At 45.1% G+C, this 72,089-nt stretch overlaps 2 protein-coding genes across 8 annotated transcripts; both read right to left on the reverse strand.

The window, feature by feature from the left end:
• Window positions 1–847: 847 nt before the first annotated feature.
• dync2i2 (dynein 2 intermediate chain 2) lies at window positions 848–16,870 on the reverse strand. Of its 2 annotated transcripts, XM_079492121.1 has the most exons (12): window positions 16,667–16,870; window positions 15,335–15,448; window positions 14,734–14,886; window positions 13,648–13,729; window positions 13,151–13,178; window positions 12,206–12,363; window positions 11,856–11,965; window positions 7,790–7,960; window positions 6,861–7,114; window positions 5,983–6,143; window positions 3,184–3,410; window positions 848–3,131 (listed from the first exon to the last, which is right to left on the reverse strand). In XM_079492121.1, the coding sequence occupies exons 1-12, from the start codon at window positions 16,742–16,744 to the stop codon at window positions 3,120–3,122; spliced, it is 1,548 nt and encodes a 515-aa protein (XP_079348247.1). In that variant the 5' UTR covers window positions 16,745–16,870; the 3' UTR covers window positions 848–3,119. The 2 variants fall into 2 exon arrangements, with proteins under 2 accessions (XP_079348247.1, XP_079348246.1); XM_079492120.1 differs by having other exon boundaries at window positions 848–3,410.
• A 1,031-nt stretch (window positions 16,871–17,901) lies between these two features.
• On the reverse strand, window positions 17,902–35,947 carry LOC306915693 (uncharacterized protein). Of its 6 annotated transcripts, XM_079493216.1 has the most exons (26): window positions 35,804–35,947; window positions 34,802–34,950; window positions 34,509–34,622; window positions 33,465–33,624; window positions 33,028–33,083; window positions 32,192–32,273; window positions 32,094–32,137; window positions 30,868–31,149; window positions 30,446–30,509; window positions 29,868–30,159; window positions 29,601–29,646; window positions 28,329–28,380; window positions 28,150–28,228; window positions 27,558–27,585; window positions 27,359–27,428; window positions 26,575–26,715; window positions 25,581–25,595; window positions 24,828–24,937; window positions 24,271–24,385; window positions 24,045–24,149; window positions 23,441–23,730; window positions 22,610–22,685; window positions 21,383–21,424; window positions 20,728–20,802; window positions 19,891–20,143; window positions 17,902–18,726 (listed from the first exon to the last, which is right to left on the reverse strand). In XM_079493216.1, exons 2-26 carry the CDS (start codon window positions 34,936–34,938, stop codon window positions 18,554–18,556), a joined length of 2,901 nt encoding a protein of 966 aa, XP_079349342.1. In that variant the 5' UTR covers window positions 34,939–34,950; window positions 35,804–35,947; the 3' UTR covers window positions 17,902–18,553. The 6 variants fall into 6 exon arrangements, with proteins under 6 accessions (XP_079349342.1, XP_079349339.1, XP_079349343.1 ...); XM_079493213.1 differs by having other exon boundaries at window positions 32,094–32,273; XM_079493217.1 differs by having other exon boundaries at window positions 23,441–23,625; window positions 24,033–24,149; window positions 32,094–32,273.
• Between the last annotated feature and the right edge of the window lie 36,142 nt (window positions 35,948–72,089).

The following is a 72,089-nucleotide window of genomic DNA, read 5'->3' on the forward strand; positions in this document are numbered from 1 at the left end:
TGGTTTTGGACTAAACACACACAGTTGATAAATTCTATAGATAGACAAACAACTAAACAATATAGTTATATAACCTAGAAACCCCATTCAAGCCTATTTAGGTTCATCTTACGGTCGACATGTTTGCCTGAAAAATAATCTTTGAAATGTTTCATAGTTTCAGAAATATAGCGCTTTCAAATTTGAGAAATGTATAATGGGGCTCAATGGCAGGTTATGGCACCAAAAAAATCACTTTCACCTAGAAACTCACACTTTTTTATAATTCAGCTTACTGTGGACAACTTTTGACTTTTAAATGTTTTGTAGTTACGGAGTTATTTAACTTAAACGCCCAATGCATTCTCAATGGCAATAGCACAAACTTTGGCATGTTACTAGTCCTACATACTTACACCTAGAAACCTCATTCAAACACACATGTTCATCTTACGGTGGACATTTTTGCCTGAAAATGTATCTTTGAAATGTTTTTAAGATTCTAAAAAATATATATAGGACTCATTGCCTCCATCAGGCACCCACTGTTATTTAATTTACCCATCAATTTCTGGTTTTGTAGAAATTTGTATTAGCTGTAGTAATATTACACTTTAAAAATATAATACAGTATGTATTTGGTCCCTCATTTATAAAATAAATGTAATTTGTAATATAAAATGTAAATTCTAAAATAATATATATAGCCTACTGTGTGATATATATATATATATATACATATATATTTTTTTAAAGGGTTACAAGTCAGGTGCACCATAAGAAATACAATGCACACAAGGGGGACAGTCAAGTTTAATGTTAATGCACTCCATTTAGTCAGGGGATATTAATACAATCTGGGAAAAATGTAAAGAAATACATTTCTTCACCAATGTGTTTGTAAAGGTGTCTAGTAACACTATAACTAAAAATACATCGCATGGATGCACCTGGGACGTATCCTCAGTGATGAATCCTGAGGTCAACAGGGTTTCGGGGTCTACCAACATCCTACCCCTCACTCAGGCGACCCAGCCGGGGTTGATCAAATCCCGATTTACGTCCCAGTAGCTACCCCCGATCAGTCCATCAGGGAATGAGCAAGGCCACACAATCCGTTGCTCCGGAACTACTCTGCCGGGACTGGGAGAACCAGATTCCGGCACGTGGAAGGACTAGGCTCTGTGGGTTGACTCCTGTCCGGGCCCCTCCTACGTCTCACCAGGCCAAGGACCTGTGCGTTGCAACAGACTCCCAGCACCAGGCACTTCATTCAGGAGTGGTGGATTATAATGGGCTGTCCTAAAGGCCTCACTGAGGTTTGTTGGGCTTCCTCCTCACGTAGGACACAGGCTGGGGCGCTAACCCATACTGCTCACCCAGGTGCCGTCTACATTCCGGCTGTCACCCATCTCTCTGGTGGTCACCAGACTATACCCAGTTGTCACATAGTCTATTCCTATGAGTCTATAATAGAATAACTATAACTAAAAATACATTGCATGGATGCACCTGGCACGTATCCTCAGTGATGTATCCTGAGGTCAACGGGGTTTCGGGTCTACCAACATCATACCCCTCACTCAGGTGACCCAGCCGAGGTTGATCAAATCCCGACTTCATGATTCTAAATCCATTCCAAGCATTTGTTTTGCATAGGCGCTTGTCCAAATATGATGACAGAAATAAAACAAATGCTTGGAATGGATTCAGAATCATGAAAAACGTTTTCCTTATAGGCTATAGGTTAATGGTACCGCAACTTTCAGCAGCTGTCCCAGATTCCCCTATAAAAACTGAATTGCATGTATTGGTAAGGGCAAGGAATGTATTCCCAGATTGGAAATTCTTCTGATAATATTCCATGACTAATTGAGGGGCTTTGTGTTTGGTGCCGTCTATGCCCTTCAAACCACATTCATAAACCACTCATGCTTCATTTATACTTGTATACACGCACCCAAAATAAAAGATCTACAAGCTCACGGCGCATCTTACAAAGTATAAATCAAGCTTCAAAACACCCAAACGAGCTAACCAAATCAGGCAAACATAGGTCAGTAAACTTGTACAGTACAGTTCCTTTTGAGTATCTTCGCAGCAATGACAACAAAGAATCTTCAAGATTGAATCAAACTAAAACAATAAATGTGGGAAAAGAGGCAGAATATAAGATGGATGCTTCAACAGATTGAGTTGATGCGTGACTGACACTCAACTGCTCCTCTGAATGGCAATTTCCCCACGCGACCAAATAGGTATGTATAATTATTAGGGTGTGGTAATAATGGTAATATATATATTTTTTACTGCATCGACCCCAGGGCCCAGACAGGTTTTAAGTTGCTTGATTCAGTATTTAGAATTTTAGATATTTAATATTAATCTTATCAGACACTCCCCCTTCCTATTACAAAGCTATTGTAACCTCAAACTCCATTCATTGAAAACACCATGGTTCTAGTGACTGATATTGTCCCAATGTGTTGGGGGCCTGTTTCTTCAATTCCTTTTTTCCCACAAGTATTTTAGTGTGTCGCAATGTTTGTGTAGATTTCATTTAATTTAATTTCATATTTATTTATTTCATTTCAGTTATGGTTTTACATGATTATATTCATTTTTACTTTGTACTTATTTTTTACATAAATCTTACTTACTTACTTAGATCACTTTAGAGCCAGCCAAGCCTATGGAATGTAATGTTTGTTTAGGGCACTAAATGACGAAGTAAGACGGCATGCGGTCAATATAAATAGCGCCACACAAGTGTGATTATTGTTTTACCCATAAAAAAAAACTCTGGTCCGCAACACCATAAAAAAAAAGCAGGTCCGACCCATTGTTTGGGAAACAACTGATGGGGGCTCCCGCATTGGTTAATGCTGGAACCTCGGTGGCTATAGCTGCTCCAATCAAAGCGTCCCATTGGTTAATTTTGCAACCTCGCTGCGCGAGCTCCTCCAATCGAAGTCTCTCATTGGTTCATTCTGCAACTTCGGCGTCGAGCTGCTCCAATCAAAGCATCTCAGCGGTTAGTTCTGCAACCTCGCTGCGCGAGCTGCTCCAATCTAAGTCTCTCATTGGTTCATTCTGCAACCTCGGCGTGCGAGCTGCTCCAATCGAAGTCTCTCATTGGTTCATTCTGCAAACTCGGCGTGCAAGCTGCTCCAATCAAAGCGTCTCATTGGTTCATTCTGCAACCTCGGCGGCGAGCTGCTCCAATCGGAGCATCTCGTTGGGCTGCTGCTCCGTCAGCTCGGCGCTCAGCGTCCAGACATGGAGGTGTCCATGTGTGCTGCCCAGCGCCAGCAGGCCAGGCGCTCTGTGGTTGAAGGCCAGACAGGTGGCCACACCCCCAACACCCCCCACATCCATGGAGGCCACCGGCCGGATGGACCGCCTGCCCAGGTCAAACACCTGCACCGCACCTGGGATCAGGACACAAAGGATTGATTTAATACTTATGAACACCTGGGATCAGGACACAAAGGAGTTCATAAAGGATTGATTTAATACCTATGAACACCTGGGATCAGGACACAAAGGAGTTCATAAAGGATTGATTTAATACCTATGAACACCTGGGATCAGGACACAAAGGATTGATTTAATACCTATGAACACCTGGGATCAGGACACAAAGGATTGATTTAATACTTATGAACACCTGGGATCAGGACACAAAGGAGTTCATAAAGGATTGATTTAATACTTATGAACACCTGGGATCAGGACACAAAGGAGTTCCTAAAGGATTGTTTTAATACTTTATGAACACCTGGGATCAGGACACAAAGGAGTTCCTAAAGGATTGTTTTAATACTTTATGAACACCTGGGATCAGGACACAAAGGAGGTCATAAAGGATTGTTTTAATACTTTATGAACACCTGGGATCAGGACACAAAGGAGTTCCTAAAGGATTGTTTTAATACTTTATGAACACCTGGGATCAGGACACAAAGGAGTTCATAAAGGATTGTTTTAATACTTATGAACACCTGGGATCAGGACACAAAGGAGTTCCTAAAGGATTGTTTTAATACTTTATGAACACCTGGGATCAGGACACAAAGGAGTTCCTAAAGGATTGTTTTAATACTTTATGAACACCTGGGATCAGGACACAAAGGAGGTCATAAAGGATTGATTTAATACTTTATGAACACCTGGGATCAGGACACAAAGGAGTTCATAAAGGATTGATTTAATACTTATGAACACCTGGGATCAGGACACAAAGGAGTTCCTAAAGGATTGTTTTAATACTTTATGAACACCTGGGATCAGGACACAAAGGAGTTCATAAAGGATTGATTTAATACTTTATGAACACCTGGGATCAGGACACAAAGGAGGTCATAAAGGATTGTTTTAATACTTTATGAACACCTGGGATCAGGACACAAAGGAGTTCATAAAGGATTGTTTTAATACTTATGAACACCTGGGATCAGGACACAAAGGAGTTCATAAAGGATTGTTTTAATACTTATGAACACCTGGGATCAGGACACAAAGGAGTTCATAAAGGATTGATTTAATACTTTATGAACACCTGGGATCAGGACACAAAGGAGGTCATAAAGGATTGTTTTAATACTTTATGAACACCTGGGATCAGGACACAAAGGAGTTCATAAAGGATTGTTTTAATACTTATGAACACCTGGGATCAGGACACAAAGGAGTTCATAAAGGATTGATTTAATACTTTATGAACACCTGGGATCAGGACACAAAGGAGGTCATAAAGGATTGTTTTAATACTTTATGAACACCTGGGATCAGGACACAAAGGAGTTCATAAAGGATTGTTTTAATACTTATGAACACCTGGGATCAGGACACAAAGGAGTTCATAAAGGATTGATTTAATACTTATGAACACCTGGGATCAGGACACAAAGGAGTTCCTAAAGGATTGTTTTAATACTTTATGAACACCTGGGATCAGGACACAAAGGAGTTCATAAAGGATTGTTTTAATACTTTATGAACACCTGGGATCAGGACACAAAGGAGGTCATAAAGGATTGTTTTAATACTTTATGAACACCTGGGATCAGGACACAAAGGAGGTCATAAAGGATTGTTTTAATACTTTATGAACACCTGGGATCAGGACACAAAGGATTGATTTAAAGCAGTGGTTTTCAACCCTTTTCATATCAAGGTCCATTATTTATTCAGCATATATTTTGAATATATTTTGTTGTCGTTGGATAAGATTTTGTCCACAATTCCATGCTGTATTGATGATGGTACCATAGGGAGGACAACAGGCAAACAATAACAAAATAACAATTATTCTACCTTCTCTAATTGTGTAGAATTCTTGTACATTAAGTAATGCAGATGTTTAACAATAATTTACCTCGGTTTAAGTCCATTTGGTTACCAACTCCTCAAGGACCACTGCAGTGGTCCCCGGACCACATTGTTTTTTTTTAGTGGTGTAAACCACTCCTACAACTGGCTTTGTTAGTTTGTCTGTCTGTCTGTTCGTACCAAAAAATGAGCATGGTTGCTATGGTCACCCAGTTCACACGGGTGTGATTTCATTACGTCAGACATTACGTCAGACCACAGCTGATCAGTCTATATAAGACCTTACACCACTCAGTTCACACAGGTGTGATTTTTATATTTTAGGATGATATTGAATCTTGCTGTTATTTTTGAGTGGTGCAACCGTGCAAACCACTAACAACCAGCTTTGTTTGTATCTGTGTTTGTGTGTACCTGTACGTGGGGCCCAAAAGAATGAGCATGGTTACTATGGTCACTGACATTACGTCAGACTATATAAGACCTTGCACCACTCAGTTCACACGGGTGTGATTTTTCATTTATGAATTCTAAGGACCCAACAAGAACAAGGACTTTTTGTTGGGTGCTATACTTTTAGTGGTGTTTGACTGTACCCTGTGGTTGCCGTTTGCATTTCTGCCTACTAAAGTATCCAATCAATCAATCAATACAGTATATATACTGTACCTTGTCCGGTCGCCGCAGCAAAGACCAGTGGCCTGGTGGGGGACCAGCGGACCTGGAACACGTAGGAGGAGTCGGACACCCTCACCGACAGCAGAGGGTTGGCCTGGAGCACAGAGTGGAGATGAACCAGGCCGTCTGTCCCAGTGCTTAGAAACAAGTTCCTAGACAACAGAACACAGTAGATGAACCAGGCTGTCTGTCCCAGTGCTTAGAAACAAGTTCCTAGACAACAGAACACATTAGATGAACCAGGCCGTCTGTCCCAGTGCTTAGAAACAAGTTCCTAGACAACAGAACACAGTAGATGAACCAGGCCGTCTGTCCCAGTGCTTAGAAACAAGTTCCTAGACAACGGAACACAGTAGATAAACCAGGCCGTCTGTCCCAGTGCTTAGAAACAAGTTCCTAGACAACAGAACAGAGTGGAGATGAACTCAGGGGAGCACCTGGAGATGTTGCTTGGTACGCACTTATTTTTTACTTTTTTAAAGTATAAAAATAATGAATGTCAGTAATGTCTTTGTACATCAGTTATTTGTCATATCTGCCATGTGCATTTATTCGATTACGATTCGATTCACATGTTCAAATGTTCAATGGCAAAAACACAATAAAACCACAATTATTTGTGACAAGTAGACCATTTAGTTGTATCTGTGGAAAAGAGACCAGTTAGTTGTACCTGTGGAAAGGAGACCAGTTAGTTGTACATGTGGAAAGGAGACCAGTTAGTTGTACCTGTAAAAAGGAGACCAGTTAGTTGTACCTGTGAAAAGGAGACCAGTTAGTTGTACCTGTGAAAAGGAGACCAGTTAGTTGTACCTGTGGAAAGGAGACCATTTAGTTGTACCTGTGGAAAGGAGACCAGTTAGTTGTACCTGTGAAAAGGAGACCAGTGTATGGAGTGGACGGGGCTGTGGTTTGTGGCTCTGAAGCAGAACACCGCGGGGGCTCTGAGTGTCACGGAGCCGGCCACGTCCTCCTGGTGGTCGCAGCGGGGCACTGCGGCGGGCGTCTGAGAGGAGAAGCTGCACTTGAGGAGCAGGCCGCCCTCGGATCCCACCACGAAGGTGTCAGAGTGCCATGGGGACACGGCGAGCGACGTCACCCCCACCATGGCGCTGCCATGGGCCTGCACAGGACAAGGACAGCAGAAACACAGGTGTTTAGGGCACTGGTTCCCAAACCCTGGGTAACACTCGGGACACATTTTGATGGGTCCCTTTAGTTTTTGGTTTCCTACATTTAGTTTTTAGTTATTCTTAATTCAAAACATTAAAAAAAAACGATACCGAAAAAGCAAACATTTTCATGAATAAGAAAACAAAATTCAATGTTGTTGTTTTTTTCGCCCAGTAATTTCATTAAGAAATCAAAGAAAAATCTAAGAAATTCCATAAATTAGAAAACATTAGCCAATCACGACGTGGCGTTGTCCAGGGTGTTTTAGGGAAGGGAGAAGAGTCTCGGACGTGTGGAGCATTGTCCAGGGTGTTTTAGGAAAGGGAGAAGAGTTTGGGACGTGTGGAGCATTGTCCAGGGTGTTTTAGAAAAGGGAGAAGAGTCTGGGACATGCAGAGCGTTGTCCAGGGTGTTTTAGGGAAGGGAGAAGAGTCTGGGACATGCGTAGCGTTGTCCAGGGTGTTTTAGGGAAGGGAGAAGAGTCTGGGACATGCGTAGCGTTGTCCAGGGTGTTTTAGGGAAGGGAGAAGAGTCTGGGACATGCGTAGCGTTGTCCAGGGTGTTTTAGGGAAGGGAGAAGAGTCTGGGACATGCAGAGCGTTGTCCAGGGTGACTAACGACTCACCTTGGTGTGTGCATAGCTGCTGTGAGGAACCTGTTCCCTGACGAATGCGTATCCTTCAGAGAGAAGCAGCCTCCTCTGGTCTGACTCCAGCTTCCACAGCAACACTCGGCCCCCCGAGCTTCCACTGAGCACCCCTAGGTCCCTGCTGCCCCGACATGGCACCCACACAACCTGGACACAAGGTGGCAGCAGACAGTGCTCACTCTATCTAAGCTACCTAAGTCCAGTTCAATGAAGAGGGCTGTATTCCACAGGTCAATAGGCTCTATGCACGAGTATGGGCCTCTTCTGACTTCCTTCACAGGTGTTACCGGTGATAGTAATTTATGGCTCTGTTCCATTCTGGTCAAACAGAGTCAGGGTGCTGCTATTGTGCATGTTGGCTCACTGGAAACACTGTACTACATCAGTGGGTCTCAAAGTGTCCTTGAGTGGGTTCCAAATGGCCCCGTACGGGTATGTAACTCTGAGAGTGTACACAATAGAAATGGAACCAAATGGAAATCCATTTGTACACTCTCAGTTATGGGGGGGTACTTGCAATTAAAACGTTTGAGAACCACTGTACACTAAATGAAAAGAGTCTTAATTAGTATCATCAGTAACACCTATGAAGGAAGCCGGAAGAGTTATGTCCAAAATGCCATATGTGCAGATAGCATTGTCTTCTAGTTATGAAACTATTGTTATATAAGAGAACTTAAACTTTTAAAGAAAACAATAAAGAAGTAAATACCGGATTCACTGTATTCCTGTTGATTTTTCTTATTGAATAGATTTTTTCGTATGTGGTACTTTCAAAAAGAAAATAGCTCTATAATCCGCAATCACAATATAGAGATATTTAACCGTTACTGAACAAACACTCACTATAGCAGGGGTGTCCAAAAGGTAGATCACAAAGGCTGTGCAGGTACATGCACATGACATGCAACTAAATATATATATAGTTTAGATTTGGCATCTCCCACTAGAATTAAGGTGACTTGATTGATCGACATCAAAAGGGGCCTGTCAGCTCAAACCCACAATGCAATAATACCCTACCAATTAGTGTTTGTCTTATATGTAACGCCAGGGCCGCTATTCCAAAGCCCCCTCAGCTATTTTCAGCAATGGGATATTTTTTGGGGGTAGATAGATCTTGCTGAGCTGGTCATTTTGAAAGAAGGAGGTGTGGGCAGCCCTGCTCTATAGTCTATAGCAGCGGTGCCCACACTGTTTTGACTTTGATTACTTTTAAAAATGATCAGCTCAACTAGATCTACCAACCAAAAAAATATATATTATTTTCCCATTGCTGAAAAAAAAAAAAAAATGTACCTAAGGGGCTTTGGAATAGCGGCGCTTGGGTTACATATTTAAAGGAGAATTCCATGCTAGAAGGCTTTTTTACCTTTCTTTGTAGTCGTTACGTCCCCACCAAAGAGGTCCAGGTGTTTTTTTGTGCAAAAACTCCTTAAGCCCTCAATGAATTGCATTGAATGGGAATTGAATGGGGATATGGGGTGTTGTGCTAATTCGCTTATTTCCATTGAAATAAGTAGTAAAGTGGGCCGCTTGGGATATTATTTACATTATGAAGAGAGGATATATACAAAAGAAATGGAGGCGATGGAAATAAGCGAATTAGCACAACACCCCATAGCCCCATTCAATTCCCATTCAATTCAATGCAATTCATTTAGGGCTTATGGTAGGGGAAATAGCCAATAAGGAGCTTTTGCACAAAATAACACCTGGACCTCTTTGGTGGGGACGTAACAACTACAAAGAAAGGTAAGAAAGCCTTTTAGTATGGAATTCTCCTTTAAGGAATGGGAAATAGATTCGCGCCCACTTGCTGTAGTTGGGCACCCCTGGTCTGTAGCAATGATTTCTATCAGAATAGTGAGATATTTAACACAGAAATACCTTTAAATGTAAACACGTTCTATGTACCTGCTGTCACTATAGCAACAGATGATGAACTAGAAAAAGTGCCCCTCGGGGCACAGGTCTCCACCAGGGCAGGTCAGGTTGTGGCCTCCTGGTGGCGCTATAATAGGCCAATGTGAAAAGGGTGCCATTTCTTCATGGCAATTAGCTCTTCGCTAAGTCCCACCCAAGCCCGTTCTTGGCCAATGCCACGTTAGCGACGGTTACTATGTTAGGATCCTGGTCACGCTTTCAATGCTGGTCAAAATGTTTAAGCAGTGTCAATAAATATATTTGCTGTACAGCATGTGTGGACCTCAGAAAGAGGGTTTGTTTTCTTACCTTGTTGTGAGCAAACTAGTCCATTCCATGAATTATTTCGCTCCGTTGTGCAGTTTAATAGTACATATTAGAAATAAAAATAGGCTCTCATTGACTTCCATTGTAACGGGGAAACAGCTCTCAAAGTCACTCTTTTAGAACACTAAGCTGATTCTGACCGTTTATGACATCAGGAAAACTCATGCGGTTATATTTTTAATAAAAAATGTCAAGGTTGTCTTGTTTTTGTTTTGACTTCAGTGTTGCCACATTGTGTGAGAGAAATAAGCCAACCCACCTCCAAAAACAAGCCAACTCTTAAAGCCAAATCAAGAAAAACAAGCCAAAACAAACACAATAATATGACCATATATAATCATAATAAAAAGATTGTATGCATTTATCATTATAAATACTATGTAGGCATATGTCTATGATAATTCATGTTTTGGTAATGTATTACATACACTAATTATTAGCCTTAAGCCAAAAGTAGCGGGAAATAAGCAGACCTGGCAACCCTGACAAGTTTGTGTGGTAAGAAGTTCCGGTTTGCCTACAAAACGATCTGATTGGTCCAAATCTGTACACCCACTTCTGAAGTAGCCTCGGTCTCAGGCCGTTGGATGTAAACATTAAACAAATGTATTTGATCTCGTCCACTTGTCGCAAACACCATACACAATTTTGGACGTGTTTGAGGGAGACACTTTAGGAGAAATGTCTGGGACTGCAGCTGGGTGCATCTCAAACAGCATGGCGACTTGTTTACAAACGAGAGTTGGGAACACACCAGAACCGCTTCACACCAAAATAGTTACTTTATAAATCTATCAAAAGACGAAAATAAAACGAGTTTTCCTGATGTCATAAACTGATTCATGGAATGGACTAGTTTGCTCATAACAAGGTAAGAAAACAAACCATCTTTCTGAGGTCCACACATGCTGTACAGCAAATATATTTATTGACAATGCTGAAACATTTTGACCAGCATTGAAAGCGTGACCAGGATCCTTAACATAGTAACCGTCGCTAACGTGGTATTGGCCAAGAACGGGCTTGGGTGGGACTTAGCGAAGAGTGAATTGGATGATTTGAGGCATTTTGTTCCAAAAATGTGTTTTGCAAAAATCAACCTGTTGGTGGCGCTATAACAGGCCAATGTGAAAAGGGTGGGATATATTCCTCAGCCTAGTAAGAAAATGTGTGAAAGATTTCACGTAAATTGCATGCTGCGTTCATGATTTGAGGCTTTTGTTCAAAACGGGGCAATCTTGCAAACTGTGAAAGCCAATTATAGCCAATTAGGATGGAATATGAAATATCGGACAGATCCGACTTGAGCACATGACCATAGACATACTGTGTAACGATTTGTGAGATTTTTGGACAGAATCTGGAGGAGTAATATCAAAAAATGTGTTTTACAAAAGTCGGCCTCCTGGTGGCGCTATAAAAGGCAGATGCGGAAAATGCAGGTCAAAGGTTTGTCCTTGGCCTCTAGGGAGTGTGCATGCCACGTTTCACGCAGATCGGTGCAGTTTTAGGTAAAAGATGTGAAAAGCTGCCTCATGGTGGCGCTATAACAGGCCGTTCTGGGAAATGTGGGGCAGAGGTTCATCGTTGGCATCCAGGGAGTGTGTGTGCAAAGTTTGGCATCGACCGGGTCAACGGTGCCGGAGATTAGCTGGTAACAGACGGACGGAAGGACACACACACGGACACACACACACACACACACACACACACACACACACACACACGGACGGAGTGCAAAACATACTCTCTCCCCATGCCTTCGGCCTGGTGGAGACAACAAACTGACCTGATAGACGGGTTCCCGGTGGCTTTGTGCTGACATTCCAGTTTGGGCCACCAGGGGGTCCTGTGTCCTACTAGTGTCCCAGACCACCACCTCGCCACTATACAGACCACCTACAGGGCAAGGCGAGACAAACACATACAATCAAAGGGCAGCAGTCCCCCCCCCAGGGGGTCCTCAGAGTAACTACAAGGGGGTCCGCCAAATCTTTGTGTGATGCTGAACATTAGTAGAATAATGTTACTGTCAACATCAAGTGTTTTCGGGAGAGTTGGTGGGGGAAAGAGCAGGCCATGTACAGAGCCAACAGTCAAGTTCATATTAATAATAATAATAATAATAATAATAAAAACCTGTGATAACGTTGGGTAATGTAGGGTGGAAGCACAGAGCAGTCACTGCAGAGTGAACGTCTATCACCAGGTCTGCTCGCTCCGCGTTCACGCCTCCACGGTCCAGATTCCACGTGCACACGTACGACTTTTCACTGGTCCAGTCACCATCATCCATACTGCAGGACAGGACAGGATGCGCGCGCGCGCGCGCGCGCGCGCGCACGCACGCACGCACGCACGCGCACACACACACACACACACACACACACACACACACACACACACACACACACACACACACACACACACACACACACACACACACACACACACACACACACACACACACACACACACACACACACACACACACACACACACACACACACACACACACACACACACACACACACACACAGCAATGACTATGAGCATAATATTTTATACAAGACAAGTAAGAACAATAATGTAATGTGCTCCGAGCCAGCCTAAGGTACAGTAAGACATCTATGATGTATGACAAAATGGGCATGATTACGGCCTGATACAAATACTTGTATTTCAAACATTATCATATATAAACTAGAGTTAATATTATAAAATATACACATACATACACTGTCTACTGTCAGTGCACCGATGTGGTCTACAGTGGTTTGTGAGATTAGCTCTGGACACAGACATACAGTCTGACATAGAGGGCAGTATTGTGCGTGTCTTAAGTACCAGGTCTTATGACTTAATTTAAGACCTGGAGGCGTGGTCAATGCTGTTTGGCCACTCAGAATAGCCAAATGGCATTGATCACGCCTCCAGGTCTTAAGTTAAGTAATAAGACCTGGTACTTAAGACACGCATAATACTGCCCACAGACTCTTATAGACGGCTAGCCTACTACAGAGCCATGCAGCAAAACAAATAAATTAAAACATTTAAAGTGTTGAAAGTACAAGTCAAACATACCGTCCGTAAGCACAAGCAATAACAGAACCTGAAGAGAAAGAACAAAACAAATGGATTAGAACCTCATTTGGCGCTCGCATGTACATAACACTACAGGGATCTCTACAAATCACGTTCAGCCCAGATTTGGCTCAAACAAGGGTGTAAATTTGTTCTCCTGCTATGCCACCAAAATGTGGAATGCCGTACCAACAGTCATACAAAAAAGTGCTTCGAAACCGCTCTAAAGGGGTGGTTTTGAAGCAAGCACGCACGCACGCAACTGTACGTAACAAGCACGCACGCACCCTGTACGTGCCAACTCTCCCGAAAACACCTGATGTTGACAGTAACATTATTCCACACACACACACACACACACACACACACACACACACACACACACACACACACACACACACACACACACACACACACACACACACACACACACACACACACACACACACACACACACACACACACACACACACACACACACACACACACACACACACCTGTGCTGTTCCAGGATACACAGGTTACGTGGAGAGCTTTCTCCTGAGCGCTGGGATGATGCATGCGATGGACACATGACACCTGCACACATCACATTCAGAGAAGATTCATAAATACGATCAGACCAGATCAGAGCTTGATTGATTCCGCAGTTCCTTTTTTCCATTATTTTTTTAAACATTTTGAAATAGTGAAAATAGCCTATCTACAAGCTCACAACATGTCGCATCGCAGCACATTGTGAGCTTGTAGATCTGATTCTGCTCGTTTCACTACTTTTGTGCAACACTCTCGTATGATGAACTACTATGGCATTAATTTATATTTAAACGTAAAAAGTACAAATATGGAGATGCAGGGTTTCTGCCCGACTACAACACTTGGAAGTGAAAGAGTTGCTATTACTGCCTTCTGAGCAGTTCCATTTTAAACTGCGGACGTAACATTTCATGTTGCTTAGATATTGAAAAAAAGGCTGGCAGGTGAACTGCCACAAACAACAGAAAGGAGTTACAGTAGTTCACCCAAGAAACAACTTATTTTCTATCAATTACACACCCCATGAACTTTGAATTCATGGAGATTTCTTTGTTTTGATTGATTAACAGTTTGCAACAAAAAAAGATTGTAAATGAGCGTAAAAATGTTGTATTTGGCCCTGCGTAGGATCTCCTTCTGATCAGCCACCCGGTCATCGAATTACTGGCTCAGGAATGCGACTAGTACAAAAAAATAATATTAATAATAATAATAATTAATAATCCCCATGGGTTGGACACTTTCCAGCCGGGCTCATTCATTCCAATGTAAATATCATGGATTTTACACATTAAATACTGGTTCATATTTGGAAACAGACCTTCAAAATCTCTTCCAAATCAAACAAGACCTGCCATATATGCACTGGCAAAATATGTGCGTGACATTTATTTTTTAAACCAATGTTTTATCATATAGGAAAACTATTGGTGGAGAGGTTTGTCTAACGTAACCCATGTTATGCTTGGCTGTGATTGGACCATAGCAGTTTGGGGAGGGGCTTAGCTAAAGGTCTATTGGACCGGTTGATTGGTCGGCCCTCTCACCATGTGACTGTGCTCCTCCCAGTTGACGTGGAAGCCGTCGAAGGCGTGGCTCTTGGCGTTGGCGGCCAGCGCTCTGAGGACCATGTCCTCCACGCCATGCAGGAAGTCCTTCAGCCCCTGCAGCGCCTCCTGGTGGCCGCCTAGGAAATCCACCTGATGCACAGCAGGGACGTGCAGAGAGAGTGTTAGAGAGGCAGGGGCTGAAATTCCCTAAAAAGCGCACTTTTGGACAAAAATAAGCGAAAGTAGCGGATCTACAAGCTCACAACGTGCCGCACTGCGATGCGTTGAGAGCTTGTAGATCCGCTATTTTCGGGGAGCGATCCCACACTCTTTATCTACCGGAAATGCGGCGTACAACATGGATTTCGAAACAAATTATTTCAGCACAAAATGCTACCTTCAAGTTCAGGAGAGTTCAGAAAAAAAGCAATTCTCCTGAATGCTGCCTTCGGGTATGGCATGGAAAGGAGGCATTTGCTTTTTTTTCCTTCCACCATAGCAGTAAATGCTACATGCATGGCCTGGAGAGGGCAGTTATTTTACAGACGGGTAAAGGGCAGGGGCACAGGTCTACTTTGACGTCTATGTGTGCACGTGCCTGCTGATGCGGATGGTGTGCTGCTTCTTCTGTCTGGCTGGACTGTGCTGTGGTGGAGCCTCTGGTCTGAACCCCCGACTCCTCATAATGTACCGCTCTGGTCTGGCTGTCTCTCTGGAACATAGAGGAGTAGTTTAACTGTACAATGTACCACTCTGGAACAGAGTAGTTTAACTGTACAATGTACCACTCTGGAACATAGGATTAGTTTAACTGTATAATGTACCACTCTGGAACATAGAGTAGTTTAACTGTACAATGTACCACTCTGGAACATAGAGTAGTTTAACTGTACAATGTACCACTCTGGAACATACTGTAGAGTAGTTTAACTGTACAATGTACCACTCTGGAACATAGGAGTAGTTTAACTGTATAATGTACCACTCTGGAACATAGAGTAGTTTAACTGTACAATGTACCACTCTGGAACATAGAGTAGTTTAACTGTACAATGTACCACTCTGGAACATAGAGTAGTTTAACTGTACAATGTACCACTCTGGAACATAGAGTAGTTTAACTGTACAATGTACCACTCCGGAAGTTTAACTGTATCTCTTTTACCACTTGAACCCCAGCGGGGCCACACATTCAGCTAAAATAACTGATCGACTACAACTTAAGCTCGCTCACAGATCTACAAGCTCAGTTACAACGCGTCACATTGGCATGTTGTGAGCTTGTAGATATGTTATTTCCACAAAATTTTTAAAAATGTTATGAAACCATTATTATGATTTTGGACAATAATTGTGATTATCTCAAATAATCAGTCAATGATGTAACAATTGTGACAGGCCTATCAATAATAATTCAATCTAATGCAGTTCATAATAACATGAATTACATTAATTAAATATCACCTGCACGGAATTTCTTTCTATCTGCAAAGTGTTTCATGAAAAGATCTTTGTATGAAACACTCAGATAGAAAGAAGATAATTCAAGCTTTCCGTACAGCTGCAAGCTTCTTGAGTTTAATGTCGTACAATCAGATAGGAGTAGGACTTTTCTGTTTGGATGTATATGGGCTCTGGGATGTCAATGCGGTGTTGTAACTCTAGAATCTAGATTCAACATATTAAAAAGAAAATCTAGTAAATAAATGCAAATTGCATGGTCCATAGTTACTCGATCCACCTGCTGTTATGGCGCCTATAATAAAACATGTTCTGATTAATTCAATATGAAGGATCCCAATGGAAACAAGCCCTTAGAATACTTTAAGAACAAGCCACCGGCTCTTGGGAAATTACTTTTTGAACTGTACTTGCCTGTGCTTTTTTCTGCAAGGCTGTATGAAATGTAAATAAATGTTAGTAGACGCACCGTTTCCGTGGCTAGTTGATTACGTTTCCTCCACACTGATTGGATCTCCACGCCGTCCAGGACTTCATCAGTAAACATTATTAATTATTTATGTATTTATTTGAATGATCATACATTCATCTACTGGCTCTGTGGAGTTGCTAGCGGTCTGCTAGTGCTAGGCTAGGGATCCTAGCATGACGTCACTTCCCTTTGTCTTGTTGTTGTTGCCATGACAACGACGCCCCTAGTACACTAGACGAGGCGCGTTCGGAAATAGCGCACTGTGCAATGCAAACTTATAGGCGCTCCGGTGCGGTATTTCCAAACGCGCCATTAAGCGCAATTATATTTGAATAAATTGCTGCTACTTTTCGCTAATGTTTTTATACTAAGTGAATCCAAAAACATTTAAATACAACCATCTGACAGAAAATTAAGGCACAATGTTTCAAAAGATAGGTCAGATTTTAGCCCAAATGTTACTCTCGTAGATGCATCTGTCAGAATCGATAAATACATAGTCTAAAATTTGGACTAGGTGATGTTTATTCATATTCAATATCAATGTTTATTTGTACATGTTTTATCTTGATTGTTTTTTGCTTTTGGCAATGTAAAATTATGTTTCCTCGTGCCAATAACTAACCCCTGGATATACCATTGACGACTGGGACATGGCACTTGCGTTACAGTGACATAACAGATAAATCCTGGATATTAGGTTTGTTCTAGAGCTGTCTGTTTGTACATAAATAACACCATGTGTCCACATTTAAATAATGCTGCTTGATTAAAATAGGACCATTAAAAGCAATCAGAGTAACATGTATTAAACTTTAGAGACGGTACGGTAGTTATAATACTTTATATATCATTAGAACCTACTGTCACATATCACAAAGCTGACAATGCCACCTAGTGGCGCTTCTTTGAACTACTGAAGAATAAATGCTTTGATAATTGATTTGTATTTCACAGTATGTAGAATCATGGGTACATTTCAAATAATGCAGTAGAAATACTAAAATATATCTATATTACATACACTCGTGGCATTTAATTGTGGTAAACATAATCATTATTAAAATGGTGCTGTATTGTAGAGCGGTGGTTCCCAAACTTCTACATGTCAGTATTAAACAGCTTGTGATTTAAAATCATTAATGTTGCTCCATCAGTCCTAAAATAAATACTATACATAATGTTACACTTTTTATGTATTCACTGAACACTTTACACCACAAAGACAAATGTTATTTGAAGAAATCTTTATTAAAGTAAAAGTTTAAGATGAAGTAAAATATTAAAAGGATAACAGGATAAAAGTATATGAGAAATACCCATGGAGAAGAACAGGGAAGAGCGTACGATACAGTAACAAATAAAGATCTTATCTCTATCTCAGGAGAAGAACAGGGAAGAGAGTACGATACAGTAACAAATAAAGATCTTATCTCCATCTCAGGAGAAGAACAGGGAAGAGAGTACGATACAGTAACAAATAAAGATCTTATCTCCATCTCAGGAGAAGAACAGGGAAGAGTACGATACAGTAACAAATAAAGATCTTATCTCCATCTCAGGAGAAGAACAAGGAAGAGAGTACGATACAGTAACAAATAAAGATCTTATCTCTATCTCAGGGAAACATGGTGACCCTTTTACGTGTTGGGGTTGAGAGCGGTCACTTCCGCATTCCAGGAGTGCTTGCATAAGCAGAAGTGACCGTCTAGGACGGAGTTAAATGACGTGAAAGGGACACCCCCACCCCCACCACACCAAACCTTTGGTCACATTTTGTCCCAAGAAACTAAACTAAAGTCTGTTACAACACCACACTTTCACTCCCAAACCAAAGATCCAACTGTAAAATGAGGAGGAGTGCAACTGTTTAAAGGGTCTTGCTTATTTTCGCTTTGGCGGAGAGTGCCAGACCGCAGAGCTGGTCCTCTTGAAGAAGCGAGGCTTTTTGGTGCGAAATATCTCTTCTAGGTTGGGAGGCTCTATGGGTCCAAACAGTGCATGCAGGTCAGGTGGGTTCAAGTATTCTTTGTAGAGTTGTTTCTGGAGCTCTGGACCTGGGAGGGAAAAACATTTTGCATTCAGTGACTGAACAAAAACAAACACGTAATAGTCATCCTTGGCAATCAATGAATTAAGAAGTCTACAAGGCGTTGGCCTCACAGCAGCCAAAGTAATTTTTGGTCAAATTGACATTTCTGCATTACTTTACTCTCCTAACACTGCCGCTTCATTGCACCTTACTGGTAACTGCCCATGTCCTCAACCTATCAGAATGCTTATTACATTCCATAATGCAGAAAGTGCTTTTAAGTCAACTTTTATCTGTCAAGCATTCTGATAAGCTGAGAATATAGGCAACTAGAAAAAGTGCCTCAGGGCACAGGTCTCCACCAGGATAGGAGAGTTTTTTGAAAAATGTCAAGTGGCATTTCTTCCTCAGCCTAGTGGGAATATGCATGCAGTTTCAATCGGACATGGCGTTCATGATTTGCGGCATTTTGTACCAAACGGGCCACTCCTGAAAACTGGAAGTCGATTTTAGTCAGAGTGGAATACGAGAACAGACCCGTCTTGATCACATCACTATAGAGATCATGTGTACCGATTAGTGTGGAATGTGAATAAAATCTGAAGGGGTGAAAATTTGTTTTACATAAGTTCCCCAGACCAGGCAATCGTATTCGGGAACAGTTTGAATTAAACTTCATTCGTACATTCCAGTGTTGTTTGTCGACTAAAACGAAAAATGTTCGTCGACTACCTTTTTCCACTGATGAAAACTAAGCTATGATGACTAAAATGTTCGGCAGGGACTAGTGGACAAGATATCCTGTACAAGTCATTTTACACTTTGTTGCATGCTGAAAATAGCAGATCTACAAGCTCACAACGCGTCGAGCTGCGACACGTTGTGAGCTTGTAGATCGGCTATTTTCAGCAAGTGTAAAATCAGTCATTACGACGGCATTAAGGACCGCCAAAATACATTTTAGTAGACTAAATCAACTGTAGATTTAGTGGACTAAAATCTTACGACATTTAGTCGACTAAAACTAGACCAACACTAAAATTAGTGACTAAAACTAAATGAAAACTATTCAAGAGACTGACTAAACTTGCTGCCAAAAACAACACTGGTGCAGAAGAATGTGAATCATGGCCAGCGGGGGACCAGGCAATCCTATTCGGGAACAGTTTGAGTCAAACTTCATTCGTACCTTCGGCCCAGGACGGGATGGGTTTCCGTGGTGCCGACTCATCGTCGGTGGAGTCGCTGCTGTTCTGGTCCATACCATAGTCGTCCTGGTTTGAGCTCAACTTCACCAGCTTGTTTCCACCCTTAGGAGTGATGGAGTAGGACTGTGGAGAGGCGGACTGCTGCAGAAAGGGGTGTACCTCAACATCCACAGTCACATTGAGACCAGCAGCAGCCATCATCCCCTTCCCTGCTGGAGTAGTCATCACAGAACTCTACAAGAAGTAGACGGCGGGGATTAACGTTAGCTCTTACAGATCAGCATAGTTAATGTGAGTCTTAACAGGAAGACAACAACGATCATGATCACAAAGAATATCGACATGTATTTAACCCATTTTGACCTGGGAAGGATTCTACAAATGTCTTCTAAATTCTGACAGTTTTCCGAAAAACCCCATGTTTCTATGTCAGTCGTTCTCAAACATTTTCATGTCAAGGACCCCTTGACGTGAAGATTATATGTAATTGGCCGCCGACCCCCATCTGAAAATATGTAGTTCCAGGGACCCCCCCCCCCCCCAGAAGCAAAGATTTGAGTTAAAAACGTTCACTCTGAAAGAATATATATATATATTCAAAGATTTGCACTACATTTTCCTGATTTTTCAAAAATAGCAGACCGACAAGCTCGTAGCACGGCACTCGGTGCTACGCTATGAGCTTGTAGATCTGCCATTTTTCAATAGCTAAAGTATAACAATGCTCAACACCAAAAGGGGTTCCCGCCCTAAAATGGGTTAAACTAAGTGTGTGGCTCTATAGCATTTATTGATGCATTCATCATGCAGGGGTTTACCTCAACATCCACAGTCACATTGAGACCAGCAGCAGCCATCATCCCCTTCCCTGCTGGAGTCTTCATCACAGAACTCTACAAGAGACCACAGGGACTAACGTTAGCTCTTACAGATCAGCAGTTACTGTGAGGTCAGGGTCTTACAGATCAGTTCATGAGGTCGGAATTTGGACTCGGGACTCGACTTTGACTTGAGTGCAGCCGTGGCGCGCTCGGGAATTTGATTAGACTTGTTGAGTTTACTTGATTTGGACTAGACTTGTACTTGAATGCCAAATACTTGTGACTTGACTTAAATTTCAAGTCTTTAAGTCACTTAACACATTGTGTGCCCAGGACGTCTCCTAACGTCTTTTTATAATCACCCCCAAGATGTCTGGGGACGTCTTTGGGAATTGTTCATTGAGGAGAGAAATGATATCTGCTGGGCACTATAGCGTCTTTATTCTGAATAACCTGTTGTGTTAACACTGAGTGTTACTGAACACTATAGCAATGATAATCTGATGGCTCGCTGTAGCACTTATGTGACACTTTTTAAATATTTGGTCTTGCTGTAAGGGATTAAATGGCTCTACATGGTGATGGTAGTCATTGCTATAGTGCTCAGTAACGGTGTTAAAACTCTATATACTGTGCACATATTATTACCAACCTCTATCTTAGACGCTGCTTCAGCCAGTCTCTGCTGCTCTTCCTACAGAGGTAGAGAACCATCAATGACATTCACATCTGTCTAACCTATCAATCATCGTCACCCGTCTGTCTGTAACATTATAATAATAACACATGTCCGTCTATACATCTGTAACCTTATAATCATTATCACCTTCTTGTAGAAAACGTTTTATTAGTTACAGAATAACCTGTTCGATACGATAACACTTTCATATAAACAACAGTTACAGATGTGATCGATATATTGTACCCATGTGATCGATATATTGTACCCATGTGATCGATATATTGTACCTATGTGATCGATATATTGTACCGATATATTGTACCGATGTGATCGATATATTGTACCCATGTGATCGATATATTGTACCGATGTGATCGATATATTGTACCGATGTGATCGATATATTGTACCGATGTGATCGATATATTGTGCCCATGTGATCGATATATTGTACCGATGTGATCGATATATTGTGCCCATGTGATCGATATATGGTACCCATGTGATCGATATATTGTACCGATGTGATCGATATATTGTACCGATGTGATCGATATATTGTGCCCATGTGATCGATATATTGTACCCATGTGATCGATATATTGTACCGATGTGATCGATATATGGTGCCCATGTGATCGATATATTGTACCTATGTGATCGATATATTGTACCGATGTGATCGATATATGGTGCCCATGTGATCGATATATTGTACCTATGTGATCGATATATTGTACCTATGTGATCGATATATTGTACCGATGTGATCGATATATTGTACCGATGTGATCGATATATTGTACCGATGTGATCGATATATTGTGCCGATGTGATCGATATATTGTACCGATGTGATCGATATATTGTACCTATGTGATCGATATATTGTACCCATGTGATCGATATATTGTACCCATGTGATCGATATATTGTGCATCCCCAAAAGCCAGTGCCTCTTTAATGTGTTTTGAGTCAAATGCAAATCACAATATACTTTGCTGAGAATCAACCTCATGACAAGACGTTTCTCGTCAGTGGTGTGTTCTACCGTGAACTCATCATACGGCGTATGACGTTAAACAATGAGAATTAGCGTATGCCGTCGAGAAACCTTCAAAGGGGCGTATTCGATGCGCAGGAACAGGGGCTAACAGCAAGAAAGTGGACTTTGTGGTAATGTTGCTGATTGTTTACCTTCCTTCTCTGCTCCTCAAGCTCCTTTCTCTTCTCTTCCTCCCGTTGAAGAGCCTTTTCTGCCTCCACTTCCTCCCTGAGAACAAAACATTCATTACTAAACTCAAGAAGAGTAAAGAAAAATAGATACTTGGTTGGGCACTGAACCACAGTGTCATCCACAAAAAGCAGCACATCTACCAGCTGGCAATGTGTTGCATTGTGAGCTCCTTGCATGTACATTCCTGCTGCTTTTTTATGCCACAATAATAATTGTACATATCTTAAGATTACTGCTACATACGAACCAAGTCGCTATACCCACTATTTGGGGCCAAGTTGTTACACCAGCCTTATCCCCAAAACACCTTCGCTACCCATTACGTTCTGTGCAATAGATTAATACAGATAGATTAAAACAGAACTGTGCATTTTGAAGCGAATGGCTTTGCACAGCACAGATCATTGTCTTTGAATAGACTATCTTAAAACACAATTTACACAAGGATTTGACTCTCACTTCCGCCTATTAAAGGACAATTAGAATCACAGAGATTCGTTGAGAATTAGGAGACCTCTGAATGTTGTGCGCCCGGCCCGACTCATGACATTCCCATTGCAGGCACACTCTACCAAACTGATTTTGCCACAGCAGGTGGTTTTAGAATCCGCTATATGCTTTCCCGTACACGTGTGGGCAAGATGGCAATTTTAGGGATAGTGCCACCCATGGCCACACCTCCAGACGCAAATAACGGAGGTGGCTAGACTTGGCATAACATATAGCCCGCCCGTAAGATACCGTTGGGGTAGTGAGGAAGATAGGGCCCTTTCTGTGCAGTCAGTGTGTACCGTAGCTGCAGCTCCATGGCTCTAAGCATCTCCTCCCGCTTGCGAGCCCTCTCCTCAGCCCTCCTCTCGGCCTCCAGCTGACGTCTCTCCTCCTCCTCAGCCCTCCTCTCGGCCTCCAGCTGGCGAGCTCTCTCCTGCTCCTCCTCAGCTCTCCTCTTGGCCTCCAGCACCTGCTGACGTCTCTCCTCCTCCTCAGCCCACCTCTTGGCCTCCAGCACCTGCTGACGTCTCTCCTCCTCCTCAGCCCACCTCTTGGCCTCCAGCACCTGCTGACGTCTCTCCTCTTCCTCCTGTGCAGCAGGAGCACCAGGAGAACATTCAAAACCACTTAAACCCTGTACGTAGTCCACTGTATTCCTCATGGGCCCCATCTATAGTTAAGAGTGTATTCCATGAGCTGCACTAACTCTTTGGTAAACATTAGCAGATCTAGAACCATGGTGTGAGCCTTTAGATATTTAGAAGATCCAACTTTAGATGTAGCAGTTCTAAACGCCTACAACGCAGTGTGAGCCTTTACATCCAATGAGCAGATCTAAAAGCTCACAACGCAGTTAACTCTAAATAAGAGGTGGCACTTTGTAACGTTAACAGTCCAACTTACATCCTGTTGAATCCTCTTCAGTCTCATCTCCTCCTCCCGTTTCAGATTCTCCTCTGCCAGGCGCACGCGTTTCAGATTCTCCTCTGCCAGGTGCTGCGCACGCAGCTACAAACACACACGAAAGTTGCCAAGTTTATTAATTAAATGCAGAACAATGTTTAGGTCCGAGTGACATCGCCCTCTTTTTTACGATAGCAAAGGAGATCAGCAGGTTGAGGTTTCTCACCTTCTCGTCAATCTGAGCCTTTTTCTGCTCAATCTTTGTCTTTCTCTCTTCTTCCTTCTGTTCCTCTTTCTCTGCCCTCACTTCAGCCGCTCTCCTCTGCCTCTCCTGCAGCTTCCTGAATACACAAAGAATCAAGTTGACAGATTAAAACTCTTCCTAAAAACACATCAAGCTAAACAGATTATCTCATGACTTAAAGGCTGATCCAATGAATGGAACAGTGAAAGGAGTCATCCACATTAATACTGTGTTTCCTAAATAATTAGCAAAATAAGGGGATGTGACAAAGTACAGTTGATCATGACAAATGTGTCGACTAAGTCAGTCACTAGAAGCAGGGACGTGAGTTTTCACTGTGGAGTTTGAAGCTGAATTAATGTTAAATAGGAGAGGGCAAGTCTGATCAAATGAATACCAAACAAAGTTTAAATGAAGCAATTTAAACTGTCTGGGGATCACACCAAAGCAGACACAACAATAAAATGCCCCCAGAAGTGTTTAAGAAAGTGAAACAGACCTTTAAACCAACCATATGAAACCACTTGAAGACTCTCTACCTTTTACGTTCCTCCTGCTTCTGCTTCTTCTCTTCTTCCAGTTTCTTCGCTCGTTCCTCCTCTTGCTGTTGTTTCCTCTGCAGTGCATCGTGTTTCTGGAGTTCTTTGGCCTGAAAGAATGTTGAATACATCAGTAGATCAGTAGACCCCCACATCAATATGCATTTGGCATGTTGAATACATCAGTAGACCCCCACATCAATATGCATTTGGCATGTTGAATACATCAGTAGATCAGTAGACCCCCACATTAATATGCATTTGGCTGGGGACACAACTTTTGCCAGGGATGTCTCCTCTGTGGGGGTCCCTGCACCCCACGTTGAGAACCACCAGTGCATCGAGATCACACTCTTCAGTAAGTCCCAGCTACTCCAGGTGGAAAAGAACCATGACTTTCACCCCAACGTGACTGAAGACACAGTGTGAGTGATGGGTGTGTAACTCCGAGTGTACAAAGGGAACCAAATGGACCCGTAATGGTAGTCTTGCAGTGGCCAGACGCGAATCTGCCGGTGGCAAAAACAAAATCTGGCCAAAAAGCCAGGCTACCGTAATGGTCCATTTGGTTGTGTTATGAGTGTCCTTGAAATTAACAAATGGAAGAGAGACACCTGTGCAGGAAGTATAGGGAAGGGGCCCGGAAGTAGGAGTTATTCCGTGTGCAGAGAGCCCATTGTCAAACATATTGTGACGTTTGATCACCCAGACCCAACTTCAAGGTCATAGGAATGATATCGACCTCACACTTACCACAACACCCTCAGTCTGTTGGACACACACACACACACACACACACACACAGTTAGCTTGTAGATGAGACATTTTTGGTGAACAATCCCCCCCAGAAAATCCATCCGACGCATTTGTGCCGTTTCCTGATCTATGAACAAACTCCTCTCCATCAGACGAAAAATCGGTGACCGATGCCTTGCAGTCTGTGGTGATTGCATAATCATTCTATTCAAAGGGTCACCACTTTGTGTGACACACTGCTGACGGCATTACTGGTCTTGCTTTTATTAATTTGTCACACATGCAGAGAAGACAGAGATGTTGCACTTTAGTACGATCGTGGAAGTGTTTGGATTTAATGGTGACACACACACACACACACACACACACACACACACACACACACACGTAGAGGCTGCACTCTTACAAACAAGTTAATTTTCAAAGGTTATCAGTGGAATATTTCTTATTGGCAGTAATCCTGTAACGTTAATTATACAACAGGTCGTTTCGAGGAAGCAATCAGATTGGTTGAAACAGCTTCTAGCCGTTCCTTAAACCAGCGCAAAGGAACACCTAATCAAAACAAAGATTTCAGCTGTTTTTCTCCCAGAGTGCAGCAAACTCTGTGGCTAGGCTAGCTAGTTTCAGGGGACATTTGTGGTCGTAGTGGCTACATCCATCATTAAAGTATATATATCATTTTTTGCGATTATCTTAGTTTTAAGGGTAACTGTCGGAACCACAGGCGTGCATTAGTGACGATAGAGAACACCCTCTCGTGTTCTCTATCTGGTAAACCACTGTTGTAAGGAGATGCTTAAAGCAGCTGTTGGAGTATACAGCAGCTGTATGTCTCTCAGTGCAGTGACATTCTGCGAAATATACAAATATAATTTTCGGCCAAATACAACGACACCAAGTGTTGGGGAGTGCGTCAACTAGATCAGGAGGTAACAGGGGGTGCACAGCCAAAAAGGTTTGGGGACCGCTGGCTTAAACCAACACTGACCATGAAGTCGATCTTCAGTGGAGTGCTGGGCTTATTAATGAAGCCCTTCATCACAGCTGTGCGACCCACAGAGACCGGCGTGCGACCCAGTGGTGTCATCAACGTCCGGTTCTTCTTGGCAGCCTTCACACTTGGCTTCATCTAGGAAACAAAGGTTACCATTTGTATACACTTACAGTAGTGGAAAGAAACTACTTAAGTACTGTACTTAAATACAATTGAGGTATTTCTTTACTTTACTGGAGTAGTTCCAATTTTTTGCATTTACTTCTAGTCCTCTACATCACTACAATTAGGTGAAAACTTTAGTTACTACTACAAAACATACATTATCAGCCCTATATACATTTCGGCCATTTGAAAATAGCCGATCTACAAGCTCACAATGCGTCGTGAGCTTGTAGATTTTGCTATTTTCAAGAGATTTTTATACATTTGAAAACTTGTGAAACGGGACACGAGTACGTTCTACTTTTGGTACATTTTGATACAATAGAGCAGGGGTTGGATGGGGACCCCGGGAAATGCTTTGGCCATGTTCCGCAGATTTGCACGAAGTGACGAGAGCTCACGCATCTGCTATTTTGGAACATTTTCGAAAGATCTTGTAAGTTTGAGAACTACTGATTTCGTTTATTTGTAGAATCGGCCTCAGGTCTTATTGGTTAAAAAAAAAAGAAGAAAAAACGCATTGCATCTGCAGCACCATCCATCCATGTCCTGTAATATGATACAAAAGCCCTCAGATCAACACGTTTAGATTCAATATTTCAGTTCATCTCACCACAGACTTCTTTTTGGGGACTGTGTTCTCTGCTGGTTCCTCCGCCTTGCGTTTTGAACTCCTGGATCTCCTAGAGTAAATGAGCAGATGAATGGTGGGTTGTATATTTATCCTTTAGGTCTCTCTTCTCTAGAAGGCCTAGAGTAGAACCATTATACGGACAACAACAACATCCAAAGACGAAGTAAGCAGTCCTTACCTCACAGGAGACAGAGCAGCGGTCAGATCTACAAACAGAAATGTAAATGAATCGTGGTGAACGTCACACCTGGTTTATCACACCACATTTTCTATATCAAAAGCGGAGGCACCTGGTTACCTCCTTCTGGTCATGAACACTTACTAACTGCTGTGCTGCCTCTGGGCAACTGAAGTTCCCCCGGCATGCAGAATCAATAATAGGTTATCTATATAATCTAAATTCAGTGTTTCTCAAACAGTGGCTTGTGAGTCGGGACCTATTTTTATTTATACATTTTAAAATAAATGTATGAAATGTAAGAAATTCCATAAATACATTTAAAAAAAAGTGAAAATAGTAAATCTACAAGCTCGCAATGCAAAGAGACACGTTGGCATTTTCACTAGTTTGGGTCCAAGGCAAACATCTAATCTCTTTTGGGTCTTGACCGGCACAGTTTGGGAACCACTGATCTAAATGCAGTTCTTTGCGGAAATGTAGCCTAACATAAGTACAATACACAGCGCAACGACTTCTGATAGTGTAGATCGACCATTTTCCCCTTTTGCCGTTCGACAAAGAATTTAAGTAGTACTACATTTAAACGTACCGGTTTTCTGTGGTGTAGAGGTGGCAGCAGCAGAGCGTGTACTGGCTCTAGTAACCAGGTTCCTGCCCTCTACTGCCTCCTGGTTAAAAAGGAAAGAAAACAAGCTAGTAAACCATTCGTTCTATAAAAATCACGACCGTCTCTTCCAGTCAAATCAAATGTAATGTCGAAAGACAGACCTGTGGCTCTTCCGTCGGCCCGGTCGCCTCTGCAGAGGGCTCCGATTCCATCCTGGAAAGACAACTAGCTTTAGGAATAGAGCTCCACTGATTTACACGGTCAATATGAGATCTTAGGACTACGGCTGCAACCATCTTCTTAGGAGCCTTTGTTTTTTTTTTATTAGTCGACTTGATTCAGACCGGGAAAACATCTGTGCTTGTAGATCTGACATTTTAGAAAGATCTTGAAAACTTGTGCAAATCTTTGAATATATACATTTTAAAGCGAATATGTTTTACTCAAATCTTTGCTTCTGGAGGTCCCTGTAACAAATTTGTTTTAGGTGGGGGTCTGAGGCCAAATGCATATAATTGTTGGGGGGGGGGGGGGGGGGGGGTGATAGCAACATAAGTTTATCAGAAAACTGACATACATCAGATGATTAGCAACATGCGATATAATTTGAGACTGACAAGACTACTGCATAGAGCTGTACAATACTTTAATAAATAATAACATATATAGGGTGTATGCCATTATGGCACTCTGGTGTAAACGGGGTGGAAGCATGCATACAATTTAAAATTAGTGCTTGAAACGCTCTCCATGCATTCAAAATAACGTTTTTAATTATTAGCATTACGCTTTAAATAACAGGATTAGTTACACTACTGGACATCATTTATGATTAACACGAGGCCGGCCAGGAACATAGGAATATAGACACGTAGAATCTTGTAGCCTGCCACAAACGGAAAAGCCGTTTTAACAGCGATGTATTCATTAATGCATGTTTTAATACGATCGTATCGAAATCTACCGTTCGTTAGCTTGTTATGCTTCTGAGCCAATGGCCGCGGCCATTTTGAAGATCGCGCGCATCCACTTACATTGCCTGCTCTGTTTTCAGACGGCTTTATCTCACAGAAGCGACATTGCAGAGGTCGCTTTGTCCCAGACAAGCGTTTAACGGCCTGTAGCAGGCGCTGTGATACTCGCGGTCCACTTTTTCCACCACCGACCGAGAGAACAAGCACCAGCTTCGTCAACACACGGAATGGTTTCATAGTAAAATGCGATTACGGATATTTGGCTCTTCAAAGTAAGTGTCACGTGCGATAAAACCCTGGCAGGACGCGACGGAGGGATTAAATAATGGTAGCGGTAAATGGGTTAAGACTGGTTCTGGATGAAAATCTAACTGAATCAAAACGAGTGACCCCCACAGCACTGACGGCAGTAGAGTTAGACCATGTACCCAACATTACATCTTTGTGTTAAAGACTCACTCTTGATTGTCCTCTTCTTCATCGTCTGTCTCTGGACAGATGTCCTCTACAATAGAAAGACAACATTAACCATGATGGACAGATGTCCTCTACAATAGAAAGACAACATTAACCATGATGGACAGATGTCCTCTACATTAGAAAGACAACATTAACCTGCCTTACTCCTTCAGGGGGTACCAGACTACCAGGTGGTCCCCAGCTAAATGATGGGGAAGTTGAAGTTAGAATCTTCTACCAAACATCATATACCATCTGAACACTTACCACTGCAGCTGGAGATGGACCTTTGGAGAGTCGCACGAGTGACGCTCTTCTTGTTGTTCTGCTTCAGCAGGGTTAGCCTGGAGGCTCTGGAGCCCTTCAGGCCAGTCAGCGAGTCACGGAGCTTCAGGAAGACGCCACGCCTCGTTGGCGTTTCAGCAGTGGCCTCAGTCTCCGTGGTCGCGTGGCCATGGGACGGCGCTCGCCTGGCCATCTCAGCCGAGCGGCGGTCTGTAGCGGAGATTTCCACCGCCGCTTTGAGCAATCTGACAGCCGCAGGCTCTGGTGTGCAGGGCTGTCACGATTACACATTTTAAATTGACGGATTAATTGCGATTAATGAATTCATTGCGTTTTTGGATTGAATATTGGAACTTTGATACGAATCTATTTCAGATTGCGCACCGCGGTTTTGTAACAATTGCACAGCGCAGATATGACAAATAGCTTGTAGATCTGTCATTTCAGCTTTTTTTTTATGCATGACATTTAATTGTTAATTAGTGATCATCAATTGTTAATTAGTGATCATCTCAAATAATTGCAATTAGACGAGTATGTAATAATTGTGACGGGCTTACTGGAGTGACGGCTGCAGGCTCTGGTGGTGCGACGGCAGCAGGCTCTGGAACTGTGGTCAGCAACCTTTGACATGAAGTGCCACATTTTTATTTTCTTTATAGTCAGTGTCACACAAGCAAGAATTGAGCAAGAATCATGCAGCACTAGTTGGCTGTCCAATTAATTTTAGTCCATATAATTTGCTACAAGAGGTTTAAGTCAAGCACATTGATGTTTGTTTAAAGCCACAGTACTGTAGTTGGCTCCAGGTGCCACATTTTGAATGTAATGTTCAGCAACTACAGTACAGACTAAAAACAAATATTCATGGAAAAAAAATGAGAATTGTGAACAAAATTCATATTTGAGCAATAGCTGTGCAGCACTACAGAACAGCATTTCATGTCATGAAAGGTGCTATACAAATAAATATTATTATTACCTGTGCTCTGGCGTGACGGCCCTGGGCTCTGGTAGAAGAGGGGACCTCATCATGGCGGCCATGGGCTCTGGTAGAAGAGGGGACCGCATCATAGCGGCCCTGGGCTCTGGTAGAAGAGGGGACCTCATCATGGCGGCCCTGGGCTCTGGTAGAAGAGGGGACCTCATCATGGCGGCCCTGGGCTCTGGTAGAAGAGGGGACCTCATCATAGCGACCTCTGCAGAGCGGCGGTCCCTGGCAGAGAGTCTCACGTAGACTTCAGGAGGCCTCCTACTGGTGGGGCTGTGTCACCATTACATTTAAGTGGACTATTAATTGTCGTTCGATTAATGATTGGATTGTGTTTTTGGCTTTGAACAGGGTTCCCACACATTTAATTTCCAAAACATTCCCAGAATATTTAACACAATTTCCAGGCCTGTACAACGATCATTCTGCACAATAATGAGTCTCTTACTCCTATGTGCAAATGCCAAAAGACAAACAAGGCATAGAATGGTATAATTCCATTCCAAAGTTCGTGCCAAATGTATATAGTATACAGCGTTGCCCGCCAGTCTGCAGAGCTGGAGACCAGGGTTCCAGTCCAGCTCGGTGTGCGAAACGTTACAAAATGTATAAACGGCATACATTAGGCTGTAATCATGCAGTCCGTTCGGCGAAAAACAACAACTAGTAATTACATATTTTGTGTAATGTTATACACGTTTTTTGTTAAAAATCAATAGCCAAAAATAATTCATAGACAAAAATAATTTCCAGGACCCTTGATGAATTCCAAAACCTTTCCATGACCGTGGAGACCCCGCTTGGAACGTAAAATTACATTTCCGTTTGCCTTCGGGGCAGATATGACAAATAACTTCAATATACAAACAAATTACTGACACACAAGCAAGAATGGAGCAAGAATCATGCAGCACTAGTTGGCTGTCCAATTCATTTTAGTCCATATCATTTGCTACAAGAGAGAGAGGTTTAAGTCAAGCACATTGATGATGTTTGTTTAAAGCCACAATACTGTAGTTGGCTCCAGGTGCCACATTTTGAATGTAATGTTCAGCAACTACAGTACAGACTAAAAACAAATATTTATGGGAAAAAAAGAGAATTGTGATCTCAATTATTGAGGAAAACTAAATTCATATTTGAGCAATAGCTGTGCAGCACTACAGAACAGCATTTCATGTCATGAAAGGTGCTATACAAATAAATATTATTATTACCTGTGCTCTGGCGTGACGGCCCTGGGCTCTGGTAGAAGAGGGGACCTCATCATGGCGGCCATGGGCTCTGGTAGAAGAGGGGACCGCATCATGGCGGCCCTCATCATAGCGACCTCTGCAGAGCGGCGGTCCCTGGCAGAGAGTCTCACGTAGACTTCAGGAGGCCTCCTACTGGTGAGGCTGTGTCACCATTACAAACATTTAAGTGGACTATTAATTGTCGTTCGATTAATGATTTGATTGTGTTTTTGGCTTTGAACAGGGTTCCCACACATTAAAATTTCCAAAACTTTCCCAGAATATTTAACACAATTTCCAGGCCTGTACAACGATCATTCTGCGCAATAATGAGTCTCTTACTCCTATGTGCAAATGCCAAACAAGGCATAGAAGGTATAATTCCATTCCAAAGTTCGTGCCAAATGTATACAGTATAAATAAATATTGTAGCGACTGGGCAAAAGACCCAGCCGTAACTTGCTCCACCAAGTGAGCTAGCTCTCTTGGCGTTGCCCGCCAGTCTGCAGAGCCTGAGACCAGGGTTCCAGTCCAGCTCGGTGTGCGAAACGTTACAACATGTATAAACGGCATACATTAGGCTGTAATCATGCAGTCCGTTCGGTGAAAAAAACAACTAGTCGTTACATATTTTGTGTAATGTTATACACGTTTTCTTTGTTAACCAAATCAATAGCCAAAAACAATTCATAGACAAATATCTTTTCCAGTACTTGATGAATTCCAAAACTTTTCCATGACCGTGGAGACCCCGCTTGGAACGTAAAATTACATTTCAGTTTGCCTTCGGGGCAGATATGACAAATAACTTCAATATACAAACAAATTACTGACATGTTTCTCACACACACGATTGTAGATCTGCCATTTCTAATTGCGATTAGGCGATCATGTGATAATTGTGCCAGCAGCCTACCTGGTGGTGGTGATGAAGGGCTCAGGCTGGGTCTGGTTGGGCTGCTCCGTCGCCATCTACAAATATTGTACTTTTACTCTACTACATTTATCTGAAAACTTAGTTATAGATTTTGATCATAATTACAAAACTTACATTAACCGCTTAATTTCAGGCCATTTGAAAATTAGACGATCTACAAGCTCACAATGCACCCCGACATTGCGAGCTTGGCGATCTGCCATTTTCAAAATATTAATTATATAAAAAAATTATACATATGAAAACTTTAAATGGGGCATTATGCATAATGAGTACTTTACTCTTGGACTTGGAACATTAAGTACATTTTGACACAAATACTGTTGCACTTTATCAAGTACATTTTGAATTCCAGACTTTTACTAGTAACAGTATTTCTATATTATTGCAGTATAATTGTACTCAAGTGAGAGTACTTTTTCCACCACTGTCGTCTCCGTCCCAGGCTGGCTCTGGTTGGCTGCGTTGTCGTCGAGTAGAGCGGTCTGTAGAGCGGCGTCCGAAGAAGAGGTCGACGCCTGAGGCTGGCCTTCCTCCTCGAAGACGAGCTCTAGTTTCGCACTGCTTCGTTTCCCTCTAGGAAGAAGACACGCCATTTACAGGTTCAACACAACAGTACATTTTTCTTTTTGCGGTAGTTCAAGCATTTCTGGATCGTTGCGTGTGATGCGCTGTGAGCTTGTATATCTGCCATTTTTGATAACCAAAAAAGATCTGTTGCTATATAGATCTAAAATGACACGGATGTTTTCCCGGATTTTAAATTGTGGGCGTTTTGCCAATATATTAAAGAAATGTAAGGCAGAAAAACCTCCTTCTGCGGCCCAGTGGATTCTGGAAGTCCTGTCCATGTTAAAGTTGGAGAGAATTAGATGTTAAAAAAAACAATTGCAAAAATTGTTCACCGTTTGGACTGAACTGCTTGTCCGATTACTCTGCAAAATTGAATAAAACAAACCGAATACCGTACATATAATAGAAAAAACAAGTGTTGCCGTGTCGAACGTTGCAAAGTTTGCTTGAGCTGACTCAGCCCTGTTCGAGTTACGTTCGTAAATCATGTTTTGGGTGGAGCATTTGCCCGAACTGTCACATCTTGTCCTTGCACAAGTGGCATATAGCAGTGGTTCCCAAACTTTTTCATGTCAAGGACCCCCAAATTGACACCAATTGCCCTGCGGACCCACATTTAAAGAGATGCCAGGGACCCCATAAGAGAATATTTTTAAAGCTATGGCAGTGATTCTCAACCCATTTCATTTCAAGGACCCCCCCCAGTTTGACATGCATGTAACGGGTCCATTTGTACACTCAGAGTTACAGACAAATAAGGGTCCATTTGGTTCCAAACGATCATTTAGCTGGGGACCCCCTGGAACTCCCTCAAGGACCCTGGACCCCACTTTGGGAACCAATGGTATATAGGCTTTGGGTTGACCCGTCTGACATAAGCAACTCACCGACGAGTCCTCCTGGGTTGCTCCTCCTGCTTCGCCATGGAAACCCTCTTCCGGCGAGTGCGCCTCTTTTGTGACGGCGTCTTGGGCATGAGGTCCGGCTCTGTGCTGACCTCCCTGCATTAAAACACATGTGTATGTGAAGGACAATATCAGACAGAAAGAACCAAGGACATCATGTGTTTTCAATCAGTCCAACATGGTAAAAATAGAGTTTGAAGTCACAATGGGATTCATTGAATAGGAAGGGGGAGCGCGAGAACACTGGGAAGACAGACAGTTGGGTTGTGACCTACCCGGAAAACATGCGCGATGCCTCCTGTTCGATTTCATCGAGCCACCTCATGTGCATGTTCTCCACCTCAGAGGTAAACTCTTGTAGCTCCCTGCCCACCATGGATGAGATGGACCTCATGTCATTCAGGAAGGTCATGGTGGCTGCAGTCTGAAACATTACAATTAGGGACATTACAGAGATCAGTTATTTTCTTCCCGATGAGAACAACAACTTGAGTATCGGTCGATACAGAGTACCGATCCAATACCAGTGGAATAAAAAATAAATAAAAATAGAATCACACCCGTGTGAAGTGAGGGGCGCTCTTATGATCGTACACGTACATCATCATACCTCATCTCATTCCGGCCAATCAGAATTTGCATCCTCACCTTCGTCTTCAATGTTTGCGTTTACACAAAACCTCAAAGCTGGACAGCCCCTCAAAAATAAAAATACAAAATTCTCAACCCTCAGGGTTCCTTTGGGAAAGGGGCGAGGGGGACTTGGTTCAAATGGACCCTAAACTCTTGAGTGTATACTGTAAATGGAACCCAATTGAATGGACCCTTGGGGTCGATTCAAGATCAATGTGTGGGCATTGAAGCCCATAGGTATGAAACTGTTGAAGCCAAGGAATCTTGCTGCAGTGTCAGACCTGCTGCTCAGTGCTCGCCTCCTCTCCAACTCATTCAACAATACAAATAAATATATATATATATTAAAATAATTACAATTCCCTCATAGGCTAGGGTACTTTTGGCTAGAGTATATTTCTACATTGCAGTATTGATACTTTTACTTAAGTAAAATAAAAATGGTGTGCGGACAGTGCGGTACATACACGTTTTCCAGTTTTACACAAGAAAGACTATCACAGGTGCATTTTTTTGAGTGATTCATTTTGACATTTGCATGATACGAAAGTTAGACTCTAATAATTAAGTGCATGATCATAGTCTTGCGTGACACAGGAGTTAGCCACGCTGTGTTAAGTGTGAAGTGAATTAAAACATGTTACCTTGTTGGGTAGAACCTGTATTCCGATGAAAACTTAATTAAAGATGTTCAGGCCAGGGTTCAATGTCTGTTTCGTTCGTTTGTAGTTTCAAACAAACAACAGCTCGAGAGGCTCCAGCTGGAACTGCCGAGTGCACTGCCGAAAACAATAATACAGGATTTAACCCACCGACCAATCACAGGGTGTTTTATTGAGCTTGCAGATAATTGATTGATTGAAGTCAGTCTTGTCTTCACATTCTGACATGGCGGGGTGGGTGAGTTGTCTGTACTTTCTGCTGGGGCAAGTTGGGCGAGTTGGTAAAGGGAAAGGACGGACAGCTCACCCCGAAAGTCCGGACAACTCTGTCTTCACTTTCTGACATTGCAGGGTGAGTTGTCTGTACTTTCCGTGGCACCCATTACAGTAATTCAATTTCGGATCTAACTATCGGTTCCTACAGACGTGCGCAGTCACGCGCTAATTATTTATTTATTTAACAGTAAAATCCAGTGAAACACTGTTGTAAGTAGAGTGTCTCTCTAGATCTCACTCTCTCTATGCAGCATTGAGGGGGACGTTTGGGGATAATGTTTGTGCTTCAAAGGCAGAGTCTCACAGCTGTACAAAGTACAGTACAACTACACTCCCAACGAACACACTAACACAGTTCTAATAGGCCTACTTACTGACTGAATACATCTGATATATTGACCCCCCCCCCCCCCCCAACAACAACGACGATGATGATGATGATGGCTACTGCTAGTTATATATTAGTGAGAAATTGCAAGTGACCATTCAGCCATCTTGAGTAAACAAATTAGGAGGGGTCCAGGTAAAATTAACATATCTATGGCCAAGTTGCCAACACAGTTTTACACACACACACACACACACACACACACACACACACACACACACACACACACACGCACACACAGAATACGAGACTGCTCGCCCCTTTACCAACTCCGTACAGCCGGCGGAACAGAGCGGCCTGGTATTCCTAAAGTAATCTAAGTAAATTATGCTTAAACGGTTAAACCTAACCTTATTCCTAACCTCAACCTCAGTAAAACGATGCCTAAACCTAACCCTATTCCTAAACTTAACCCCAGTAAAACTATGCCTAACCCTAAACTTATTTCTAACCTTATTCTCAGTAAAACAAAATAAAGAATACAAGAACCGCCGCACCGAGCTGTCGGTGAGGTCGCTGGAAAAAATCTGGGGCGACCTGACCTGGTACCCACACACACACACACACACACACACACACTGTGAGAGAGAGAAATCAAGAACAGTGGATCTATGCCGTAATAGGCCTATCTCACAGCCCGCTTTCCACGCCCACTTCCGGTAAATAGTGGTGTCTTTAACATTAGCATTTACACGTTTTTTTCTCTGGAGAATCTAAGTACATTTTCTAATGTAAAAATGTGACAGACCAATATTATTATGAAGCAAACAAGATGGTAAATCAGCTCGAACAGATAGAACAAACCTTACCTTGAGAAAACAAAAGTTGTAGACTTCTTAAATTACCTCTGTTAACATGTAGCGTCTATGGAGTGATGTCACGCTATCACCACTAACCCCGAAAGGGGGCGTATTAAGGGGGGCGGGGAAATTCTGTGAGATAGGCTTATTCAGGAAGATAAGGTTGAATCAATCTAGATTATATTAAGGATAAATGGGAAATATTCAGTAATAGCCCTTGTGCCGTGACATTGTATTCGCAATGCCGTGACCCAGATTCGAACCGGGGTTGCTGCGGCCACAACGCAGAGTACTAACCACTATACGATCACGGCGAGCTACCAGGGCCTGTCCTGAACACCTGACCTCTCCAGAATATGTGCTTTTGTTTTTAACTTTTTTCATTGTTTAAATATACTTTGCTGAGTTGTCACCATGCAGCTATGGCCTCCCCACAAAGCCAAAACACAGCCCTTGTGCCGTGACATTGTATTCGCAATGCCGTGACCCGGATTCGAACCGGGGTTGCTGCGGCCACAACGCAGAGTACTAACCACTATACGATCACTGCGAGCTACCAGGGCCTGTTCCTGAACACCTGACCTCTCCAGAATATGTGCTTTTGTTTTTAACTTTTTTCATTGTTTAAATATACTTTGCTGAGTTGTCACCATGCAGCTATGGCCTCCCCACAAAGCCAAAACACAGCCCTTGTGCCGTGACATTGTATTCGCAATGCCGTGACCCGGATTCGAACCGGGGTTGCTGCGGCCACAACGCAGAGTACTAACCACTATACGATCACGGCGAGCTACCAGGGCCTGTTCCTGAACACCTGACCTCTCCAGAATATGTGCTTTTGTTTTTAACTTTTTTCATTGTTTAAATATACTTTGCTGAGTTGTCACCATGCAGCTATGGCCTCCCCACAAAGCCAAAACACAGCCCTTGTGCCGTGACATTGTATTCGCAATGCCGTGACCCGGATTCGAACCGGGGTTGCTGCGGCCACAACGCAGAGTACTAACCACTATACGATCACGGCGAGCTACCAGGGCCTGTTCCTGAACACCTGACCTCTCCAGAATATGTGCTTTTGTTTTTAACTTTTTTCATTGTTTAAATATACTTTGCTGAGTTGTCACCATGCAGCTATGGCCTCCCCACAAAGCCAAAACACAGCCCTTGTGCCGTGACATTGTATTCGCAATGCCGTGACCCGGATTCGAACCGGGGTTGCTGCGGCCACAACGCAGAGTACTAACCACTATACGATCACGGCGAGCTACCAGGGCCTGTTCCTGAACACCTGACCTCTCCAGAATATGTGCTTTTGTTTTTAACTTTTTTCATTGTTTAAATATACTTTGCTGAGTTGTCACCATGCAGCTATGGCCTCCCCACAAAGCCAAAACACAGCCCTTGTGCCGTGACATTGTATTCGCCATGCCTTGACCCGGATTCGAACCGGGGTTGCTGCGGCCACAACGCAGAGTACTAACCACTATACGATCACGGCGAGCTACCAGGGCCTGTTCCTGAACACCTGACCTCTCCAGAATATGTGCTTTTGTTTTTAACTTTTTTCATTGTTTAAATATACTTTGCTGAGTTGTCACCATGCAGCTATGGCCTCCCCACAAAGCCAAAACACAGCCCTTGTGCCGTGACATTGTATTCGCAATGCCGTGACCCGGATTCGAACCGGGGTTGCTGCGGCCACAACGCAGAGTACTAACCACTATACGATCACGGCGAGCTACCAGGGCCTGTTCCTGAACACCTGACCTCTCCAGAATATGTGCTTTTGTTTTTAACTTTTTTCATTGTTTAAATATACTTTGCTGAGTTGTCACCATGCAGCTATGGCCTCCCCACAAAGCCAAAACACAGCCCTTGTGCCGTGACATTGTATTCGCAATGCCGTGACCCGGATTCGAACCGGGGTTGCTGCGGCCACAACGCAGAGTACTAACCACTATACGATCACGGCGAGCTACCAGGGCCTGTTCCTGAACACCTGACCTCTCCAGAATATGTGCTTTTGTTTTTAACTTTTTTCATTGTTTAAATATACTTTGCTGAGTTGTCACCATGCAGCTATGGCCTCCCCACAAAGCCAAAACACAGCCCTTGTGCCGTGACATTGTATTCGCAATGCCGTGACCCGGATTCGAACCGGGGTTGCTGCGGCCACAACGCAGAGTACTAACCACTATACGATCACGGCGAGCTACGAGGGCCTGTTCCTGAACACCTGACCTCTCCAGAATATGTGCTTTTGTTTTTAACTTTTTTCATTGTTTAAATATACTTTGCTGAGTTGTCACCATGCAGCTATGGCCTCCCCACAAAGCCAAAACACAGCCCTTGTGCCGTGACATTGTATTCGCAATGCCGTAACCCGGATTCGAACCGGGGTTGCTGCGGCCACAACGCAGAGTACTAACCACTATACGATCACGGCGAGCTACCAGGGCCTGTTCCTGAACACCTGACCTCTCCAGAATATGTGCTTTTGTTTTTAACTTTTTTCATTGTTTAAATATACTTTGCTGAGTTGTCACCATGCAGCTATGGCCTCCCCACAAAGCCAAAACACAGCCCTTGTGCCGTGACATTGTATTCGCAATGCCGTGACCCGGATTCGAACCGGGGTTGCTGCGGCCACAACGCAGAGTACTAACCACTATACGATCACGGCGAGCTACCAGGGCCTGTTCCTGAACACCTGACCTCTCCAGAATATGTGCTTTTGTTTTTAACTTTTTTCATTGTTTAAATATACTTTGCTGAGTTGTCACCATGCAGCTATGGCCTCCCCACAAAGCCAAAACACAGCCCTTGTGCCGTGACATTGTATTCGCAATGCCGTGACCCGGATTCGAACCGGGGTTGCTGTGGCCACAACGCAGAGTACTAACCACTATACGATCACGGCGAGCTACGAGGGCCTGTTCCTGAACACCTGACCTCTCCAGAATATGTGCTTTTGTTTTTAACTTTTTTCATTGTTTAAATATACTTTGCTGAGTTGTCACCATGCAGCTATGGCCTCCCCACAAAGCCAAAACACAGCCCTTGTGCCGTGACATTGTATTCGCAATGCCGTGACCCGGATTCGAACCGGGGTTGCTGCGGCCACAACGCAGAGTACTAACCACTATACGATCACGGCGAGCTACCAGGGCCTGTTCCTGAACACCTGACCTCTCCAGAATATGTGCTTTGGTTTTTAACTTTTTTCATTGTTTAAATATACTTTGCTGAGTTGTCACCATGCAGCTATGGCCTCCCCACAAAGCCAAAACACAGCCCTTGTGCCGTGACATTGTATTCGCAATGCCGTGACCCGGATTCGAACCGGGGTTGCTGCGGCCACAACGCAGAGTACTAACCACTATACGATCACGGCGAGCTACCAGGGCCTGTTCCTGAACACCTGACCTCTCCAGAATATGTGCTTTGGTTTTTAACTTTTTTCATTGTTTAAATATACTTTGCTGAGTTGTCACCATGCAGCTATGGCCTCCCCACAAAGCCAAAACACAGCCCTTGTGCCGTGACATTGTATTCGCAATGCCGTGACCCGGATTCGAACCGGGGTTGCTGCGGCCACAACGCAGAGTACCAACCACTATACGATCACGGCGAGCTACCAGGGCCTGTTCCTGAACACCTGACCTCTCCAGAATATGTGCTTTTGTTTTTAACTTTTTTCATTGTTTAAATATACTTTGCTGAGTTGTCACCATGCAGCTATGGCCTCCCCACAAAGCCAAAACACAGCCCTTGTGCCGTGACATTGTATTCGCAATGCCGTGACCCGGATTCGAACCGGGGTTGCTGCGGCCACAACGCAGAGTACTAACCACTATACGATCACGGCGAGCTACCAGGGCCTGTTCCTGAACACCTGACCTCTCCAGAATATGTGCTTTTGTTTTTAACTTTTTTCATTGTTTAAATATACTTTGCTGAGTTGTCACCATGCAGCTATGGCCTCCCCACAAAGCCAAAACACAGCCCTTGTGCCGTGACATTGTATTCGCAATGCCGTGACCCGGATTCGAACCGGGGTTGCTGCGGCCACAACGCAGAGTACTAACCACTATACGATCACGGCGAGCTACCAGGGCCTGTTCCTGAACACCTGACCTCTCCAGAATATGTGCTTTTGTTTTTAACTTTTTTCATTGTTTAAATATACTTTGCTGAGTTGTCACCATGCAGCTATGGCCTCCCCACAAAGCCAAAACACAGCCCTTGTGCCGTGACATTGTATTCGCAATGCCGTGACCCGGATTCGAACCGGGGTTGCTGCGGCCACAACGCAGAGTACTAACCACTATACGATCACGGCGAGCTACCAGGGCCTGTTCCTGAACACCTGACCTCTCCAGAATATGTGCTTTTGTTTTTAACTTTTTTCATTGTTTAAATATACTTTGCTGAGTTGTCACCATGCAGCTATGGCCTCCCCACAAAGCCAAAACACAGCCCTTGTGCCGTGACATTGTATTCGCAATGCCGTGACCCGGATTCGAACCGGGGTTGCTGCGGCCACAACGCAGAGTACTAACCACTATACGATCACGGCGAGCTACCAGGGCCTGTTCCTGAACACCTGACCTCTCCAGAATATGTGCTTTTGTTTTTAACTTTTTTCATTGTTTAAATATACTTTGCTGAGTTGTCACCATGCAGCTATGGCCTCCCCACAAAGCCAAAACACAGCCCTTGTGCCGTGACATTGTATTCGCAATGCCGTGACCCGGATTCGAACCGGGGTTGCTGCGGCCACAACGCAGGGTACTAACCACTATACGATCACGGCGAGCTACCAGGGCCTGTTCCTGAACACCTGACCTCTCCAGAATATGTGCTTTTGTTTTTAACTTTTTTCATTGTTTAAATATACTTTGCTGAGTTGTCACCATGCAGCTATGGCCTCCCCACAAAGCCAAAACACAGCCCTTGTGCAGTGACATTGTATTCGCAATGCCATGACCCGGATTCGAACCGGGGTTGCTGCGGCCACAACGCAGAGTACTAACCACTATACGATCACGGCGAGCTACCAGGGCCTGTTCCTGAACACCTGACCTCTCCAGAATATGTGCTTTTGTTTTTAACTTTTTTCATTGTTTAAATATACTTTGCTGAGTTGTCACCATGCAGCTATGGCCTCCCCACAAAGCCAAAACAGAGCCCTTGTGCCGTGACATTGTATTCGCAATGCCGTGACCCGGATTCGAACCAGGGTTGCTGCGGCCACAACGCAGAGTACTAACCACTATACGATCACGGCGAGCTACCAGGGCCTGTTCCTGAACACCTGACCTCTCCAGAATATGTGCTTTTGTTTTTAACTTTTTTCATTGTTTAAATATACTTTGCTGAGTTGTCACCATGCAGCTATGGCCTCCCCACAAAGCCAAAACACAGCCCTTGTGCCGTGACATTGTATTCGCAATGCCGTGACCCGGATTCGAACCAGGGTTGCTGCGGTCACAACGCAGAGTACTAACCACTATACGATCACGGCGAGCTACCAGGGCCTGTTCCTGAACACCTGACCTCTCCAGAATATGTGCTTTTGTTTTTAACTTTTTTCATTGTTTAAATATACTTTGCTGAGTTGTCACCATGCAGCTATGGCCTCCCCACAAAGCCAAAACACAGCCCTTGTGCCGTGACATTGTATTCGCAATGCCGTGACCCGGATTCGAACCGGGGTTGCTGCGGCCACAACGCAGAGTACTAACCACTATACGATCACGGCGAGCTACCAGGGCCTGTTCCTGAACACCTGACCTCTCCAGAATATGTGCTTTTGTTTTTAACTTTTTTCATTGTTTAAATATACTTTGCTGAGTTGTCACCATGCAGCTATGGCCTCCCCACAAAGCCAAAACACAGCCCTTGTGCCGTGACATTGTATTCGCAATGCCGTGACCCGGATTCGAACCAGGGTTGCTGCGGCCACAACGCAGAGTACTAACCACTATACGATCACGGCGAGCTACCAGGGCCTGTTCCTGAACACCTGACCTCTCCAGAATATGTGCTTTTGTTTTTAACTTTTTTCATTGTTTAAATATACTTTGCTGAGTTATCACCATGCAGCTATGGCCTCCCCACAAAGCCAAAACACAGCCCTTGTGCCGTGACATTGTATTCGCAATGCCGTGACCCGGATTCGAACCGGGGTTGCTGCGGCCACAACGCAGAGTACTAACCACTATACGATCACGGCGAGCTACCAGGGCCTGTTCCTGAACACCTGACCTCTCCAGAATATGTGCTTTTGTTTTTAACTTTTTTCATTGTTTAAATATACTTTGCTGAGTTGTCCCCATGCAGCTATGGCCTCCCCACAAAGCCAAAACACAGCCCTTGTGCCGTGACATTGTATTCGCAATGCCGTGACCCGGATTCGAACCGGGGTTGCTGCTGCCACAACGCAGAGTACTAACCACTATACGATCACGGCGAGCTACCAGGGCCTGTTCCTGAACACCTGACCTCTCCAGAATATGTGCTTTTGTTTTTAACTTTTTTCATTGTTTAAATATACTTTGCTGAGTTGTCACCATGCAGCTATGGCCTCCCCACAAAGCCAAAACACAGCCCTTGTGCCGTGACATTGTATTCGCAATGCCGTGACCCGGATTCGAACCGGGGTTGCTGCGGCCACAACGCAGAGTACTAACCACTATACGATCACGGCGAGCTACCAGGGCCTGTTCCTGAACACCTGACCTCTCCAGAATATGTGCTTTTGTTTTTAACTTTTTTCATTGTTTAAATATACTTTGCTGAGTTGTCACCATGCAGCTATGGCCTCCCCACAAAGCCAAAACACAGCCCTTGTGCCGTGACATTGTATTCGCAATGCCGTGACCCGGATTCGAACCGGGGTTGCTGCGGCCACAACGCAGAGTACTAACCACTATACGATCACGGCGAGCTACCAGGGCCTGTTCCTGAACACCTGACCTCTCCAGAATATGTGCTTTTGTTTTTAACTTTTTTCATTGTTTAAATATACTTTGCTGAGTTGTCACCATGCAGCTATGGCCTCCCCACAAAGCCAAAACACAGCCCTTGTGCCGTGACATTGTATTCGCAATGCCGTGACCCGGATTCGAACCGGGGTTGCTGCGGCCACAACGCAGAGTACTAACCACTATACGATCACGGCGAGCTACCAGGGCCTGTTCCTGAACACCTGACCTCTCCAGAATATGTGCTTTTGTTTTTAACTTTTTTCATTGTTTAAATATACTTTGCTGAGTTGTCACCATGCAGCTATGGCCTCCCCACAAAGCCAAAACACAGCCCTTGTGCCGTGACATTGTATTCGCAATGCCGTGACCCGGATTCGAACCGGGGTTGCTGCGGCCACAACGCAGAGTACTAACCACTATACGATCACGGCGAGCTACGAGGGCCTGTTCCTGAACACCTGACCTCTCCAGAATATGTGCTTTTGTTTTTAACTTTTTTCATTGTTTAAATATACTTTGCTGAGTTGTCACCATGCAGCTATGGCCTCCCCACAAAGCCAAAACACAGCCCTTGTGCCGTGACATTGTATTCGCAATGCCGTGACCCGGATTCGAACCGGGGTTGCTGCTGCCACAACGCAGAGTACTAACCACTATACGATCACGGCGAGCTACCAGGGCCTGTTCCTGAACACCTGACCTCTCCAGAATATGTGCTTTTGTTTTTAACTTTTTTCATTGTTTAAATATACTTTGCTGAGTTGTCACCATGCAGCTATGGCCTCCCCACAAAGCCAAAACACAGCCCTTGTGCCGTGACATTGTATTCGCAATGCCGTGACCCGGATTCGAACCGGGGTTGCTGCGGCCACAACGCAGAGTACTAACCACTATACGATCACGGCGAGCTACGAGGGCCTGTTCCTGAACACCTGACCTCTCCAGAATATGTGCTTTTGTTTTTAACTTTTTTCATTGTTTAAATATACTTTGCTGAGTTGTCACCATGCAGCTATGGCCTCCCCACAAAGCCAAAACACAGCCCTTGTGCCGTGACATTGTATTCGCAATGCCGTGACCCGGATTCGAACCGGGGTTGCTGCGGCCACAACGCAGAGTACTAACCACTATACGATCACGGCGAGCTACCAGGGCCTGTTCCTGAACACCTGACCTCTCCAGAATATGTGCTTTTGTTTTTAACTTTTTTCATTGTTTAAATATACTTTGCTGAGTTGTCACCATGCAGCTATGGCCTCCCCACAAAGCCAAAACACAGCCCTTGTGCCGTGACATTGTATTCGCAATGCCGTGACCCGGATTCGAACCGGGGTTGCTGCGGCCACAACGCAGAGTACTAACCACTATACGATCACGGCGAGCTACCAGGGCCTGTTCCTGAACACCTGACCTCTCCAGAATATGTGCTTTTGTTTTTAACTTTTTTCATTGTTTAAATATACTTTGCTGAGTTGTCACCATGCAGCTATGGCCTCCCCACAAAGCCAAAACACAGTCCTTGTGCCGTGATATTGTATTCGCAATGCCTTGACCCGGATTCGAACCGGGGTTGCTGCGGCCACAACGCAGAGTACTAACCACTATACGATCACGGCGAGCTACCAGGGCCTGTTCCTGAACACCTGACCTCTCCAGAATATGTGCTTTTGTTTTTAACTTTTTTCATTGTTTAAATATACTTTGCTGAGTTGTCACCATGCAGCTATGGCCTCCCCACAAAGCCAAAACACAGCCCTTGTGCCGTGACATTGTATTCGCAATGCCGTGACCCGGATTCGAACCGGGGTTGCTGCGGCCACAACGCAGAGTACTAACCACTATACGATCACGGCGAGCTACCAGGGCCTGTTCCTGAACACCTGACCTCTCCAGAATATGTGCTTTTGTTTTTAACTTTTTTCATTGTTTAAATATACTTTGCTGAGTTGTCACCATGCAGCTATGGCCTCCCCACAAAGCCAAAACACAGCCCTTGTGCCGTGACATTGTATTCGCAATGCCGTGACCCGGATTCGAACCGGGGTTGCTGCGGCCACAACGCAGAGTACTAACCACTATACGATCACGGCGAGCTACGAGGGCCTGTTCCTGAACACCTGACCTCTCCAGAATATGTGCTTTTGTTTTTAACTTTTTTCATTGTTTAAATATACTTTGCTGAGTTGTCACCATGCAGCTATGGCCTCCCCACAAAGCCAAAACACAGTCCTTGTGCCGTGATATTGTATTCGCAATGCCTTGACCCGGATTCGAACCGGGGTTGCTGCGGCCACAACGCAGAGTACTAACCACTATACGATCACGGCGAGCTACCAGGGCCTGTTCCTGAACACCTGACCTCTCCAGAATATGTGCTTTTGTTTTTAACTTTTTTCATTGTTTAAATATACTTTGCTGAGTTGTCACCATGCAGCTATGGCCTCCCCACAAAGCCAAAACACAGCCCTTGTGCCGTGACATTGTATTCGCAATGCCGTGACCCGGATTCGAACCGGGGTTGCTGCGGCCACAACGCAGAGTACTAACCACTATACGATCACGGCGAGCTACCAGGGCCTGTTCCTGAACACCTGACCTCTCCAGAATATGTGCTTTTGTTTTTAACTTTTTTCATTGTTTAAATATACTTTGCTGAGTTGTCACCATGCAGCTATGGCCTCCCCACAAAGCCAAAACACAGCCCTTGTGCCGTGACATTGTATTCGCAATGCCGTGACCCGGATTCGAACCGGGGTTGCTGCGGCCACAACGCAGAGTACTAACCACTATACGATCACGGCGAGCTACGAGGGCCTGTTCCTGAACACCTGACCTCTCCAGAATATGTGCTTTTGTTTTTAACTTTTTTCATTGTTTAAATATACTTTGCTGAGTTGTCACCATGCAGCTATGGCCTCCCCACAAAGCCAAAACACAGTCCTTGTGCCGTGATATTGTATTCGCAATGCCTTGACCCGGATTCGAACCGGGGTTGCTGCGGCCACAACGCAGAGTACTAACCACTATACGATCACGGCGAGCTACCAGGGCCTGTTCCTGAACACCTGACCTCTCCAGAATATGTGCTTTTGTTTTTAACTTTTTTCATTGTTTAAATATACTTTGCTGAGTTGTCACCATGCAGCTATGGCCTCCCCACAAAGCCAAAACACAGCCCTTGTGCCGTGACATTGTATTCGCAATGCCGTGACCCGGATTCGAACCGGGGTTGCTGCGGCCACAACGCAGAGTACTAACCACTATACGATCACGGCGAGCTACCAGGGCCTGTTCCTGAACACCTGACCTCTCCAGAATATGTGCTTTTGTTTTTAACTTTTTTCATTGTTTAAATATACTTTGCTGAGTTGTCACCATGCAGCTATGGCCTCCCCACAAAGCCAAAACACAGCCCTTGTGCCGTGACATTGTATTCGCAATGCCGTGACCCGGATTCGAACCGGGGTTGCTGCGGCCACAACGCAGAGTACTAACCACTATACGATCACGGCGAGCTACGAGGGCCTGTTCCTGAACACCTGACCTCTCCAGAATATGTGCTTTTGTTTTTAACTTTTTTCATTGTTTAAATATACTTTGCTGAGTTGTCACCATGCAGCTATGGCCTCCCCACAAAGCCAAAACACAGTCCTTGTGCCGTGATATTGTATTCGCAATGCCTTGACCCGGATTCGAACCGGGGTTGCTGCGGCCACAACGCAGAGTACTAACCACTATACGATCACGGCGAGCTACCAGGGCCTGTTCCTGAACACCTGACCTCTCCAGAATATGTGCTTTTGTTTTTAACTTTTTTCATTGTTTAAATATACTTTGCTGAGTTGTCACCATGCAGCTATGGCCTCCCCACAAAGCCAAAACACAGCCCTTGTGCCGTGACATTGTATTCGCAATGCCGTGACCCGGATTCGAACCGGGGTTGCTGCGGCCACAACGCAGAGTACTAACCACTATACGATCACGGCGAGCTACCAGGGCCTGTTCCTGAACACCTGACCTCTCCAGAATATGTGCTTTTGTTTTTAACTTTTTTCATTGTTTAAATATACTTTGCTGAGTTGTCACCATGCAGCTATGGCCTCCCCACAAAGCCAAAACACAGCCCTTGTGCCGTGACATTGTATTCGCAATGCCGTGACCCGGATTCGAACCGGGGTTGCTGCGGCCACAACGCAGAGTACTAACCACTATACGATCACGGCGAGCTACGAGGGCCTGTTCCTGAACACCTGACCTCTCCAGAATATGTGCTTTTGTTTTTAACTTTTTTCATTGTTTAAATATACTTTGCTGAGTTGTCACCATGCAGCTATGGCCTCCCCACAAAGCCAAAACACAGCCCTTGTGCCGTGACATTGTATTCGCAATGCCGTGACCCGGATTCGAACCGGGGTTGCTGCTGCCACAACGCAGAGTACTAACCACTATACGATCACGGCGAGCTACCAGGGCCTGTTCCTGAACACCTGACCTCTCCAGAATATGTGCTTTTGTTTTTAACTTTTTTCATTGTTTAAATATACTTTGCTGAGTTGTCACCATGCAGCTATGGCCTCCCCACAAAGCCAAAACACAGCCCTTGTGCCGTGACATTGTATTCGCAATGCCGTGACCCTGATTCGAACCGGGGTTGCTGCGGCCACAACGCAGAGTACTAACCACTATACGATCACGGCGAGCTACGAGGCCCTGTTCCTGAACACCTGACCTCTCCAGAATATGTGCTTTTGTTTTTAACTTTTTTCATTGTTTAAATATACTTTGCTGAGTTGTCACCATGCAGCTATGGCCTCCCCACAAAGCCAAAACACAGCCCTTGTGCCGTGACATTGTATTCGCAATGCCGTGACCCGGATTCGAACCGGGGTTGCTGCGGCCACAACGCAGAGTACTAACCACTATACGATCACGGCGAGCTACCAGGGCCTGTTCCTGAACACCTGACCTCTCCAGAATATGTGCTTTTGTTTTTAACTTTTTTCATTGTTTAAATATACTTTGCTGAGTTGTCACCATGCAGCTATGGCCTCCCCACAAAGCCAAAACACAGCCCTTGTGCCGTGACATTGTATTCACAATGCCGTGACCCGGATTCGAACCGGGGTTGCTGCGGCCACAACGCAGAGTACTAACCACTATACGATCACGGCGAGCTACCAGGGCCTGTTCCTGAACACCTGACCTCTCCAGAATATGTGCTTTTGTTTTTAACTTTTTTCATTGTTTAAATATACTTTGCTGAGTTGTCACCATGCAGCTATGGCCTCCCCACAAAGCCAAAACACAGTCCTTGTGCCGTGACATTGTATTCGCAATGCCGTGACCCGGATTCGAACCGGGGTTGCTGCGGCCACAACGCAGAGTACTAACCACTATACGATCACGGCGAGCTACCAGGGCCTGTTCCTGAACACCTGACCACTCCAGAATATGTGCTTTTGTTTTTAACTTTTTTCATTGTTTAAATATACTTTGCTGAGTTGTCACCATGCAGCTATGGCCTCCCCACAAAGCCAAAACACAGCCCTTGTGCCGTGACATTGTATTCGCAATGCCGTGACCCGGATTCGAACCGGGGTTGCTGCGGCCACAACGCAGAGTACTAACCACTATACGATCACGGCGAGCTACCAGGGCCTGTTCCTGAACACCTGACCTCTCCAGAATATGTGCTTTTGTTTTTAACTTTTTTCATTGTTTAAATATACTTTGCTGAGTTGTCACCATGCAGCTATGGCCTCCCCACAAAGCCAAAACACAGCCCTTGTGCCGTGACATTGTATTCGAAATGCCGTGACCCGGATTCGAACCGGGGTTGCTGCGGCCACAACGCAGAGTACTAACCACTATACGATCACGGCGAGCTACCAGGGCCTGTTCCTGAACACCTGACCTCTCCAGAATATGTGCTTTTGTTTTTAACTTTTTTCATTGTTTAAATATACTTTGCTGAGTTGTCACCATGCAGCTATGGCCTCCCCACAAAGCCAAAACACAGCCCTTGTGCCGTGACATTGTATTCGCAATGCCGTGACCCAGATTCGAACCGGGGTTGCTGCGGCCACAACGCAGAGTACTAACCACTATACGATCACGGCGAGCTACCAGGGCCTGTTCCTGAACACCTGACCTCTCCAGAATATGTGCTTTTGTTTTTAACTTTTTTCATTGTTTAAATATACTTTGCTGAGTTGTCACCATGCAGCTATGGCCTCCCCACAAAGCCAAAACACAGCCCTTGTGCCGTGACATTGTATTCGCAATGCCATGACCCGGATTCGAACCGGGGTTGCTGCGGCCACAACGCAGAGTACTAACCACTATACGATCACGGCGAGCTACCAGGGCCTGTTCCTGAACACCTGACCTCTCCAGAATATGTGCTTTTGTTTTTAACTTTTTTCATTGTTTAAATATACTTTGCTGAGTTGTCACCATGCAGCTATGGCCTCCCCACAAAGCCAAAACACAGCCCTTGTGCCGTGACATTGTATTCGCAATGCCGTGACCCGGATTCGAACCGGGGTTGCTGCGGCCACAACGCAGAGTACTAACCACTATACGATCACGGCGAGCTACCAGGGCCTGTTCCTAAACACCTGACCTCTCCAGAATATGTGCTTTTGTTTTTAACTTTTTTCATTGTTTAAATATACTTTGCTGAGTTGTCACCATGCAGCTATGGCCTCCCCACAAAGCCAAAACACAGCCCTTGTGCCGTGACATTGTATTCGCAATGCCGTGACCCGGATTCGAACCGGGGTTGCTGCGGCCACAACGCAGAGTACTAACCACTATACGATCACGGCGAGCTACCAGGGCCTGTTCCTGAACACCTGACCTCTCCAGAATATGTGCTTTTGTTTTTAACTTTTTTCATTGTTTAAATATACTTTGCTGAGTTGTCACCATGCAGCTATGGCCTCCCCACAAAGCCAAAACACAGCCCTTGTGCCGTGACATTGTATTCGCAATGCCGTGACCCGGATTCGAACCGGGGTTGCTGCGGCCACAACGCAGAGTACTAAGCACTATACGATCACGGCGAGCTACCAGGGCCTTTTCCTGAACACCTGACCTCTCCAGAATATGTGCTTTTGTTTTTAACTTTTTTCATTGTTTAAATATACTTTGCTGAGTTGTCACCATGCAGCTATGGCCTCCCCACAAAGCCAAAACACAGCCCTTGTGCCGTGACATTGTATTCGCAATGCCGTGACCCGGATTCGAACCGGGGTTGCTGCAGCCACAACGCAGAGTACTAACCACTATACGATCACGGCGAGCTACCAGGGCCTGTTCCTGAACACCTGACCTCTCCAGAATATGTGCTTTTGTTTTTAACTTTTTTAGTTTAAATATACTTTGCTGAGTTGTCACCATGCAGCTATGGTTTCCCCACAAAGCCAAAACACAGCCCTTGTGCCGTGACATTGTATTCGCAATGCCGTGACCCGGATTCGAACCGGGGTTGCTGCGGCCACAACGCAGAGTACTAACCACTATACGATCACGGCGAGCTACCAGGGCCTGTTCCTGAACACCTGACCTCTCCAGAATATGTGCTTTTGTTTTTAACTTTTTTCATTGTTTAAATATACTTTGCTGAGTTGTCACCATGCAGCTATGGCCTCCCCACAAAGCCAAAACACAGCCCTTGTGCCGTGACATTGTATTCGCAATGCCGTGACCCAGATTCAAACCGGGGTTGCTGCGGCCACAACGCAGAGTACTAACCACTATACGATCACGGCGAGCTACCAGGGCCTGTTCCTGAACACCTGACCTCTCCAGAATATGTGCTTTTGTTTTTAACTTTTTTCATTGTTTAAATATACTTTGCTGAGTTGTCACCATGCAGCTATGGCCTCCCCACAAAGCCAAAACACAGCCCTTGTGCCGTGACATTGTATTCGCAATGCCGTGACCCGGATTCAAACCGGGGTTGCTGCAGCCACAACGCAGAGTACTAACCACTATACGATCACGGCGAGCTACCAGGGCCTTTTCCTGAACACCTGACCTCTCCAGAATATGTGCTTTTGTTTTTAACTTTTTTCATTGTTTAAATATACTTTGCTGAGTTGTCACCATGCAGCTATGGCCTCCCCACAAAGCCAAAACACAGCCCTTGTGCCGTGACATTGTATTCGCAATGCCGTGACCCGGATTCGAACCGGGGTTGCTGCGGCCACAACGCAGAGTACTAACCACTATACGATCACGGCGAGCTACCAGGGCCTGTTCCTGCACACCTGACCTCTCCAGAATATGTGCTTTTGTTTTTAACTTTTTTCATTGTTTAAATATACTTTGCTGAGTTGTCACCATGCAGCTATGGCCTCCCCACAAAGCCAAAACACAGCCCTTGTGCCGTGACATTGTATTCGCAATGCCGTGACCCGGATTCGAACCGGGGTTGCTGCTGCCACAACGCTGAGTACTAACCACTATACGATCACGGCGAGCTACCAGGGCCTGTTCCTGAACACCTGACCTCTCCAGAATATGTGCTTTTGTTTTTAACTTTTTTCATTGTTTAAATATACTTTGCTGAGTTGTCACCATGCAGCTATGGCCTCCCCACAAAGCCAAAACACAGCCCTTGTGCCGTGACATTGTATTCGCAATGCCGTGACCCTGATTCGAACCGGGGTTGCTGCGGCCACAACGCAGAGTACTAACCACTATACGATCACGGCGAGCTAACAGGGCCTGTTCCTGAACACCTGACCTCTCCAGAATATGTGCTTTTGTTTTTAACTTTTTTCATTGTTTAAATATACTTTGCTGAGTTGTCACCATGCAGCTATGGCCTCCCCACAAAGCCAAAACACAGCCCTTGTGCCGTGACATTGTATTCGCAATGCCGTGACCCGGATTCGAACCGGGGTTGCTGCGGCCACAACGCAGAGTACTAACCACTCTACGATCACGGCGAGCTACCAGGGCCTGTTCCTGAACACCTGACCTCTCCAGAATATGTGCTTTTGTTTTTAACTTTTTTCATTGTTTAAATATACTTTGCTGAGTTGTCACCATGCAGCTATGGCCTCCCCACAAAGCCAAAACACAGCCCTTGTGCCGTGACATTGTATTCGCAATGCCGTGACCCGGATTCGAACCGGGGTTGCTGCGGCCACAACGCAGAGTACTAACCACTATACGATCACGGCGAGCTACCAGGGCCTGTTCCTGAACACCTGACCTCTCCAGAATATGTGCTTTTGTTTTTAACTTTTTTCATTGTTTAAATATACTTTGCTGAGTTGTCACCATGCAGCTATGGCCTCCCCACAAAGCCAAAACACAGCCCTTGTGCCGTGACATTGTATTCGCAATGCCGTGAGCCGGATTTGAACCGGGGTTGCTGCGGCCACAACGCAGAGTACTAACCACTATACGATCACGGCGAGCTACCAGGGCCTGTTCCTGAACACCTGACCTCTCCAGAATATGTGCTTTTGTTTTTAACTTTTTTCATTGTTTAAATATACTTTGCTGAGTTGTCACCATGCAGCTATGGCCTCCCCACAAAGCCAAAACACAGCCCTTGTGCCGTGACATTGTATTCGCAATGCCGTGACCCGGATTCGAACCGGGGTTGCTGCGGCCACAACGCAGAGTACTAACCACTATACGATCACGGCGAGCTACCAGGGCCTGTTCCTGAACACCTGACCTCTCCAGAATATGTGCTTTTGTTTTTAACTTTTTTCATTGTTTAAATATACTTTGCTGAGTTGTCACCATGCAGCTATGGCCTCCCCACAAAGCCAAAACACAGCCCTTGTGCCGTGACATTGTATTCGCAATGCCGTGACCCGGATTCGAACCGGGGTTGCTGCGGCCACAACGCAGAGTACTAACCACTATACGATCACGGCGAGCTACCAGGGCCTGTTCCTGAACACCTGACCTCTCCAGAATATGTGCTTTTGTTTTTAACTTTTTTCATTGTTTAAATATACTTTGCTGAGTTGTCACCATGCAGCTATGGCCTCCCCACAAAGCCAAAACACAGCCCTTGTGCCGTGACATTGTATTCGCAATGCCGTGACCCGGATTCGAACCGGGGTTGCTGCGGCCACAACGCAGAGTACTAACCACTATACGATCACGGCGAGCTACCAGGGCCTGTTCCTGAACACCTGACCTCTCCAGAATATGTGCTTTTGTTTTTAACTTTTTTCATTGTTTAAATATACTTTGCTGAGTTGTCACCATGCAGCTATGGCCTCCCCACAAAGCCAAAACACAGCCCTTGTGCCGTGACATTGTATTCGCAATGCCGTGACCCGGATTCGAACCGGGGTTGCTGCGGCCACAACGCAGAGTACTAACCACTATACGATCACGGCGAGCTACCAGGGCCTGTTCCTGAACACCTGACCTCTCCAGAATATGTGCTTTTGTTTTTAACTTTTTTCATTGTTTAAATATACTTTGCTGAGTTGTCACCATGCAGCTATGGCCTCCCCACAAAGCCAAAACACAGCCCTTGTGCCGTGACATTGTATTCGCAATGCCGTGACCCGGATTCGAACCGGGGTTGCTGCGGCCACAACGCAGAGTACTAACCACTATACGATCACGGCGAGCTACCAGGGCCTGTTCCTGAACACCTGACCTCTCCAGAATATGTGCTTTTGTTTTTAACTTTTTTCATTGTTTAAATATACTTTGCTGAGTTGTCACCATGCAGCTATGGCCTCCCCACAAAGCCAAAACACAGCCCTTGTGCCGTGACATTGTATTCGCAATGCCGTGACCCGGATTCGAATCGGGGTTGCTGCGGCCACAACGCAGAGTACTAACCACTATACGATCACGGCGAGCTACCAGGGCCTGTTCCTGAACACCTGACCTCTCCAGAATATGTGCTTTTGTTTTTAACTTTTTTCATTGTTTAAATATACTTTGCTGAGTTGTCACCATGCAGCTATGGCCTCCCCACAAAGCCAAAACACAGCCCTTGTGCCGTGACATTGTATTCGCAATGCCGTGACCCGGATTCGAACCGGGGTTGCTGCGGCCACAACGCAGAGTACTAACCACTATACGATCACGGCGAGCTACCAGGGCCTGTTCCTGAACACCTGACCTCTCCAGAATATGTGCTTTTGTTTTTAACTTTTTTCATTGTTTAAATATACTTTGCTGAGTTGTCACCATGCAGCTATGGCCTCCCCACAAAGCCAAAACACAGCCCTTGTGCCGTGACATTGTATTCGCAATGCCGTGACCCGGATTCGAACCGGGGTTGCTGCGGCCACAACGCAGAGTACTAACCACTATACGATCACGGCGAGCTACCAGGGCCTGTTCCTGAACACCTGACCTCTCCAGAATATGTGCTTTTGTTTTTAACTTTTTTCATTGTTTAAATATACTTTGCTGAGTTGTCACCATGCAGCTATGGCCTCCCCACAAAGCCAAAACACAGCCCTTGTGTCGTGACATTGTATTCGCAATGCCGTGAGCCGGATTCGAACCGGGGTTGCTGCGGCCACAACGCAGAGTACTAACCACTGACTATACGATCACGGCGAGCTACCAGGGCCTGTTCCTGCACACCTGACCTCTCCAGAATATGTGCTTTTGTTTTTAACTTTTTTCATTGTTTAAATATACTTTGCTGAGTTGTCACCATGCAGCTATGGCCTCCCCACAAAGCCAAAACACAGCCCTTGTGCCGTGACATTGTATTCGCAATGCCGTGACCCGGATTCGAACCGGGGTTGCTGCGGCCACAACGCAGAGTACTAACCACTATACGATCACGGCGAGCTACCAGGGCCTGTTCCTGAACACCTGACCTCTCCAGAATATGTGCTTTTGTTTTTAACTTTTTTCATTGTTTAAATATACTTTGCTGAGTTGTCACCATGCAGCTATGGCCTCCCCACAAAGCCAAAACACAGCCCTTGTGCCGTGACATTGTATTCGCAATGCCGTGACCCGGATTCGAACCGGGGTTGCTGCGGCCACAACGCAGAGTACTAACCACTATACGATCACGGCGAGCTACCAGGGCCTGTTCCTGAACACCTGACCTCTCCAGAATATGTGATTTTGTTTTTAACTTTTTTCATTGTTTAAATATACTTTGCTGAGTTGTCACCATGCAGCTATGGCCTCCCCACAAAGCCAAAACACAGCCCTTGTGCCGTGACATTGTATTCGCAATGCCGTGACCCGGATTCGAACCGGGGTTGCTGCGGCCACAACGCAGAGTACTAACCACTATACGATCACGGCGAGCTACCAGGGCCTGTTCCTGAACACCTGACCTCTCCAGAATATGTGCTTTTGTTTTTAACTTTTTTCATTGTTTAAATATACTTTGCTGAGTTGTCACCATGCAGCTATGGCCTCCCCACAAAGCCAAAACACAGCCCTTGTGCCGTGACATTGTATTCGCAATGCCGTGACCCGGATTCGAACCGGGGTTGCTGCGGCCACAACGCAGAGTACTAACCACTATACGATCACGGCGAGCTACCAGGGCCTGTTCCTGAACACCTGACCTCTCCAGAATATGTGCTTTTGTTTTTAACTTTTTTCATTGTTTAAATATACTTTGCTGAGTTGTCACCATGCAGCTATGGCCTCCCCACAAAGCCAAAACACAGCCCTTGTGCTGTGACATTGTATTCGCAATGCCGTGACCCGGAGTTGCTGCGGCCACAACGCAGAGTACTAACCACTATACGATCACGGCGAGCTACCAGGGCCTGTTCCTGAACACCTGACCTCTCCAGAATATGTGCTTTTGTTTTTAACTTTTTTCATTGTTTAAATATACTTTGCTGAGTTGTCACCATGCAGCTATGGCCTCCCCACAAAGCCAAAACACAGCCCTTGTGCCGTGACATTGTATTCGCAATGCCGTGACCCGGATTCGAACCGGGGTTGCTGCGGCCACAACGCAGAGTACTAACCACTATACGATCACGGCGAGCTACCAGGGCCTGTTCCTGCACACCTGACCTCTCCAGAATATGTGCTTTTGTTTTTAACTTTTTTCATTGTTTAAATATACTTTGCTGAGTTGTCACCATGCAGCTATGGCCTCCCCACAAAGCCAAAACACAGCCCTTGTGCCGTGACATTGTATTCGCAATGCCGTGACCCGGATTCGAACCGGGGTTGCTGCGGCCACAACGCAGAGTACTAACCACTATACGATCACGGCGAGCTACCAGGGCCTGTTCCTGAACACCTGACCTCTCCAGAATATGTGCTTTTGTTTTTAACTTTTTTCATTGTTTAAATATACTTTGCTGAGTTGTCACCATGCAGCTATGGCCTCCCCACAAAGCCAAAACACAGCCCTTGTGCCGTGACATTGTATTCGCAATGCCGTGACCCGGATTCGAACCGGGGTTGCTGCGGCCACAACGCAGAGTACTAACCACTATACGATCACGGCGAGCTACCAGGGCCTGTTCCTGAACACCTGACCTCTCCAGAATATGTGATTTTGTTTTTAACTTTTTTCATTGTTTAAATATACTTTGCTGAGTTGTCACCATGCAGCTATGGCCTCCCCACAAAGCCAAAACACAGCCCTTGTGCCGTGACATTGTATTCGCAATGCCGTGACCCGGATTCGAACCGGGGTTGCTGCGGCCACAACGCAGAGTACTAACCACTATACGATCACGGCGAGCTACCAGGGCCTGTTCCTGAACACCTGACCTCTCCAGAATATGTGCTTTTGTTTTTAACTTTTTTCATTGTTTAAATATACTTTGCTGAGTTGTCACCATGCAGCTATGGCCTCCCCACAAAGCCAAAACACAGCCCTTGTGCTGTGACATTGTATTCGCAATGCCGTGACCCGGAGTTGCTGCGGCCACAACGCAGAGTACTAACCACTATACGATCACGGCGAGCTACCAGGGCCTGTTCCTGAACACCTGACCTCTCCAGAATATGTGCTTTTGTTTTTAACTTTTTTCATTGTTTAAATATACTTTGCTGAGTTGTCACCATGCAGCTATGGCCTCCCCACAAAGCCAAAACACAGCCCTTGTGCCGTGACATTGTATTCGCAATGCCGTGACCCGGATTCGAACCGGGGTTGCTGCGGCCACAACGCAGAGTACTAACCACTATACGATCACGGCGAGCTACCAGGGCCTGTTCCTGCACACCTGACCTCTCCAGAATATGTGCTTTTGTTTTTAACTTTTTTCATTGTTTAAATATACTTTGCTGAGTTGTCACCATGCAGCTATGGCCTCCCCACAAAGCCAAAACACAGCCCTTGTGCCGTGACATTGTATTCGCAATGCCGTGACCCGGATTCGAACCGGGGTTGCTGCGGCCACAACGCAGAGTACTAACCACTATACGATCACGGCGAGCTACCAGGGCCTGTTCCTGAACACCTGACCTCTCCAGAATATGTGCTTTTGTTTTTAACTTTTTTCATTGTTTAAATATACTTTGCTGAGTTGTCACCATGCAGCTATGGCCTCCCCACAAAGCCAAAACACAGCCCTTGTGCCGTGACATTGTATTCGCATTGCCGTGACCCGGATTCGAACCGGGGTTGCTGCGGCCACAACGCAGAGTACTAACCACTATACGATCACGGCGAGCTACCAGGGCCTGTTCCTGAACACCTGACCTCTCCAGAATATGTGCTTTTGTTTTTAACTTTTTTAGTTGTTTAAATATACTTTGCTGAGTTGTCACCATGCAGCTATGGCCTCCCCACAAAGCCAAAACACAGCCCTTGTGCCGTGACATTGTATTCGCAATGCCGTGACCCGGATTCGAACCGGGGTTGCTGCGGCCACAACGCAGAGTACTAACCACTTTACGATCACGGCGAGCTACCAGGGCCTGTTCCTGAACACCTGACCTCTCCAGAATATGTGCTTTTGTTTTTAACTTTTTTCATTGTTTAAATATACTTTGCTGAGTTGTCACCATGCAGCTATGGCCTCCCCACAAAGCCAAAACACAGCCCTTGTGCCGTGACATTGTATTCGCAATGCCGTGACCCGGATTCGAACCGGGGTTGCTGCGGCCACAACGCAGAGTACTAACCACTATACGATCACGGCGAGCTACCAGGGCCTGTTCCTGCACACCTGACCTCTCCAGAATATGTGCTTTTGTTTTTAACTTTTTTCATTGTTTAAATATACTTTGCTGAGTTGTCACCATGCAGCTATGGCCTCCCCACAAAGCCAAAACACAGCCCTTGTGCCGTGACATTGTATTCGCAATGCCGTGACCCGGATTCGAACCGGGGTTGCTGCGGCCACAACGCAGAGTACTAACCACTATACGATCACGGCGAGCTACCAGGGCCTGTTCCTGAACACCTGACCTCTCCAGAATATGTGCTTTTGTTTTTAACTTTTTTAGTTGTTTAAATATACTTTGCTGAGTTGTCACCATGCAGCTATGGCCTCCCCACAAAGCCAAAACACAGCCCTTGTGCCGTGACATTGTATTCGCAATGCCGTGACCCGGATTCGAACCGGGGTTGCTGCGGCCACAACGCAGAGTACTAACCACTATACGATCACGGCGAGCTACCAGGGCCTGTTCCTGAACACCTGACCTCTCCAGAATATGTGCTTTTGTTTTTAACTTTTTTCATTGTTTAAATATACTTTGCTGAGTTGTCACCATGCAGCTATGGCCTCCCCACAAAGCCAAAACACAGCCCTTGTGCCGTGACATTGTATTCGCAATGCCGTGACCCGGATTCGAACCGGGGTTGCTGCGGCCACAACGCAGAGTACTAACCACTATACGATCACGGCGAGCTACCAGGGCCTGTTCCTGAACACCTGACCTCTCCAGAATATGTGCTTTTGTTTTTAACTTTTTTCATTGTTTAAATATACTTTGCTGAGTTGTCACCATGCAGCTATGGCCTCCCCACAAAGCCAAAACACAGCCCTTGTGCCGTGACATTGTATTCGCAATGCCGTGACCCGGATTCGAACCGGGGTTGCTGCGGCCACAACGCAGAGTACTAACCACTATACGATCACGGCGAGCTACCAGGGCCTGTTCCTGCACACCTGACCTCTCCAGAATATGTGCTTTTGTTTTTAACTTTTTTCATTGTTTAAATATACTTTGCTGAGTTGTCACCATGCAGCTATGGCCTCCACACAAAGCCAAAACACAGCCCTTGTGCCATGACATTGTATTCGCAATGCCGTGACCCGGATTCGAACCGGGGTTGCTGCGGCCACAACGCAGAGTACTAACCACTATACGATCACGGCGAGCTACCAGGGCCTGTTCCTGAACACCTGACCTCTCCAGAATATGTGCTTTTGTTTTTAACTTTTTTCATTGTTTAAATATACTTTGCTGAGTTGTCACCATGCAGCTATGGCCTCCCCACAAAGCCAAAACACAGCCCTTGTGCCGTGACATTGTATTCGCAATGCCGTGACCCGGATTCGAACCGGGGTTGCTGCGGCCACAACGCAGAGTACTAACCACTATACGATCACGGCGAGCTACCAGGGCCTGTTCCTGAACACCTGACCTCTCCAGAATATGTGCTTTTGTTTTTAACTTTTTTCATTGTTTAAATATACTTTGCTGAGTTGTCACCATGCAGCTATGGCCTCCCCACAAAGCCAAAACACAGCCCTTGTGCCGTGACATTGTATTCGCAATGCCGTGACCCGGATTCGAACCGGGGTTGCTGCGGCCACAACGCAGAGTACTAACCACTATACGATCACGGCGAGCTACCAGGGCCTGTTCCTGAACACCTGACCTCTCCAGAATATGTGCTTTTGTTTTTAACTTTTTTCATTGTTTAAATATACTTTGCTGAGTTGTCACTGTCGTATCTTATGACACGAGACCATACAAACTTAACCAAAACACCGGGAGAGCATTGAGATAATTGTGAGACGGCAGCAGACAGAGTAAGATGTTCCTTGATGTTTATTTCGAAGTACACAGCATAGCATAGCATAGGCCTGGCTGGCCTTGACCAGCCACCAGGTAGTGACTGGCCAACTGACTGAACTGGTTACATTCAATTGCATGACATTAAGTACAGTTTCCACAATACACATTGGACCAGACTACCATTTGGCCATTCCTAGAATCAGGATCACTGTGGCCCTTTGATCCACTGTTTTAGCATTTGATGGCCCTAGGTGTGAACCAGGATCTCAGGACTCAAACAAAAGGCACAGTAAAAACAACCCCTGTCCCCAGGTGGCCTTGAATATCAAAGACAGACCCCAATTAAGCCAGCCAGCTAGTCTGACCAACTAAACAGATCACCATATGCTATGAGCACAGTAGCACACATTATGGATAGAATTATGATTTCCAGATTCCACATAACCCCCCTTATGACATATATGTCATATAAAAAAATATGGAACCATAATTCTTACCAGTTACCACCCCCCTTGATCCTCAGTTTAACAATACATTCAAGACACCTGAATAACAGCATTACAGTACAGAACTTCCCAAATGGTTTTCAAACACAGACATTTAAGATTACACAACTCGTCATAAATGATTTTCATTACAGTAGGTACAAATACAATTTCGTATCTCTTATGGCTAAAAATGTTACAGAACAATGAACACATCACATGGACCCCTCAAAGAGTGAAATTAAACCCTCTTTAAAACACTGTAATATTCGGTTGACCTGTAATTTAATCACTATCCTGGCAAGTAATCTTAAACAATGGATAATGGAAAATGATTAGTAAGTTACAATTAGCTGACGTTTAAACAAGACATTGCCGCTTTCAGGAAATTTAGGACGTGCCATAACATATCTATACGTTTATAATGCTTTAAATAAAACTCTGCTCCACTAAGGTATATAGAACATACACACCAAATCACATGAAACTCTCTCTTTGGAGTTTCACAGGACCAAAATCAAAATAAGTCTCCAGACCTATCCTGACCATAATAAGAAAATACATTAACAGGCCAGAGTTTAAGCAATATTTAACTAATTAATACTCTCTTCACGTCTCTAGGAAAACACCTATTTGATTCACAATTAGGCTACTTATGAACCAACTTACCTAATTATACGACAAAACATACCAACATGAGGCCTATTTTTTCATGTTGAAACAAACACGACGCACAATTTAGAAAACAGAGAGAAGGAAAGTCCATCTTTTCTCTGTACGGACAAAGGAAAATCTTCTGTATTCTGCATTCCGTTACCTCAAAGTTCGCTTCAGCCACGGATCAAGTTGAGAAAATGTTCACCGCTGTTTTCGCTGAAAGCTCTCATAATCATCTCATCATCACCTCCCCCCTCCCAGCTCTGAAACAACAGAGATGGGAAAACGAAGAGAAAAGCAACATCTTCATCACAGACCCCGCAGGCCCGTGAAGGCCCTCAGCTTGTGTCGTCAGCCGGCCATGGAAAGCCAAGCCATCGCCACGGAGATGCGCCCTTCTTCGGCCCGTGTCGTGCGTGCAATGCGTGATCAGTACACTGCATACTACACGGCCGCCGTTTGACACTGTCCTCTTGTCCACTTCGAAACGAATCCTCGAAAGTGGAAACCGCCGCGCCAAGCGTCGAGTGGTCGCCTCACCCCGTCGTGGACCTCCGCTGGCGTCCCCGTGCCGTGCTGCATCGCTCCCCTGCTCGCCGTCCCCCGCGTAGAGTAGACGATCGAAGGCCCCCGTGTGGCTGTTGCTTCCCCGCCGACCGCTCCTCTGTCCACCCCGTGCACTGGCTGGACAGTGACGCACGCCGCCGCTGCGCAACACTCCTCATCGCGGTGGTCCGTCGCCATCCTCGTCCTCGTTCCGCTGGAACCCTCCGTCGCTCACAAAAACTCGCTGATTAGACTGAATAAAAAAGCCAACTGGTTCTTCTCCTAACTGGCGTAAACACCATGAAGGTCGGGATCGCGCACCATCTGTCGTATCTTATGACACGAGACCATACAAACTTAACCAAAACACCGGGAGAGCATTGAGATAATTGTGAGACGGCAGCAGACAGAGTAAGATGTTCCTTGATGTTTATTTCGAAGTACACAGCATAGCATAGCATAGGCCTGGCTGGCCTTGACCAGCCACCAGGTAGTGACTGGCCAACTGACTGAACTGGTTACATTCAATTGCATGACATTAAGTACAGTTTCCACAATACACATTGGACCAGACTACCATTTGGCCATTCCTAGAATCAGGATCACTGTGGCCCTTTGATCCACTGTTTTAGCATTTGATGGCCCTAGGTGTGAACCAGGATCTCAGGACTCAAACAAAAGGCACAGTAAAAACAACCCCTGTCCCCAGGTGGCCTTGAATATCAAAGACAGACCCCAATTAAGCCAGCCAGCTAGTCTGACCAACTAAACAGATCACCATATGCTATGAGCACAGTAGCACACATTATGGATAGAATTATGATTTCCAGATTCCACATCACCATGCAGCTATGGCCTCCCCACAAAGCCAAAACACAGCCCTTGTGCCGTGACATTGTATTCGCAACGCCGTGACCCGGATTCGAACCGGGGTTGCTGCGGCCACAACGCAGAGTACTAACCACCAATGTTCCCCCTAAGGTGCGCCCGTGCGCGCGCGCGCACATGGCCAAATGCTCTCGCGCACAACTGAAATCTGTCGCGCACAGACACCGACGCTGGTGTAAAAAAAAATTGTCTCCCCCCCGAGTATCATCTACATTACAGTAATAATACCTATCCAGAGTCGACATTTGCCCACACTTTATTTCTATTTACTTTACAGTTTATTTAGATTACACAGGCGAGGCGACAGACAGGTCTCCTCCCCTCCTTTTTTGACTCTTTGGTCTCCTCTCCTCTCCTCCTGTGTATGACTGCGCCGTCTGCGCGCAGTGCGTGGCGAGTCGGGACCTTAGAGGTGGAGACGTAACAGCAGCAGCAGTGCAGTCAGTGTTAATGAAACCCCAAGAAGTTAAGAACCAGATAAGATCGCGTTGCACCTTGGACCCGTGCGTTGATGGGACATTTAGATTTAAAAGGCGAACGGATGGAAGTGTGGATAAAAGCACGGCTGTGCGCAACAACAACGAGAGGGGTACTAACGTTAGCTTCGCATTAGCTGGTTAGCTAACGTCACTACAGCACAACAAGCCCCCAGTCCCGGTGTACTTGCGAATGAAACAACATGTGGAAGCTAACGTTAATCTCTAGCGGTCTAGCCCCATATGGAACCTATCTCTGTAATTCTCCAATCTGTTAATACATCTTTCTTCAATCAATCAATCCCTCTGCTATGTAGCTACTACATATAATAATAGCCCATAGTTGGCGTAGTAGGGGCCATAAGGGGCTGCTGACATTCGACAATCTGAAAAACTAGGAGTTCAAAAACACACCAACAAACTCGTCTTAGTGTGTGTGTGTGTGTGTGTGTGTGTGTGTGTCCCAATAAAGTTTTTACGTTTTCTCATGCCCCCCATGTAATGCACAATTGAGTATTCATATAACAGTCGTTCTCAACCTGTGGGTCCACACATGATTTGGGGGGGGGGGGGGGGGGGGGTGATGACAGTGAAGTGACAATTTAAGGACTTTTAAGACTTCTATAATACCTCAAAGGCTCTAAAAGAAAAAGACTGCATGAAAAGTAATCAGCAAACTATGCTATAAAAACTGGTCAAACATTGGCCATAAAGAAAGAGGCAACAATTGTGAAAATAGACGATCTACAAGTTCACAACGAGTTTGTAGATCGTCTATTTTCACAATATTTATCTGTGGAACCATTCTGTTGCTTGTCTTGGTGGGGGGTCCCCAGTTCAAAGATTACTTTGGGGGGTCACAGCTTGAAAAGGTTGAGAACCACTCATATATACTAACTGAATATTCCTAAAATTGCTAGCCTACCACCTTGATAAAATACAAATGTTGTAACTTGCGTAACCTTAAAATCCATTTGGAAAAAAGAAAGAAATCACACCTGTGTGAAGTGAGGGGCGCTCACTTCGCATTATCTAACGTTTGGATAGTTGGTGTCAAGGTGATGGTATGATTGCTCAGTAGTTGCTGATGTCTGCTCAGGAGGTTTGAGTGTTTGCTCAGACCGAAAAGAAATTAGAGGGAACATTGCTAACCACTATACGATCACGGCGAGCTACCAGGGCCTGTTCCTGAACACCTGACCTCTCCAGAATATGTGCTTTTGTTTTTAACTTTTTTCATTGTTTAAATATACTTTGCTGAGTTGTCACCATGCAGCTATGGCCTCCCCACAAAGCCAAAACACAGCCCTTGTGCCGTGACATTGTATTCGCAATGCCGTGACCCGGATTCGAACCGGGGTTGCTGCGGCCACAACGCAGAGTACTAACCACTATACGATCACGGCGAGCTACCAGGGCCTGTTCCTGAACACCTGACCTCTCCAGAATATGTGCTTTTGTTTTTAACTTTTTTCATTGTTTAAATATACTTTGCTGAGTTGTCACCATGCAGCTATGGCCTCCCCACAAAGCCAAAACACAGCCCTTGTGCCGTGACATTGTATTCGCAATGCCGTGACCCGGATTCGAACCTGGGTTGCTGCGGCCACAACGCAGAGTACTAACCACTATACGATCACGGCGAGCTACCAGGGCCTGTTCCTGAACACCTGACCTCTCCAGAATATGTGCTTTTGTTTTTAACTTTTTTCATTGTTTAAATATACTTTGCTGAGTTGTCACCATGCAGCTATGGCCTCCCCACAAAGCCAAAACACAGCCCTTGTGCCGTGACATTGTATTCGCAATGCCGTGACCCGGATTCGAACCGGGGTTGCTGCGGCCACAACGCAGAGTACTAACCACTATACGATCACGGCGAGCTACCAGGGCCTGTTCCTGAACACCTGACCTCTCCAGAATATGTGCTTTTATTTTTAACTTTTTTAGTTGTTTAAATATACTTTGCTGAGTTGTCACCATGCAGCTATGGCCTCCCCACAAAGCCAAAACACAGCCCTTGTGCCGTGACATTGTATTCGCAATGCCGTGACCCTGATTCGAACCGGGGTTGCTGCGGCCACAACGCAGAGTACTAACCACTATACGATCACGGCGAGCTACCAGGGCCTGTTCCTGAACACCTGACCTCTCCAGAATATGTGCTTTTGTTTTTAACTTTTTTCATTGTTTAAATATACTTTGCTGAGTTGTCACCATGCAGCTATGGCCTCCCCACAAAGCCAAAACACAGCCCTTGTGCCGTGACATTGTATTCGCAATGCCGTGACCCGGATTCGAACCGGGGTTGCTGCGGCCACAACGCAGAGTACTAACCACTATACGATCACGGCGAGCTACCAGGGCCTGTTCCTGAACACCTGACCTCTCCAGAATATGTGCTTTTGTTTTTAACTTTTTTCATTGTTTAAATATACTTTGCTGAGTTGTCACCATGCAGCTATGGCCTCCCCACAAAGCCAAAACACAGCCCTTGTGCCGTGACATTGTATTCGCAATGCCGTGACCCGGATTCGAACCGGGGTTGCTGCGGCCACAACGCAGAGTACTAACCACTATACGATCACGGCGAGCTACCAGGGCCTGTTCCTGCACACCTGACCTCTCCAGAATATGTGCTTTTGTTTTTAACTTTTTTCATTGTTTAAATATACTTTGCTGAGTTGTCACCATGCAGCTATGGCCTCCCCACAAAGCCAAAACACAGCCCTTGTGCCGTGACATTGTATTCGCAATGCCGTGACCCGGATTCGAACCGGGGTTGCTGCGGCCACAACGCAGAGTACTAACCACTATACGATCACGGCGAGCTACCAGGGCATGTTCCTGAACACCTGACCTCTCCAGAATATGTGCTTTTGTTTTTAACTTTTTTCATTGTTTAAATATACTTTGCTGAGTTGTCACCATGCAGCTATGGCCTCCCCACAAAGCCAAAACACAGCCCTTGTGCCGTGACATTGTATTCGCAACGCCGTGACCCGGATTCGAACCGGGGTTGCTGCGGCCACAACGCAGAGTACTAACCACTATACGATCACGGCGAGCTACCAGGGCCTGTTCCTGAACACCTGACCTCTCCAGAATATGTGCTTTTGTTTTTAACTTTTTTCATTGTTTAAATATACTTTGCTGAGTTGTCACCATGCAGCTATGGCCTCCCCACAAAGCCAAAACACAGCCCTTGTGCCGTGACATTGTATTCGCAATGCCGTGACCCGGATTCGAACCTGGGTTGCTGCGGCCACAACGCAGAGTACTAACCACTATACGATCACGGCGAGCTACTAGGGCCTGTTCCTGAACACCTGACCTCTCCAGAATATGTGCTTTTGTTTTTAACTTTTTTCATTGTTTAAATATACTTTGCTGAGTTGTCACCATGCAGCTATGGCCTCCCCACAAAGCCAAAACACAGCCCTTGTGCCGTGACATTGTATTCGCAATGCCGTGACCCCGATTCGAACCGGGGTTGCTGCGGCCACAACGCAGAGTACTAACCACTATACGATCACGGCGAGCTACCAGGGCCTGTTCCTGAACACCTGACCTCTCCAGAATATGTGCTTTTGTTTTTAACTTTTTTCATTGTTTAAATATACTTTGCTGAGTTGTCACCATGCAGCTATGGCCTCCCCACAAAGCCAAAACACAGCCCTTGTGCCGTGACATTGTATTCGCAATGCCGTGACCCGGATTCGAACCGGGGTTGCTGCGGCCACAACGCAGAGTACTAACCACTATACGATCACGGCGAGCTACCAGGGGCTGTTCCTGAACACCTGACCTCTCCAGAATTTGTGCTTTTGTTTTTAACTTTTTTAGTTGTTTAAATATACTTTGCTGAGTTGTCACCATGCAGCTATGGCCTCCCCACAAAGCCAAAACACAGCCCTTGTGCCGTGACATTGTATTCGCAATGCCGTGACCCGGATTCGAACCGGGGTTGCTGCGGCCACAACGCAGAGTACTAACCACTATACGATCACGGCGAGCTACCAGGGCCTGTTCCTGAACACCTGACCTCTCCAGAATATGTGCTTTTGTTTTTAACTTTTTTCATTGTTTAAATATACTTTGCTGAGTTGTCACCATGCAGCTATGGCCTCCCCACAAAGCCAAAACACAGCCCTTGTGCCGTGACATTGTATTCGCAATGCCGTGACCCGGATTCGAACCGGGGTTGCTGCGGCCACAACGCAGAGTACTAACCACTATACGATCACGGCGAGCTACCAGGGCCTGTTCCTGAACACCTGACCTCTCCAGAATATGTGCTTTTGTTTTTAACTTTTTTCATTGTTTAAATATACTTTGCTGAGTTGTCACCATGCAGCTATGGCCTCCCCACAAAGCCAAAACACAGCCCTTGTGCCGTGACATTGTATTCGCAATGCCGTGACCCGGATTCGAACCGGGGTTGCTGCGGCCACAACGCAGAGTACTAACCACTATACGATCACGGCGAGCTACCAGGGCCTGTTCCTGCACACCTGACCTCTCCAGAATATGTGCTTTTGTTTTTAACTTTTTTCATTGTTTAAATATACTTTGCTGAGTTGTCACCATGCAGCTATGGCCTCCACACAAAGCCAAAACACAGCCCTTGTGCCATGACATTGTATTCGCAATGCCGTGACCCGGATTCGAACCGGGGTTGCTGCGGCCACAACGCAGAGTACTAACCACTATACGATCACGGCGAGCTACCAGGGCCTGTTCCTGAACACCTGACCTCTCCAGAATATGTGCTTTTGTTTTTAACTTTTTTCATTGTTTAAATATACTTTGCTGAGTTGTCACCATGCAGCTATGGCCTCCCCACAAAGCCAAAACACAGCCCTTGTGCCGTGACATTGTATTCGCAATGCCGTGACCCGGATTCGAACCGGGGTTGCTGCGGCCACAACGCAGAGTACTAACCACTATACGATCACGGCGAGCTACCAGGGCCTGTTCCTGAACACCTGACCTCTCCAGAATATGTGCTTTTGTTTTTAACTTTTTTCATTGTTTAAATATACTTTGCTGAGTTGTCACCATGCAGCTATGGCCTCCCCACAAAGCCAAAACACAGCCCTTGTGCCGTGACATTGTATTCGCAATGCCGTGACCCGGATTCGAACCGGGGTTGCTGCGGCCACAACGCAGAGTACTAACCACTATACGATCACGGCGAGCTACCAGGGCCTGTTCCTGAACACCTGACCTCTCCAGAATATGTGCTTTTGTTTTTAACTTTTTTCATTGTTTAAATATACTTTGCTGAGTTGTCACTGTCGTATCTTATGACACGAGACCATACAAACTTAACCAAAACACCGGGAGAGCATTGAGATAATTGTGAGACGGCAGCAGACAGAGTAAGATGTTCCTTGATGTTTATTTCGAAGTACACAGCATAGCATAGCATAGGCCTGGCTGGCCTTGACCAGCCACCAGGTAGTGACTGGCCAACTGACTGAACTGGTTACATTCAATTGCATGACATTAAGTACAGTTTCCACAATACACATTGGACCAGACTACCATTTGGCCATTCCTAGAATCAGGATCACTGTGGCCCTTTGATCCACTGTTTTAGCATTTGATGGCCCTAGGTGTGAACCAGGATCTCAGGACTCAAACAAAAGGCACAGTAAAAACAACCCCTGTCCCCAGGTGGCCTTGAATATCAAAGACAGACCCCAATTAAGCCAGCCAGCTAGTCTGACCAACTAAACAGATCACCATATGCTATGAGCACAGTAGCACACATTATGGATAGAATTATGATTTCCAGATTCCACATAACCCCCCTTATGACATATATGTCATATAAAAAAATATGGAACCATAATTCTTACCAGTTACCACCCCCCTTGATCCTCAGTTTAACAATACATTCAAGACACCTGAATAACAGCATTACAGTACAGAACTTCCCAAATGGTTTTCAAACACAGACATTTAAGATTACACAACTCGTCATAAATGATTTTCATTACAGTAGGTACAAATACAATTTCGTATCTCTTATGGCTAAAAATGTTACAGAACAATGAACACATCACATGGACCCCTCAAAGAGTGAAATTAAACCCTCTTTAAAACACTGTAATATTCGGTTGACCTGTAATTTAATCACTATCCTGGCAAGTAATCTTAAACAATGGATAATGGAAAATGATTAGTAAGTTACAATTAGCTGACGTTTAAACAAGACATTGCCGCTTTCAGGAAATTTAGGACGTGCCATAACATATCTATACGTTTATAATGCTTTAAATAAAACTCTGCTCCACTAAGGTATATAGAACATACACACCAAATCACATGAAACTCTCTCTTTGGAGTTTCACAGGACCAAAATCAAAATAAGTCTCCAGACCTATCCTGACCATAATAAGAAAATACATTAACAGGCCAGAGTTTAAGCAATATTTAACTAATTAATACTCTCTTCACGTCTCTAGGAAAACACCTATTTGATTCACAATTAGGCTACTTATGAACCAACTTACCTAATTATACGACAAAACATACCAACATGAGGCCTATTTTTTCATGTTGAAACAAACACGACGCACAATTTAGAAAACAGAGAGAAGGAAAGTCCATCTTTTCTCTGTACGGACAAAGGAAAATCTTCTGTATTCTGCATTCCGTTACCTCAAAGTTCGCTTCAGCCACGGATCAAGTTGAGAAAATGTTCACCGCTGTTTTCGCTGAAAGCTCTCATAATCATCTCATCATCACCTCCCCCCTCCCAGCTCTGAAACAACAGAGATGGGAAAACGAAGAGAAAAGCAACATCTTCATCACAGACCCCGCAGGCCCGTGAAGGCCCTCAGCTTGTGTCGTCAGCCGGCCATGGAAAGCCAAGCCATCGCCACGGAGATGCGCCCTTCTTCGGCCCGTGTCGTGCGTGCAATGCGTGATCAGTACACTGCATACTACACGGCCGCCGTTTGACACTGTCCTCTTGTCCACTTCGAAACGAATCCTCGAAAGTGGAAACCGCCGCGCCAAGCGTCGAGTGGTCGCCTCACCCCGTCGTGGACCTCCGCTGGCGTCCCCGTGCCGTGCTGCATCGCTCCCCTGCTCGCCGTCCCCCGCGTAGAGTAGACGATCGAAGGCCCCCGTGTGGCTGTTGCTTCCCCGCCGACCGCTCCTCTGTCCACCCCGTGCACTGGCTGGACAGTGACGCACGCCGCCGCTGCGCAACACTCCTCATCGCGGTGGTCCGTCGCCATCCTCGTCCTCGTTCCGCTGGAACCCTCCGTCGCTCACAAAAACTCGCTGATTAGACTGAATAAAAAAGCCAACTGGTTCTTCTCCTAACTGGCGTAAACACCATGAAGGTCGGGATCGCGCACCATCTGTCGTATCTTATGACACGAGACCATACAAACTTAACCAAAACACCGGGAGAGCATTGAGATAATTGTGAGACGGCAGCAGACAGAGTAAGATGTTCCTTGATGTTTATTTCGAAGTACACAGCATAGCATAGCATAGGCCTGGCTGGCCTTGACCAGCCACCAGGTAGTGACTGGCCAACTGACTGAACTGGTTACATTCAATTGCATGACATTAAGTACAGTTTCCACAATACACATTGGACCAGACTACCATTTGGCCATTCCTAGAATCAGGATCACTGTGGCCCTTTGATCCACTGTTTTAGCATTTGATGGCCCTAGGTGTGAACCAGGATCTCAGGACTCAAACAAAAGGCACAGTAAAAACAACCCCTGTCCCCAGGTGGCCTTGAATATCAAAGACAGACCCCAATTAAGCCAGCCAGCTAGTCTGACCAACT

The sequence above is a fragment of the Electrona antarctica genome, assembly GCF_951216825.1.
Source record: "Electrona antarctica genome assembly, chromosome: 22".
NCBI classification, from domain to species: domain Eukaryota; kingdom Metazoa; phylum Chordata; class Actinopteri; order Myctophiformes; family Myctophidae; genus Electrona; species Electrona antarctica.

Coding starts and splice junctions, on each gene's coding strand:
- dync2i2 (XM_079492121.1), bottom strand. CDS start 16,744: ATGTTTACTGATGAAGTCCTGGACGGCGTGGAGATCCAATCAGTGTGG. Junction 14,887..15,334: donor CACACCATCCGCATCAGCAG/GCACGTGCACAC, acceptor GCTGTGCATCAG/GTGGATTTCCTAGGCGGCCA. Junction 12,364..13,150: donor ATTGCTTGTGCTTACGGACG/GTATGTTTGACT, acceptor CCTGTCCTGCAG/TATGGATGATGGTGACTGGA.
- LOC306915693 (XM_079493213.1), bottom strand. CDS start 34,938: ATGACCTTCCTGAATGACATGAGGTCCATCTCATCCATGGTGGGCAGG. Junction 30,160..30,445: donor AGCCTGCAGCCGTCACTCCA/GTAAGCCCGTCA, acceptor TAATCGTGACAG/CCCTGCACACCAGAGCCTGC. Junction 24,150..24,270: donor AGGCTCAGATTGACGAGAAG/GTGAGAAACCTC, acceptor GTGTGTTTGTAG/CTGCGTGCGCAGCACCTGGC.